At 59.5% G+C, this 51,951-nt stretch overlaps 4 protein-coding genes and 1 long non-coding RNA gene across 11 annotated transcripts; all 5 read right to left on the bottom strand.

The window, feature by feature from the left end:
- Positions 1-112: 112 nt before the first annotated feature.
- On the bottom strand, positions 113-4,438 carry LOC146751004 (uncharacterized). Of its 2 annotated transcripts, none has more exons than XM_085535818.1 (7): positions 4,092-4,438; positions 3,831-4,005; positions 3,656-3,724; positions 2,658-2,699; positions 2,093-2,209; positions 1,313-1,404; positions 113-1,218 (listed from the first exon to the last, which is right to left on the bottom strand). In XM_085535818.1, exons 2-7 carry the CDS (start codon positions 3,912-3,914, stop codon positions 174-176), a joined length of 1,449 nt encoding a protein of 482 aa, XP_085391944.1. In that variant the 5' UTR covers positions 3,915-4,005; positions 4,092-4,438; the 3' UTR covers positions 113-173. The 2 variants fall into 2 exon arrangements, with proteins under 2 accessions (XP_085391944.1, XP_085391945.1); XM_085535819.1 differs by having other exon boundaries at positions 2,658-2,696; positions 4,092-4,417.
- Positions 4,439-5,389: 951 nt separating this feature from the next.
- Positions 5,390-18,632, bottom strand: KANSL2 (KAT8 regulatory NSL complex subunit 2). Of its 6 annotated transcripts, none has more exons than XM_085535812.1 (10): positions 18,605-18,632; positions 15,877-16,136; positions 13,942-14,120; positions 12,991-13,105; positions 11,889-12,052; positions 11,089-11,255; positions 10,863-10,959; positions 7,908-8,161; positions 6,695-6,913; positions 5,390-5,621 (listed from the first exon to the last, which is right to left on the bottom strand). In XM_085535812.1, the coding sequence occupies exons 2-10, from the start codon at positions 16,125-16,127 to the stop codon at positions 5,562-5,564; spliced, it is 1,506 nt and encodes a 501-aa protein (XP_085391938.1). In that variant the 5' UTR covers positions 16,128-16,136; positions 18,605-18,632; the 3' UTR covers positions 5,390-5,561. The 6 variants fall into 6 exon arrangements, with proteins under 6 accessions (XP_085391938.1, XP_085391940.1, XP_085391939.1 ...); XM_085535814.1 differs by having other exon boundaries at positions 18,334-18,632; XM_085535813.1 differs by having other exon boundaries at positions 18,311-18,632.
- On the bottom strand, positions 5,700-6,688 carry LOC146751005 (uncharacterized). Its single transcript, XR_014941971.1, has 2 exons — positions 6,570-6,688; positions 5,700-6,536 (listed from the first exon to the last, which is right to left on the bottom strand). It is a non-coding gene; the product is annotated as an uncharacterized LOC146751005 (long non-coding RNA).
- An 893-nt stretch (positions 18,633-19,525) lies between the features above and the next one.
- Positions 19,526-30,344, bottom strand: CCNT1 (cyclin T1). The gene is made up of 9 exons (XM_085535821.1): positions 30,158-30,344; positions 29,666-29,747; positions 28,743-28,871; positions 27,715-27,775; positions 26,574-26,636; positions 26,037-26,082; positions 22,548-22,711; positions 22,169-22,239; positions 19,526-21,272 (listed from the first exon to the last, which is right to left on the bottom strand). The coding sequence occupies exons 1-9, from the start codon at positions 30,319-30,321 to the stop codon at positions 19,929-19,931; spliced, it is 2,124 nt and encodes a 707-aa protein (XP_085391947.1). The 5' UTR covers positions 30,322-30,344; the 3' UTR covers positions 19,526-19,928.
- A 1,523-nt stretch (positions 30,345-31,867) lies between these two features.
- Positions 31,868-51,359, bottom strand: ADCY6 (adenylate cyclase 6). The gene is made up of 17 exons (XM_085535820.1): positions 51,189-51,359; positions 48,797-48,955; positions 48,546-48,687; positions 47,081-47,209; positions 46,013-46,038; positions 45,382-45,529; positions 44,081-44,178; positions 42,738-42,825; positions 42,483-42,599; positions 42,221-42,379; positions 40,234-40,409; positions 38,717-38,746; positions 38,365-38,494; positions 36,839-37,102; positions 35,618-35,822; positions 33,148-33,272; positions 31,868-33,067 (listed from the first exon to the last, which is right to left on the bottom strand). Exons 1-17 carry the CDS (start codon positions 51,215-51,217, stop codon positions 32,939-32,941), a joined length of 2,154 nt encoding a protein of 717 aa, XP_085391946.1. The 5' UTR covers positions 51,218-51,359; the 3' UTR covers positions 31,868-32,938.
- Positions 51,360-51,951: the final 592 nt, after the last annotated feature.

The raw sequence follows: 51,951 nt of genomic DNA on the forward strand, positions 1-51,951 counted from the left end.
AAGCCCCCCCCCACGCCCCCCCCGCCCCCCCCGGGCCGCCCTTTGCCGTCCCCCCCCCCCCCTGCAGCCTCAATACATTTTCCTCGATCCCTTTCATCACTTTCTCTTCTATGGCCGAATGGGCGCCTCCCTGGGGGGGGGCGGAGCCGGTGGGGGGGGGTCTGACCCCACTATTACCCCCCCCACCCGGCCGGCCCCGCTGCCCCCCCCCCCCATTCATGGGCTCGGGGGGTTTCGAGCCGCTTCGGCTGCTCCGGTTTAAGGGTCGCCCCCCCCCGGGGCAGCAGGGTTTGGTCGGAGCCCCCGGCCGGTCTTTGAGGGGGGGGGACAGGAAAAAGAGTCGGGGGGTTTTTTAAAGGGGCGGCGACACTGAGATGGAGCCCCAGAAACGGAGCGATGGGAGCTGGGGGGGGACGAGGCTGCTCGGTCCGGGGTGATGGACGGGGGGGGAGGGGGGGGGTCGTAAGGGTGGGGGGCTGCCCCATAAGTGTGGGGCTGGGGGGGTCCGTGTGGTTGGGGAGTCCCGCAGGTGTGGGGCTGGGGGGGGAGGGCTGAGCTATGAGAGTGGGGCTGGGGGGATGGAGCCGCCCCATAAGTGTGGGGCTGGGGGGATGGAGCTGCCCCATAAGTGTGGGGCTGGGGGGACGGAGCCGCCCCATAAGTGTGGGGCTGGGGGGATGGAGCCGCCCCGTAAGTGTGGGGCTGGGGGGATGGAGCCGCCCCATAAGTGTGGGGCTGGGGGGATGGAGCCGCCCCATAAGTGTGGGGCTGGGGGGATGGAGCCGCCCCATAAGTGTGGGGCTGGGGCAGCCGGGGCTCTCGGGGGGCGTTTCGGGGGGGCCGCTGCGGCAGGGGATGCGGGAGGTGCGGGGCAGCTGCGGGCTGAGCCGTAATGCGGGGGGGGGTCCCGACCCCTTGAGGCCTTTGGACGGGGACAGCAATGGGGCCGCTGGGACCCCCAGGTGTGGGGGGCAGCCCCCATCGGGGCTCCCCTCCTCGTACGGCCCCAAATATGGGGCTCGGGGGGGGTCGGGGGTGGGGGGGGCGCTGCGGGGGGGGGTCCCAGCAGAGGGTCCGTTTCCTGCTCCAATCTGCGCAGCACCTCCAGGATCTGAGCCTTCTTCTTTAGGAACGGGGACAGAGCGTCCAGGGGGGGGGCGGCCGTGGGGCAGGGGGGGGGCTGAGAGCGGAGCACGACGGGGGTCCCAATGGGGTGACCTGGAGGGGAAGGGATGGGGGGGGGTCAGGGCTGTATCACCCCATGGGGATGGGGAGGTTGTGGGGTGATGGGGGGGGGTCTGAGGGTACCCACCTGTGCTGGGGGGGCGCAGCAGTTGTGGGGCGGTGGTGGGGGGGGGGGTGGGCGCTCAGGGCTGCGGGGGGGTCCGGGGACAGAGGGAGCAGCTGGAGGGGACAGAGAATGACACCATGGGGGGGGGGCATAGAATGACTTAGGGGGCACAGCCCCATACAACCCCCCCAGCCCCATAGCCCACCCCCAGACCCATAGCCCTGACACCCTGCCCCATAACCACCACACCCTGCCCCATAGCCCACCACCAGCCCTACAGCCCTCACCCCCAGCTCCATAGCCCACCCCAGCCCCATAGCCCCCCCTTCAGCCCCATAGCCCCCACAACCTGCCCCATAGCCCACCCCCAGCCCCACAGCCCCCTCCCCAGCTCCATAGCCCCTTCCTCAGCCCCATAGCCCCCTCCCCAGGCCCCTAGCCCCCACACTCAGCCCTACAGCCCCCCCACAGCCCCAGCCCCATACCCCTCACACCCTGCCCCATAGCCCACCCCCAGCCCCACAGCCCACCCCCAGCCTCATAGCCCCCCCTCAGCCCCATAGCCCCCTCCCCAGCCCCATAGCCCCTTCCTCAGCCCCATAACCCCCCCCAGCCCCATAACCCCCACACCAGCCCCAGAGCCCCCACACCCTGCCCTATAGCCCAACCCCAGCCCCATAGCCCCATCCTCAGCCCCACAGCCCCCCCCCCCCAGCCCCACAGCCCCCCCCCAGCCCCATAGCTCCCCCAGCCCCACAGCCCCCCCCCACAGCCCCATAGCTCCCCCAGCCCCACACCGACCTGTGCTGTGGGTCCCGGGGGCTGCAGGCGCTGCTGGCACAGGTCGCTCAGTGCCCGGTTCTGTCGCTCCAATTCTGCCACGCGCTTCTTCAGCTTCAGACATTCCTCCCTCAAATCCTGGGGGGCAAAATGGGGGGGGGGGGGGGGTATCAGCTCCACCCCCATAGATGGGACATACAACCCCCCCCCCCATATACACACACCCCATGGCCTCCCATATACATACAGACCTTCTATGCACCCCCCCATCCCATATATATATACACACCCCCATAGCCCCCATATATATACAGACCCCTATGCCCCCCCCCCAACCCCATATATACACACACCCACATAGCCCCCCATATACATACACACCCCTATACCCCCCCAGCCCCACAGCCCCCACAGCCCCATATATACACACCCTTATGGCCCCCCCAACCCCATATATACACACTCCATGGCCCCCCATATACATACAGACCCCCTATGCCCCCCCCCACCCCATATATACACAGACCCCCATAGCCCCCCATACACACCCCTATACCCCCCCAGCCCCACACATTGCCCCCCCCACCTTCTGGTTGAGCAGCGCCTGCACCACGTGATTGGCGACCTGCTGGGCACAGCGGGATAATGGGGGGGGGGGTTGGTTATGGGTCACAGTGTGGGGGGGCAGCAGCCCCATAACCCCCATATAACACCATATAACCCCCATATAACCCCATAAAAACCCCATATAACCCCCATATCCCCCCAAATAACCCCATATCCCCCCATATAACCCCATATAGCCCCATATAACCCCCATATAACCCCCATATAACTCCATATCACCCCAAATAACCCCATATAACCCCCATATCCCCCCATATCACCCCAATATCCCCCCATATAACCCCCATATAACCCCATAACCCCCATATAACCCCATATAACTCCCATATCCCCCCACATAACCACCATATAACACCCCATAACTCCCATACCCCCCCATATCCCCCCATACAACCCCCATATCCCCCCATATAGCCCCATATATCCCATATAACCCCATATTCCCCCATATAACCCCATACCCCCCCATATAACCCCATATAACCACATATAACCCCCATATCCCTCCATATAACCCCCATATCCCCCCATATAACCCCATATCCCCCCATATAACCCCATATCCCCCCCCTATAACCCCATATAACCCCATATAACCACATATCCCCCCATATCCCCCCATATAACCCTCATATCCCCCCATATCACCCCCATATCCCCCCCTATAACCCCATATAACCCCATATCCCCCCATATAACCCCCATATGCCCCCATATAACCCCGTATAACCCCCATATCCCCCCATATAACCCCATATAACCCCATATAGCCCCCATATAACCCCCATATCCCGCCATATAACCCCCATATCCCCCCACATAACCACCATATCCCCCCACATAACCCCCGTATAACCCCATATCCCCCCATAAAACCCCCATATCCCCCCGTATAACCCCATATCCCCCCATATAACCCCACATCCCCCCCTATAACCCCCATATAACCCCCTATACCTCATCCAGGCACCTCTCGTACGTCTCCCGTTGATTCTCATTGGCCTGAACCAGCGCCGCGTTCTCCTCCTGGGGGGGGGGGGGGAGGGGGCACAAATATGGGGGGCACCGGAAGTGGGGGGACCCCGGAAGTGGGTTAATGGGGTCCCCGGAAGTGGGGGGGTCTGTCCGGTACCTCCAGCTCCTTCAGCCGTTGCAGCAGTTCCCGGTTCCCCCCCCCCCCGCCCCCCCCCTCCATCTCGGTCGCGCTGTCCGCCATGTTGGGGGGGGCGGTGATGTTGGGGGGGGGGGGCGGATGTTCGGACGGATGGAGCCACAAACGGGACCCCCCCCCTTCAAGGCGGGGTCACCTGCGGGCACAGCGGGGGGTCAGTTCGGGTCCCACACCCCCACGACCCCCCCCCCCCATCCCGGTTCCCCCCCCCCTCGTTCTCACCGGACGATCCGGCGGCGCCGCCATGTTGGATTGGGGGGGGGGGGGTCCTGTGGTGACGTCACGCCGCACCGGGATGGGCCACGCCCCCAATCTGAGCGCTGACCAATCAGAGCCCAGAGGAAGGGAGGAGGGGAGTGAGGTGTGAGCTAATCAGCGCTCGAGGAGGGTGGAGAGGGCTGAGCGCTCCGCCAATGAGCGCAATCGGGACGGATGGATGGTGCTGCGCTTTCCACCAATCAGCTTCAGGGAGGGGCCGGAGCGTTTCGTGCTCTCGGCCAATCAGCGCGCGGGGCGGTGCCGGCCGGAATTTGGGGTTTTTGGGTCCAAATTCGCCTTTCCAGCGCCCCATAAACCCCATAAACCCCATAAACCCCATAATAACCCATAATACCCCCCATAAACACCCCATGACCCCTATAAACACCCCATAACCCCCCATAACCCCCCATAAACACTCCATAAACCCCGTAATACCCCAGAACACCCCATAATAACCCCCATAACACCCCATAACCCCTATAAACCCCCATAAACCCCCCATAACCCCAATAATAACCCCCATAATAACCCCCATAAACACCCCATGACCCCCATAACACCCCATAACCCCCATAAACCCCCCATAATACCCCATAAACACCCCATAACCCCCCCATAACACCCCATAACCCCCCATAAACACCCCATAATACCCCATAACACCCCATAACCCCAATAAACCCCCATAACACCCCATAACCCCCCCATAAACCCTATAACAACCCATAACCCCCCCATAACCCCCTAAATACCCCATAAACACCCCTTAACCCCCCCATAAACCCCCATAAACACCCCATAAACACCCCATAGCCCCCATAAACCCCCATAACCCTCCCATAATACTCCATAATACCCCATAACCCCCATAACCCCCCATAATACCCCATAAACACCCCATAACACCCCCATAATACCCCATAAGCCCCCATAACCCCTATAAACACACCATAACCCCCATAATACCCCATAACCCCCAAAAAAGCCCATAATAACCCCAATAACCCCCATAACCCCCCATAAACACCCCATAATACCCCATAACCCCCATTAAAGCCCATAATACCCCCCATAACCACCCCATAACCCCTATAAACACCCCATAACCCCCATAAACACCTCATAACCCCTATAAACACCCCATAATACCCAATAAACACCCCATAACCCCTATAAACACCTCATAACCCCCCATAATCTGCCCCCATATTTGCCCCCCCCCCCAATATCTGCCCCCCCCCATCACAGACACACACTGCTCCCATCCAATGCCTTTATTGTGGGGGAGGGACAGGATGACACCCCCCCTCCCACACCATCCGATCCCATCACAGCCCCCCCCCATGATGGGGGTCACCGCTGGTGGGGGGGGGGGGCTCACCCCACCGCCCCCCCCCACAACTCACCCATTGGGGGGGGGGGGTCGTGGGCTCAGCTCCCAGCCGGGGGCTGCAGGGTCCCATTGGGGGGGTCCTCAGGGCGGGGGGTGCTCTGTGGGGATAAAAGGGGGGCAATGAGGGGGGATAATGGGGGGGTAATGGGGTGGGGGGGTTTATTGGGGGGGGGTCGTTTGTCCCCGTGTGGCTCCCATACGAACCGGGTGCCCCCATTGTGGGGTCGGGGGTCCGACAGACTGAGAGCGGCTCTATGGGCTCCTGCTTGAAGCCGGCGGTTATGGGGGAACCGAAGGCTTTCAGTCAGGGCCGGGATGGGGGGGGGGAATAATGGGGATGGGGGGGGGGCTGCCGGCCCTAAAAGGGGGAGGGGATGTGGGGATGGGGGGGACACCGCCCTGAATGGATGGGGTCAGACATTGCCCCAGTTATGGGTCACATATTGTCCTACAGGATATGGGGTCACATACCCTATGTTCATATCTTGGCCCCCCTCGGGGATATGGGGTCACCCACTGACCCTAAATATAGGGTAAGGGGTCAGCCACTGCCCCCCAGGATATAGGGTATGGGATCACCTACAGCCCTCCATGATATGGGATATAGGGTAACCCACTGCCCTTGGGGGTATAGGGTCCCACTGCCCTCCCAACATATAGGATATGGGGTCACCCACTGCCCCCAGAATATGGGGTATAGGATCAACTATGGCCCCCCAGGATATGGGATATAGGGTCACCCACTGCCCACCCCCCAGGATATAGGATATGGGATCACCCACTGCCCCCCCAGGATATGGGGTTTGGAGTCATTCACTGACCCCAGGATATAGGATATGGGGCCACCCATTGCCCCTAAATATAGGGTAAGGGGTCACCCACTGCCCCCAGAATACAGGGTATAGGATCACCTACGGCCCCCCATGATATGGGATATAGGGTCACCCACTGCCCACCCCCAGCATATAGGATATGGGGTCACCCACTGCCCCATGGATATGGGGTAGAGTCACCTACTGCCTCTGGGATATGGGGTATGGGGTCACCCACTGCCCCCCAGGATACAGGGTATGGGGTCTCCCAGCCCCCAGGGCTATGGGGTCCCCCCCAGCCCCCCATGATACGGGCTATGGGGTGACCCATAAGCCAGCAGCACTGCTCCATTCCTCACCTGTGCGGGTGACCCCGTGGCCGTGGGGCAGCTGTGGGTCCCCCCGTCTGCGGGTGCCACGTGTGGGGGGGGGGCGGCGGCGTGGGGGGGGTCCTCCAAGGCCAAAATGTCAATGGGGGCTTCAGCCACATCCCGCATGGACGGAGCGAGGCCGGCGGATGGATCGAAGAGCAGAGGGGATGGGGGGCACTGCAGCCCCTCACCCACCACGTCCAGGTCCTGGGGGGCAGCACGGGGGGCAGGGGGGCATCAGGACGGGTCCCGGAGCCCCCAGACCCAATATAGAGCTGCTGCTTGTGGGGCAGGGGATGATGAGCAGGTGGGATGAAGAGCTGAGGGAGACCTTCAAGGTGATGGAGCCGTGGGGTGGGATGGGATGGAAGGTTCTTATCATGGGGCCATGGAGAACTATGGGATGGGTGGGTTGGGATATTCAAGGTGATGGAACCATGGGATGGGTGGGTTGGAGGACCAAGGGATGGTTGGAACACCATGGGATGGCTGGGTTGGAAGACCATAGGACAGTTGGGTTAGAGGACTATGGGATGGTTGGGTTGGTGGATGATAAGACAGTTGGGTTGGAGGACCAAGGGATAGTTGGAACACCATGGGATGGCTGGGTTGGAAGACCATAGTAAAGCTGGGCTGGAGGCCCATGGGATAGTTGGGTTGGAGGACTATAGGATGGTTGGGTTGGAGGACCATGGGATAGTTGGGTTAGATGGCCATGGCATGGTTGGGTTGGAAGACCAAGGGATGGTTGGAACACCACAGGACGGTCAGGTTGGAGGACCATGGGATGGTTGGGTTGGAGGACTATGGGATGGTTGGGTTGGAGGACCATGGGATGGTTGGGTTGGAGGACCATGGGATGGCTGGAACACCATTGGATGGTTGGGTTGGAGGACCATAGGACAGTTGTGTTGGAGGCCCATGGGATGGTTGGGTTGCAGAACTATGGGATGTCTGGGACACCATGGGATGGTCGGGTTGGAGGACTATGGGATGGTTGGGTTGGAGGACTATGGGATAGTTGGGTTGGAGGACTATGGGATGGTTGGGCTGGAGGACCATGGGATGGTTGGGTTGGAGGCCCATGGGATGGTTGGGTTGCAGAACTATGGGATGGCTGGGACACCATGGGATGGCTGGGTTGGAAGACAATGGGATGGTTGTGTTGGAGGCCCACCCTCCCCACCATCCCCCAGCTCACATCACTGAACTCCAGGGGCAGGCTCTCGCTGGGCTGCAGCTCGGCCGCGCTCAGGTACAGGTCGGTGGGAGCCGCCTCCAGCTCCTCAGGGCCGGGCAGAACCTGCTCCGGGACGTAGAGCTGCGGGGGCAGGCGAAGGTGCAGCGGGCAGCACGGCTCCTCCGACAGGCTGACGGGGACGGGTTTGTTGCACGGAACCTCCTCCGAGCCCTGGCAGGGTCTGAACAGCGTCTGGTTGGAGTCCTGGCAGATGTCTGTGAGATGGGGGTCAAGGGAAACGTGTGGGGTGGAGACAGAGTGAGGGCAGGGAGTCATGGAGGGGGTGGGATGGGAGCTGAAGGGTTGTGGAAACATGGGATGGGATGGGATGGGATGGGATGGGATGGGATGGGATGGGATGGGATGGGATGGGATGGGATGGGATGGGATGGAGGACCAGGGGTGGGATGGAAGGGACCTTTAAGATCATGGAACCATGGGATGGTTGGGTTGGATCTAAAATAGGATGGGACCATGGGATGGGTTGGGTTGGAAGGGACCTTAAAGATCATGGAACCATTGGATTGTTGGGTTGGACCTCAAATAGGATGGGACCATGGGATGAGTTGGGTTGGAAGGACCTTAAAATCATGGAAACATGGAATAGGCCGGGATAGAAGGGACCTCAAAGACCGTGGGACCATGGGATGGTTGGGTTGGATCTTATATAGGATGGGACCATGGGATGGGTTGGGTTGGAAGGACCTTAAAATCATGGGACCATGGGATGGGTTGGAGGACCATGGGTGGGAGGGTTGGAAGGGACCTTAAAGATCATGGAACCATTGGATGGTTGGGTTGGACCTCAAATAGGATGAGACCATGGGATGGGTTGGGTTGGAAGGATCTTAAAATCATGGAACCATGGGGTGGTTGGGTGGGATCTTATATAGGATGGAACCACAGGATGGCTGGGTTGGAAGGGACCTCAAAGACCATGGAACCATGGAATGGGCTGGAACAGAAGAGACCTCAAATAGGATGGGACCATAGGATGGTTGGGATGGAAAGGACCTTTAAGATCGTGGCACCATGGGATGTTTGGGTTGGATCTTAAATAGGAGGGAACCATGGGATGGGTTGGGTTGGAAGGGACCTTAAAATCATGGGACCATGGAATGGGCTGGAGGACCAAGGGTAGGAGGGTTGGAAGAGACCTCGAAGATCATGGAACCATGGATGGTTGGGTTGGACCTCAAATAGGATGGGACCATGGGATGAGCTGGGTTGGAAGGGACCTTAAAGATCATGGAACCATGGAGTGGTTGGGTTGGAAGGACCTTAAAATCATGGAAACATGGAATGGGCCGGGATAGAAGGGACCTCAAAGACCATGGGACCATGGGATGGTTGGGTTGGATCTTATATAGGATGGGACCATGGGATGGTTGGGTTGGAAGGATCTTAAAATCATGGAACCATGAGTGGTTGGGTGGGATCTTAAATAGGATGGAACCACAGGATGGCTGGGTTGGAAGGGACCTCAAAGACCATGGAACCATGGAATGGGCTGGAACAGAAGAGACCTCAAATAGGATGGGACCATAGGATGGTTGGGATGGAAAGGACCTTTAAGATCGTGGCACCATGGGATGGTTGGGTTGGATCTTAAATAAGAGGGAACCATGGGATGGGTTGGGTTGGAAGGGACCTTTAAGATGATGGAACCATGGGATGGGTTGGAGGACCATGGGTGGGTGGGTTGGAAGGGACCCCAAGGATCATGGAACCATGGGATGGTTGGGTTGGATCTCAAATAGGATGGAACCATGGGATGGGTTGGAAGGGACCTTTAAGATCATGGAACCACGGGGTGGGATGGGACAGAAGGGACCTCCAAGATGATCCCACCATAGAGGGGTTGGAGGGGATATGATGGATATAGAACCACTGAGTGGGTGGGTTGGACTGAAAGACCACAGGATGGCTGAGTGGGAAGGGACCCCATAAAGGGACCCCATAAAGGGACCCCACAATGGGACCCCAAAGGCCATCAGACCCCATGGTAGCGAGCAGCCCCATGGACGGGACCCCCACAGCTCCCCATATCAGAGCATCTCCAATGGCTGCAGTGCCCCCCCACAGCCAGGGCTGTGGTCCCGCTGCTTCCACCCTATTTCCTTCCTATGGAAAAACCCAATTCCTGTCTGGGGTGTTTATATGGGATTTCCTGCCTTTCATCACCAGCACCGCAGCTGCGTGGAGCAGTGACCCCAGCTTTCAAAACCCATCTCTGGGCTCAGCACCAACTGGACCCACATCCACCCCTATTCACCCCATAACCCCCATCACCCCAATCACCCATGGGGTGCTGAGCACTGAGCTCCACTTTGGGGTCAAACCTCAGGATCTGCGACCCGACACGTCCCCCCTTTCCAGCCCCCTCCCCCCTGTATGGGACAGGAAAACGAAGCTCAGCCCTGCGGATGTTGGCAGAAAACTCCCAGTCTGACCCCATTTCCCAACTGAATTCAGCTCTGAGGGGCCACAGGGGTGACCTGCATGGGAAATGGGAACCCAGCCCTGCTTTATCCTCCCCCCCCCAACACCCCCCCCCTTGCTCGGATGGATCCAGCTGCTCCCTGCCTTGCTCAGTGCATTGCTATGGGGGGGGCTGCATCCTGCCCTCCTTGCCCCCCCCCATAAGCTCCCAGCACTGAGCCCATGAGCTCATCCCCCCCCTGCTGCCCCCCCATTTGGGTGGGGGTCCCATGTCCACCTCCGGTGCCCAGCCGTGCCCTCGTGGTGCCCGAGCTCAGCCAGCACCCAGCAGGAAAACATTGCTCTGGGCTCCTGTTTGAAACCAGCGGCTACAGCAAACCGCAGGCCTTGATTGAGGGCCGGAAATGGGGGAGGGGGAATGAGGAGCCCCCACATGGGCTGGGGGGGGTCCCAGGGTATAGAATGGAAGGATACGAGTCAGGCAGTGCCGGGCCATGGGCAGCGATGGGTTGGAGCAGCGCACGTCGTCCACAAAGGCCAAACATCGTTGGCTGGAGCGAGTGGTGTGAGCCTGGGGGGGGGGGGGGAGAGTCAGAGCAATGGCTGCCTATAGAGGAACCCCCCCCCAGGGTAAATCCGGATCGGAATGGAGGAATGGTGTGACTGGGGGGTACTGGAAGGGGCTGTAACCCCCCCCCACCTGCTGTGCGGCGCCGTCGGTCGCCATCACCCTGCGCTCCTTGAGCTGCCGGTGCAGCAGCGCCTCCACGCCGTAACGCTGCCGGTAACGGCGCAGGCACTTGAGGCGCCGCAGGTTGTCCCTTTCCTTGGCTGTGAGTCCTTCGGGTCCCGTCAGGAGGCTGCTGCCTATGGGGGGGGACAGGGGGGGTCAGGGACAGCAGCACTGAGTCCCACCTGCAGCACTGAGTCCCACCTGCAGCACTGAGTCCCACCTGCAGCACCGAGTCCCACCTGCAGCACCGAGTCCCACCTGCAGCACCGGGTCCCACCTGCAGCACCGGGTCCCACCTGCAGCACTAGGTCCCACCTGCAGCACTCAGTCCCACCTGCAGCACCGAGTCCCACCTGCAGCACCGAGTCCCACCTGCAGCATTGAGTCCCACCTGCAGCACTCAGTCCCACCTGCAGCACCAAGTCCCACCTGCAGCACCGAGTCCCACCTGCAGCACTCGGTCCCACCTGCAGCACTCGGTCCCACCTGCAGCACTCGGTCCCACCTGCAGCACTCAGTCCCACCTGCAGCACCGAGTCCCACCTGCAGCACCGAGTCCCACCTGCAGCACCAAGTCCCACCTGCAGCACCAAGTCCCACCTGCAGCACTAGGTCCCACCTGCAGCACTAGGTCCCACCTGCAGCATTGAGTCCCACCTGCAGCACTGAGCAGCATCAATTCCTGCCTTGTTTGCATGGGACCCAATAACAGCAAATCTAACCCCAAAAGACGCCACCCCCCCCCACCTGCAGCTGCCCCCACTGACCCACAGCGTCGTGCTCCGCCTTGCGGCCGTGCAGGAAGCGCCGCTTCTTCTCCTTCAGCAAATGCTGCAGCCGCTTGAACTGGTCGATGTACAGAGACTGCAGGCGGATCAGCTTCTCACGCATGATCAGAGCAACCTCCTCCGCTGTGTACACACCTGCGTGTCTGCAGGACACACAGAGCACAGCATGGAATGAGAGCATTTAATGCAATGTGAGAGCATCTAATGCAATGTGAGAGCATCTAATGCAGCCTGAGAGCATCTAATGCAGCCTGAGAGCATCTAATGCAGCCTGAGAGCATCTAATGCGGCCTGAGAGCAACTAATGCGGCCTGAGAGCATCCAATGCGGCCTGAGAGCATCCAATGCGGCCTGAGAGCATCCAATGCAACCTGAGAGCATCCAATGCAGCCTGAGAGCATTTAATGCGGCCTGAGAGCATCCAGTGCAACCTGAGAGCATCCAGTGCAACCTGAGAGCATTTAATGCAGCTTGAGAGCATTTAATGCAACCTGAGAGCATTTAATGCAACCTGAGAGCATTTAATGCAACCTGAGAGCATTTAATGCAGCTTGAGAGCATTTAATGCAACCTGAGAGCATTTAATGCAGCTTGAGAGCATTTAATGCAACCTGAGAGCATCTAATGCAGCCTGAGAGCATCCAATGCAGCCTGAGAGCATTTAATGCAACCTGAGAGCATTTAATGCGGCCTGAGAGCATCCAGTGCAACCTGAGAGCATCCAGTGCAACCTGAGAGCATCCAGTGCAACCTGAGAGCATTTAATGCATCATGAGAGCATCCAATGCAGCCTGAGAGCATCCAATGCAGCCTGAGAGCATCCAATGCAGCCTGAGAGCATCCAATGCAGCCTGAGAGCATCCAATGCAGCCTGAGAGCATCCAATGCAACCTGAGAGCATCCAATGCAACCTGAGAGCATCTAATGCGGCCTGAGAGCATCTAATGCGGCCTGAGAGCATCCAATGCAGCCTGAGAGCACTGAGAGCATCCAATGGGGGTAACCCACGACTCTGAGCCCCACAACCCCCCAAAACACACACACTGATGTTATTAAGGTCACCCTGAGGCTCCCAACTCACTTTAAAGGATCCTCCTGGTCGCTATCGATGCTGTCGGCCTCGCTGTCCGGGTCCCCCCTCCATGTCTGATCCACTGTGACAGGGTCGGGTTCACCATCGCTCCAACTGTCCTCATCTGAAACAGTGACAGCAGCAGATAGGAGGACACACGGGAGGGGGCACAAAGCCCACGAGGGCTACAACCACATTGGGACGCGGTTATGGGGCGGGAGGGACACGGCTGTGGGGCAGGGTGGGGGGGGCACACATAGCCCAGCCCCACTGTGGGACACTGAGCAACCAGGAGCTGAGATATAACAGGGGCTGGAAGGGACACAAATACACACATAGGAGCCCCCATTGCTCTCCTATACACACACAGCAGCCCCCATTGCTCACCTATACACACACAGGAGCCCCCATTGCTCACCTATACACACACAGGAGCCCCCCACCCCCATTGCTCACCTATACACACATAGGAGCCCCCATTGCTCACCTATACACACATAGGAGCCCCCCGCCCCCATTGCTCACCTATACACACACAGCAGCCCCCATTGCTCACCTATACACACATAGAAGCCCCCACCCCCATTGCTCACCTATACCCCCATAGGAGCCCCCCACCCCCATTGCTCACCTGTACACACACAGCAGCCCCCATTGCTCACCTATACATACATAAAGCCCCCACTGCTCACCTATACCCCCATAGGAGCCCCCCACTCCCATTGCTCACCTATACACACACAGGAGCCCCCATTGCTCACCTATACCCCCATAGGAGCCCCCCACTCCCATTGCTCACCTATACACACACAGCAGCCCCCATTGCTCACCTATACACACACAGGAGCCCCCATTGCTCACCTATACACCCATAGAAGTCCCCATTGCTCACCTATACACACATAAAACCCCCATTGCTCACCTATACCCCCATAGGATCCCCCCGGCCCCACTGCTCACCCAGGATCCTGCTGGCCTCGCTGCGGCTGCTCTCGCTGCCCTGGTTTCCCGGCTCGTTCCTGGCGTAGGAGCTGAGCTGACACAGCAGGGATTCGCTCACGGCTCCGGGGCTGGATTTCTTCAGCTGAGCCTGAAGGGCCAACGCGTTCCTACGGGCGTGCTCAGCACAGAAGGACACACTGCAGGGACATGGGGACAGTGAGGAACACGGGGGGGTGGGCAATGCAATACATGGGGGTGGGGGGCAAAGCTCCCTTGGAGCAGGGAGGAATGAGGCCTTAAAGCCATGGATGGGAGCCCTGCAATCACCCCATGAGCTACAAGTGCTCTGAGCACCCCCAGCAGCCCCACATTGCACCCCACAACCCCCCCCCCCCATAATGATAGCCCCATATTGCACCCCACTGAGCCCCCCCCATAATGATAGCCCCATATTGCACCCCACTGAGCCCCCCCCATAATGATAGCCCCATATTGCACCCCACTGAGCCCCCCCCCATAATGATAGCCCCATATTGCACCCCACTGAGCCCCCCCCATAATGATAGCCCCATATTGCACCCCACTGAGCCCCCCCCATAATGATAGCCCCATATTGCACCCCATTGAGCCCCCCCCCCATAATGATAGCCCCATATTGCACCCCACTGAGCCCCCCCCCATAATGATAGCCCCATATTGCACCCCACTGAGCCCCCCCCCATAATGATAGCCCCATATTGCACCCCACTGAGCCCCCCCCATAATGATAGCCCCATATTGCACCCCACTGAGCCCCCCCCCCGTAATGATGCCAACCAGGGCACTCATAGAACCCTACAATCGCCTGGGATGGAAAGCCCCTGTTATGCGTGGGGATGTGCCCAGAGCCACAACCAGCCTGAGGGATGGAGCATCCACTGCCTCCATGGGCAGCTCTATGGGTGAGAAACACCCCAATACGGCCCCAAAACCAACCTCCACCCCAACACAGCCATCCATCACAGCACTACGGCTGCACCCAGCCAACAGATCCCTATAGCATTCAGCCAACAGATCCCTATAGCATCCAACAGATCCCTATAGCATCCAACAGACCCCTATAGCATCCAACAGACCCCTATAGGATCCAACAGATCCCCATAGGATCCAGCCAGCAGATCCCTATAGGATCCAACAGATCCCCATAGGACCCAGCCAGCAGATCCCTATAGGACCCAACAGATCCCTATAGCATCCAGCCAGCAGATCCCTATATGATCCAACAGATCCCCATAGGACCCAGCCAGCAGATCCCTATAGGACCCAGCAGATCCCTATAGCATTCAGCCAGCAGATCCCTATAGGACCCAGCAGATCCCTATAGGATCCAACAGATCCCCATAGGATCCAGACAGCAGATCCCTATAGCATCCAACAGATCCCTATAGGATCCAACAGGTCCCCATAGGATCCAGCCAACAGATCCCTATAGGAGCCAGCAGACCCCTATAGGACCCAGCAGATCCCTATAGGAGCCAGCAGATCCCTATAGGACCCAGCAGACCCCTGTAGGACCCAGCAGACCCCTGTAGGACCCAGCAGATCCCTGTAGGACCCAGCAGACCCCTGTAGGACCCAGCAGACCCCTATAGGACCCAGCAGATCCCTGTAGGACCCAGCAGACCCCTATAGGACCCAGCAGATCCCCATAGGACCCAGCAGACCCCTATAGGACCCAGCAGATCCCCATAGGACCCAGCAGACCCCTATAGGACCCAGCAGATCCCCATAGGACCCAGCAGATCCCCATAGGACCCAGCAGATCCCCATAGGACCCAGCAGACCCCTATAGGACCCAGCAGATCCCTATAGGACCCAGCAGACCCCTATAGGACCCAGCAGATCCCTGTAGGACCCAGCAGATCCCTATAGTACCCAGCAGACCCCTATAGCCCCAGCTGGCCGTTCCCTCACCCGTCCTTCTTCTCGGGTTTGGGGGCAGCGTTGGGGCAGCGTTTCCCGTTCTTGGCCGAGATGTAGCTGCACTGTTTGAAGGGGGCGCTGCGATCCTCCAGGATGTGTTTGATGCAGAAGTCGTGGCCGTCCAGGCGGGGCTGGGAACATTGACGTTGGCTGAACGAGCAGCATTGGGGCTCCTGGGGGCGAGGGATGGGGGTCAGGCGGCCTCGGTTGGATGGAAGGACATGGATCCGGATCCTGTTCATGTCCTACAGCTGCAATGGGACGGAGGGGGCAGAATGAGGGACTGCCCTATGGGAAGAATGGGGGCACTATGGGAGGGTATAGAGGCCCTATGGGGAGAATGGGGGCTCCACAGGGAGGATGAGGGTCCTATGAAAGAAGATGGGGGCCCTATAAGGGAGAATAGGGGCCCTATCGGAGAGGATAGAGGCCCTATGGGGGAGGATGGGGGTCCTGTGGAGGAAGATAGGGGCCCTATAAGGGAGGATGGAGGCCCTATGGGGGAGGATGGAAAAGAATGGGGCCCTATGGGGAGAATGGGGGCCCTATGGGGGAGGATGGGGGCTCCATAGGATGGATGAGAGTCCTGTGGAGGAAGATAGGGGCCCTATAAGGGAGGATTGGGGCTCTATGGGGAAGAATATGGGCTCCATAGGGAGCATGAGGATCCTACAGAGGAAGATGGGGGCCCTACAGCGGAGGATTGGGGGCCCTATGGGGAGGATGGGCAACTATGGGGAAGAATGGGGGCCCTATGGGGGAGAATGGAGGCTCCATAGGGAGGATGGGGGTCCTGTGGAGGAAGACAGGGGCCCTATAAGGGAGGATGGAGAACTATGGGGGTCCTATGGGAAGAATGGGGGCTCTATGGGAGGGGATAGAGGCCCTATGGGGAGGATGGGGGCTCCATAGGGAGGATGAGGATCCTATGAAGGAAGATAGGGGCCCTATAAGGGAGGATGGAGGCCCTATGGGGGAGGATGGAAAAGAATGGGGCCCTATGGGGAGAATGGGGGCCCTATGAGGGAGGATGAGGGCTCCATAGGGAGGATGGGGGTCCTATGAAGGAAGATGGGGGCCCTATAAGGGAGGATGGAGGCCCTATGGGGGAGGATGGGGGCTCCATAGGGAGGATGAAGGTCCTACAGAGGAAGATGCGGGCCCTATAAGGGAGGATGGGGGCCCTACAGGGGAGGATTGGGGGCCCTATGGGGAGAATGGGGGCCCTATGGGGGAGGATGAGGGCTCCATAGGGAGAATGAGGGTCCTATGAAGGAAGATGGGGGCCCTATAAGGGAGAATAGGGGCTCTGTGGGGAGGATAGAGGCCCTATGGGGGAGGACGGGGGCTCCATAGGATGGATGAGGGTCCTGTGGAGAAGACAGGGGGCCTATAAGGGAGAATGGAGATCCTATGGGGGAGGATGGAAAAGAATGGGGGCCCTATGGGGGAGGATGGAGGCTCCATAGGGAGGATGGGGGTCCTGTGGAGGAAGATGGGGGCCCTATAAGGGAGGATTGGGGCCCTACAGGGGAGGATTGGGGACCCTATGGGGAAGAATATGGGCTCCATAGGGAGGATGAGGGTCCTACAGAGGAAGATGGGGGCCCTATAAGGGAGAATAGGGGCTCTGTGGGGAGGATAGAGGCCCTATGGGGAGAATGGGGGCTCCATAGGATGGATGAGGGTCCTGTGGAGAAGATAGGGGCCCTATAAGGGAGGATGGAGAAGAATGGGGGAGGATGGAAAAGAATGGGGACCCTATGGGGAGAATGGGGGCCCTATGGGGGAGGATGAGGGCTCCATAGGGAGGATGGGGGTCCTGTGGAGGAAGATAGGGGCCCTATAAGGGAGGATTGGGGCCCTATAAGGGAGGATTGGGGCTCTATGGGGAAGAATATGGGTTCCATAGGGAGGATTGGGGTCCTACAGAGGAAGATGGGGGCCCTATAAAGGAGAATAGGGGCTCTATGGGGAGGATAGAGGCCCTATGGGGGAGGATGGAGGCTCCATAGGATGGATGAGGGTCCTGTGGAGGAAGATGGGGGCCCTATAAGGGAGGATGGAGAAGAATGGGGGCCCTATGGGGAAGAATGGGGGCCCTATAAGGGAGGATGGGGAACTATGGGGATCCCTATAGAGGATGGGGAACTACAGGGGAGGATGGGGAACTATGGGGAATAATGGGGGCACTATGGGAGAGGATGGGGGCCCCATACCCCCCATATAACCCCCATATCCTCCATATAACCCCCATATCCCCCCATTACCCCCATATAGCCCCATATCCCCCCATTACCCCATATAGCCCCCATATCCTCCATATAACCCCCATATCCTCCATATAACCCCCATATCCCCCATATAACCCCCATATCCCCCATATAACCCCCATATCCCCCATTACCCCATTATCCCCCATTACCCCCCGTTCTATCGGTGCCGTACCACGTGACCCCCACCTCCACGCGCCGCCGGGCCCCCTCCCCGCGCATGCGCACTGCCGCCCCCAGCCCGCGCCGGCGCCGCCATTTTGTCCGCGGGCGGCGGGAGCGACGGGGGCAACGCGGGGGGAAACGGGGGGGCACCGAAGGACCGGAATGGAGGAGGTGGGCGAGGGTGGATGGCACCGGGGGTGGCGGAGGACGGGGGGAGGTTGGGGGGAGCGGGGTAACGGCGTCCCGGCCGGGATGGGAGCGCAGCGCCGCCGCCATCTTACCTCCGAGCTGCAGCGGCCGCCGTGAAGCAACCCGCCTCCCGATTGGCCCGCCCCGCCAACCAATCGGCGGGGAGGAGAGGGGCGGGGCTTTCGGCGGTTGGCTCGGCGCGCTGTCAATCAGCGAGGGGGTGGCCACGCCTCCTGCAGTCACGTGAGGAGGAGCGCGGGGAGCCAGCACGTGGGTGGCCCCATCCAACCCCCCCCATCCAACCCCCATCCCCCATATCGACACCCCATAGACCCCCCCCATAGAACCCCAAATGACCTCCCATATCGACCCCCTCCATCGACCACCCCCAAATACAACCCCCCCCCCATAGACCACCCCACTGACCACCCCCATCATGGACTCCCCCCATAGACCCCCCATATAGACCACCCCCATTGACCCCCCCCCCATATCGACCCCCCATCACCGACCCCCCCATATCAACCCCCTCCATCATTGAATCCCCCCCATAAGCCCCCCCCAAAGAACCCCAAATGACCCCCCCACATAGACCTTCCCATCATCGACCCCCCCATAGACCCCCTCCAACGACCCCCCTCTCGGACCCCCAATAGACCCCCCCCATATAGACCCCCCCCCATAGAACCCCCCATATCGACCCCCCCATATCGACCTCCCCCATAGACCCCCCATCATCAACCCCCCCATATCGACCCTCCCATAGAGCCCCCCCATATCGACCCCCCCCATTGACCCCTCCTTATTGACCCCCCCCATAGACCTTCCCATCATCGACCCCCCCATTGACCCCCTCAATATCGACCTCCCCCCAATAACCTTCCCCCACAGACCACCCCATTGACCACCCCCATCATGGACCCCCCCCCCCCAATCCCCCCCCCCATTCCCCGCTCCGCCCCCCCCCCAGGCCCTCCCCCTATTCCCCCCCCCACAAACGCAGCTCACACTCCTTTATAAGTTACTGCTTAAATTATTTGGAAAACCTCATAGATTTGTCTGTTTACGTCTTAAATAACCCCCCCCCCCCCCCCAAATCCCCCCTCCATCCCCTTCACCCCCCCAAATACGTGGTGTGTCCCCCCCCCATTTGGAGGCTTCAGGTTGGGGGGGGGGGGGAGGGGGCAGAACCCACCGTGAATGGGGGGGGGGGGGGAGGAGGAAGAGGAGGGAGAGGAGGAAGGCTGGGATCCGTCGTGTCCCAGCTTGACCCCCCCAATAATAAAAGCATCATAATAATAAAATAAGGTCTTTGTGAGGCAGTCGAACAAACCAGCCCTTCCTCCCCCCCCCCCCCCATTATCATTACAGGGTCGGGGGGGGGCTGTAGGAACTCAGTAGTAAAACGGGCCCTTATTATTTGGGGAGGGGGGGCAGCGGGGGGGGCGGTTCTGACGGCAGCGGGGGGGGTCGGGGTCTGTCCGTGTTGGCAGCTCGGCCGCTTTGCCTGGGGTTCAATAGCTCCCCATAGGAATGGAACTCGAATTGGGGGGGGGGCTGGTTGGGCTGCACCCCCTGAGCGCTCAGCAGCGAGTGCAGCATATTGACCGTATCCTGGTAGTCACTGGGCTGGGGGGCGTTGTGGCCGTTGGCCCCGCTGGGTCCTTTGTCCGATTTCCCGTGGGGTCCCCCCCGGCTTTTAGGGGGTCCCGAGGGCAACGTGGGGAGGGGGGCGTCCGAGCTGTGCCCCCCCCCAGGGAGGTGCTGGTACGGGAACGGGGCCGGGGGGGCTTTGGGGCCTTTGCTGACTTTGGGTTGATGCTCATGGGGACCTTCGTCCTGCATCGGCCGCTTACGGGATGAGCCGAAGAGGTTGTAGCTCTTATGGGGGGGGGCTGCGGGCAGCGCCGGGTGCTTGGGGTCTGCGGGGCGTTTGTTGGGGGCGGCGCCGGGTCCCACGAGCTGCGGGTGTAAATGTTTGTGCGAGTGGTGGTTGTGGTGGTGGTGGTTGGACGAGTGGCCCTTGTGCTTCTCCTTGTGCTCCCGGCCCTTGGTTCCACCTTCATCCATCACCCCCGGCACCTTGATGCGCATCTTGATCTCCTCCTGCTTGGACACCGGCTGCCCCCCCCCGGCCCCCATCGGGATCCTCAGCTTCAGGGCCGAGCTCTTGTCACCTTTATCCGGGGGGCGCTCGGGGTTGTCAGCGATGGGGATCTTCAGGATGATGGGGGGGGTCCCGTCCTGCTGCACCTCCCTCTCCCTCTGCTGCTGCACCAGGAGGTTCTTTGCTGCGTAGGCGTATTGGGACCGTACGTTGGCCTCCATGTTTTCCAATTGCCTTTTCTGCGCCGCCAGCTCCTCGGCGTGTTTAGCCCGATATTCCTTCAATGACACTTTGGCTGCCGGCGCGTTCTTCCCTCCCTGCTTGGCGTACCCGGCTCCGTCCTGCTGCTGCAGGGGGGGATGCTCAGCCCCCGCCGTGCTCTCGTTAGTCCTATTGGCATCCACTTTACATGGGGGGTGTTGGGGCAGCCATCGTTCCGCAGGGGCCGGGTCTGCAGCGCTTTGAGAGCAGGGAGAGTCGGTGTTTGCGGCCATGGAGGGTCCGGCCGTGGAGGACGTGGACATGCTCATGAGCCCCGCGATGTTCATGTCCGAGCTGTTGTTCCTGCTGATCATGTTGAGGATGGTTTGTTCCGACAGACCCTCGTCCTCGCCGTGTTCGTCAGCTTTGGATTTCCTGGCTGCCTGCGAGGCCTGGAGGGGAACAGCAGCTTCAGTGGGGCTCTAAGGATGGGGGCTGAGATCGCTCTGCTCCTCCCAATGACAAGGAACCCATTCTGCACACCCACATCTGCCCCCTTGACTCTGCCCCACACACCCAGAGGAGCTGGGTGCCCCCCAGGCCCTTTCCAACCCGAATCCCCCCACTGCACACCCCCAGCTGAGCCTGCAGAGCTGGGTGCCCCCCAAGGCATTTCCCAACCCAACCCCCCCATTGCACACCCACAGCAGAGCTGGGTGCCCCCTAAGGCCCTTCCTAACCCAACCCCCCTATTGCACACCCATAGCAGAGCCTGCAGAGCTGGGTGCCCCCCAAGACCCTTCCCAACCCGAATCCCCCCCACTGCACACCCATAGCAGAGCTGGATGCCCCCCAGGCCCTTCCCAACCCAACCCCCCCATTGTACACCCCCAGCTGAGCCTGCAGAGTCAAGTGCCCCCCAGGCCCTTGATTTCCCCTCCCCACTGCACACCCACAGCAGAGCCAGGTGCCCCCCCAGGCCCTTCCCAACCTGAATCCCCCCATTGTACACCCATAGCAGAGCTGGGTAGCCCCCAAGGTCCTCCCAACCTGAATCCCACTCCATTACACATCCATAGCAGAGCCTGCAGAGCTGGGTGCCCCCCAAGACCCTTCTCAACCTGAATCCCTCCATTGCACACCCAGAGCAGAGCCAGGTGCCCCCTGAGGCCTTTCCCAACCCAAACCCCCTCCCCCCCCATTGCACACCTACAGCAGAGCCAGGTGCCCCCCAAGGCCCTTCACAACCTGAATCCCACCCCATTGCACACCCACAGCAGAGCTAGGTGCCCCCCATGTCCTTCCCAACCCAAATCCCCCCCATCCCACACCCCCAGCAGTTCCTCACCCTCCAGTTCCGGATCCGTTTGAGCCTGTTGGGGGTTTTCTCCAGGATCTGCAGGAATTCATGGGTCAGTTCTGCAGGGGAGACACAAAGGAAGGGAAGGGGGGGGTTAGAGGGGGGGATCCATAGGACAAAGCGCTGCTGGGTGATGGATGGAGCTGCTCCATGGGGGCAATGCTGGCAGCCGGCACCTCATTCAGCCCCATCTCTCTGCACCCTTTGCCATCTCTGTTGTCCCCATAGTTGTTATTGTAGCATCTGCTGCACTGGAAATTGGGATCAAACCTGAAGGGCTCCAGCCCGTGGATGTGAATGGCAGGAACAGAGATGCCAAGTTAATACAAGAGCCTGTTTGGAGGGGGAACCTGGCTCCATAACTTACCATCTAAGAGCTCCAGAGTTACAGTGCCATCAACGTATTCCCACCAGTGCTTCCCGTCCGTGGAGACCGGGATCTCCCAGTTGGACCATTTACAAGCCAGGTGGATACAGACGCAGGCCACAACGGGAGGGGTGTACTGCAGGCTGAAGGTGGTCAGGTGCAGGCTGACGTCGCCAGCAGGGAGAGAGAAACAGAAAGCCATCAACTCCCATGGCTGAAGCCCAATGGTGGACGTGGTGGAGGTGGGGGGGGGGTCCCTGCTGCTCCTCCCCCTGCACAGAGCCCAGCTGTGACGGCTCCATCCCATGGATCCTGCCTTCCTTCCTGCCCCATGGAGCTGCAGGCAGCTCAGCTTTAAGGTTCAGCTCCATGCACAGCCTGCAGGGAAGGCTGCACTCACAGCCCCACAGCTCCCATCCAGCCATCAGCAATCATCCCATCAGCAGAGCACAGAGCTCATGGCACTGCGGCTCATCCCCCTCTTCTCTCCCCCATTGGCACAGAGGGCAGAGTTCTCATACTAACATCCACATACACACAGTGTGGGATCCCCCTTTCCTCCCCCATTGGCACTGGGGGCAGCGTTCTCATATTCACATCCATATACACACAGTGTGGGATCCCCCTTTCCTCCCCCATTGGCACTGAGAGCAGAGTTCTCATATTCACATCCACATACACACATAGTAGGATCCCCACGTTCCCCCCCATTGGCACAGGGGGCAGAGTTCTCATATTAATATCCCCATACACACATAGTGGGATCCCCACGTTCCCCCCCATTGGCATTGGGAGCAGAGTTCTCATATTAATATCCCCATACACACATAATAGGTTCCCCCTCTTTTCTCCCCTATTGGCATTGGGAGCAGAGTTGTCATATTCACATCCACATACACACATAGTAGGATCCCCCTCTTCTCTTCCCCATTGGCATTGAGGGCATTATTCTCATACTAACATCCACATACACACATAGTAGGATCCCCCTTTCCCCCCTATTGGCACTGAGAGCAGAGTTTTCCTATTAATATCCCCATACATACATAGTAGGATCCCCCTCTTCTCTTCCCCATTGGCTTTGAGGGCATTATTCTCATACTAACATCCCCATACACACATAGTGGGATCCCCTTTTCCCCCCATTGGGTTGATATCAGCATTCTCCCACTCGTATTCACACAGTGGGGGCTCTGCTGTTTAATTGCTGTGCTCCTGCAGCTCCCAGCTCCGCACTGAGCACAACCTCATGCAGAGCTGCAGGATGAGCCCCATCCCATATTAACACCACAGCACCCCCAACCTGCTCCTGTGAGCCCTATGGCAGCTCTGAGGGCAGCCCCCCCAGCCCTAAAGAAGCTCCATCCTCATCACAGATAGAAGCTGAGCCAGCAATGGGAGCACACAGCTCCAACATGGGCCTGATCCCCATCCGGAGCCATTGGGGGGGGTCAGGGCAGCCTGCATGGCTGCATTCAGCTGCAGGGACTAAGGACAGCCTGCATGGCTGCATTCAGCTGCATGGACTAAGGACAGCCTGCATGGCTGCATTCAGCTGCAGGGACTAAGGACAGCCTGCATGGCTGCATTCAGCTGCAGGGACTAAGGACAGCCTGCATGGCTGCATTCAGCTGCATGGACTAAGGACAGCCTGCATGGCTGCATTCAGCTGCAGGGACTAAGGACAGCCTGCATGGCTGCATTCAGCTGCATGGACTAAGGACAGCCTGCATGGCTGCATTCAGCTGCATGGACTAAGGACAGTCTGCATGGCTGCATTCAGCTGCAGGGACTAAGGACAGCCTGCATGGCTGCATTCAGCTGCATGGACTAAGGACAGCCTGCATGGCTGCATTCAGCTGCATGGACTAAGGACAGTCTGCATGGCTGCATTCAGCTGCATGGACTAAGGACAGCCTGCATGGCTGCATTCAGCTGCATGGACTAAGGGCAGTCTGCATGGCTGCATTCAGCTGCATGGACTAAGGACAGCCTGCATGGCTGCATTCAGCTGCATGGACTAAGGACAGCCTGCATGGCTGCATTCAGCTGCAGTTAAGCAGGAAGCTCATGTGCCCCATAACACTCAGTGGGATGAGATCCAGGAGGCACCAAAGCATCATAAGGAGCTCAGAGGCAACGTGAGCTCAGAGCTGGGATGGATCCATCCTATGGGCTCTGCTCTTCATCTGCACTGAGCCTTTGTAATAGTGACAGCCATCCTATGGGCTCTAATGCTCTGTAACAACGAGAGCAAACAGAGCACGGTCCTATAGGATCCTATAGGGATCTGTTGGCTGGATCCTATAGGGGTCTGTCGGCTGGATCCTATAGGGGTCTGTCGGCTGGATCCTATAGGGATCTGTTGGATCCTATAGGGATCTGTCGGCTGGATCCTATACGGATCTGTTGGCTGGATCCTATACGGATCTGTTGGATCCTATAGGGATCTGTCGGCTGGATCCTATAGGGATCTGTCGGCTGGATCCTATAGGGGTCTGTCAGCTGGATCCTATAGGGGTCTGTTGGATCCTATAGGGATCTGTCGGCTGGATCCTATAGGGATCTGTTGGATCCTATACGGATCTGTCGGCTGGATCCTATAGGGGTCTGTCGGCTGGATCCTATACGGATCTGTTGGCTGGATCCTATAGGGATCTGTTGGATCCTATAGGGATCTGCTGGCTGGGTGCAGCCATAGTGCTGTGATGGATGGCTGTGTGTTGGGTGGAGGTTGGTGCCAGGTGTGTTGGTTTTGGGGCCGTATTGGGGTGTTTCTCCCCCCCTTCCTTCACATCACCTCCATCCTCATCTCCTGCTTTTACAATTGCAGCTGAAGGGGGTAAATAGAGGCTCAGGGCTGCACCTACCAATGTGATACAACAGCTCCTTCATGCTATGGGGAGCACAGCCCCCTCCCCACAGCACACAGGGGTTAAGGTTGCCCCACACTCCTCCTGCTCACAGCCTTAAATCCATCTATCTCATAGGGAGCCCCACTCCTTACCTGACTCTACCCGAGGCCGGAGGACCCACCGACGGCTTCATCCCCCAGAGCCAGCCCTGGATGCTGGAGCTCTCATCCAACCCAACCCCTTTGTGCCCCACATCCAGCTCCTGCTGTGCCCCCTTCACCCCCCACATCAGCCTCCTGTGGGGCAGGATGCGCTCACAACCCACACAGCAGCGTGAACACACCGACTCCTAACACCCAAGCAAGCAAAACCATTGTGGATCAGCTTCAGAACTATCCCAGCTCTATTATCCCTCCTCGTGTCCTCCTCCAGCTGGCTGACTTACCATCCAAAGCAACAGGGAGGATCCAGAGCATCCCACCCACCCACCCCGTGTCCCATTGTGCCCCTGTTTAGTTCTATGCCAGCAGGAGGGAGGGCACCAAAGTGAGCAGCCCAGGGGTCCCCACCACAGGGGGGGGCTCCTCCATATCAGACCGTGTGTGATGTATTGAGTCCATGATAGAGTAATAACCTGTTGGTAGCCATGAAGTAGGACGTCTGCGCCAGGTCCTTGCTGGCTGTAAGGGAGAAAGAAAAGCTGGGGGTTACTGCAGGCAAACACAATTGGATTTAGCAGGGATGGTTTATTGCCCCATATGTGAAATAAGGAGCCAGCAGGGCCCAGCTCTGTGTGTTCAGCAGCTGCTTCTGCTCCAACACTGCTCGTGGGAACTGGAATCTATGGGAGCTGGGCACAGGAATGGGGTGTCCTGGGGGACAATAGGGCCAATGGTTCCCTGGGGGCACCACACACAGCACAGCATGGAGCTGCTCCCCACTGTGCTCCATCCAGAGCACTGGGCAGAGCTGGGAGAGCCCCATAGGGGTGCAGAGATGTGGGGGGCTGTGACCCCAAAATTGCCCCTTTTTGCCCCAAAATGGCCCTCTCTGACCCCAAAAATCACCCTTTTTGACCCCCAAATCAGCCTTTTTGGCCCCAGATCACCCCTTTTTTACCTCAAAAACCCATTTTCTGACCCCAAATCCCCCCAGCGCCGCTGGCTCTCACCTCTCACCAGCTGGGTGCACTTCACCACGTGGGTGTGGGGGTGGTCGATGGTGATCTCAAAGCCTGGAAGGAGACAGAGATTGATGTCAGACAATGGGCAGGGACCCCCCCTCACCTCTGAGCCTCGGGTCTTCCTGCTCCTGGGGGGGGATGGAGCCCCCTCCCCTTCCATCCTACAGCCCCCATAGGGAGCAGGTAGGAACACAGCAGCCCAATGGTCACTACTGCTGCTATGGGGGCTTGGTGTAACTCAATGCCTTCAGTACAATGAGAGACCAGACTGGAAACCAACCAGCCATTATTAAGGATATTAAAAACAGGACTATGGGGAGTTATTGCTCTATGGGATTACAGCACTATGGGGTTAGGGCTCTGTGGGGTTATGGCTCCGTGGGGTTACAGCTCTATGGGGTTATGGTCTATGTGGGGTTACAGCTCTATGGGGTTATGGTCTATGTGGGGTTACAGCTCTATGGGGTTATGGTCTATGTGGGGTTACAGCTCTATGGGGTTATGGCTCCGTGGGGTTACAGCTCTATGGGGTTATGGTCTATGTGGGGTTACAGTTTATGTGGAGTTATTGCTCTATGGGGTTACAGCACTATCGGGTTAGGGTTCTATGGGGTTATGGCTCCATGGGGTTACGGCTCTGTGGGGTTACAGTTTATGTGGAGTTATTGCTCTATGGGGTTACAGGTTTATGGGGTTATGGCTCTGTGGGGTTAAAGGTTTATGGGGTTATGTCTCTATGGGGGGGTTACAGCTCTATGGGGTTACAGTTTATGTGGAGTTATTGCTCTATGGGGTTACGGCTCCGTGGTGTTACAGCTCTATGGGGTTATAGCTCTATGGGGTCATGGCTACATGTGGGGTTACAGCTCTATGGGGTTATTGGTTTAGGGAGTTGCAGCTCTGTGGGGTTATGGCTCTATAGGGTTACGGCTCTATGGGGAGTTATTGCTCTATGGGGTTATGGGTTTAGGGAGTTGCAGCTCTGTGGGGTTATGGCACTATAGGGTTATATATAGGGTTATATATATAACATATATAACTCTATGGGGAGTTATTGCTCTATGGGGTTACGGCTCTATGGGGCACTCCTGGCTCTGGGATTCCTATGGCACCCACATGAAGAACTTACCCAAGGTCTGCAGTATGATGCTCTCAAGAATGACCAGGTCCTGGGCTTGCTGCAGGTAAGCCTGAGGTTGAAGGACAGTGATTTACCCCCAGTTCCTACCAGCCCCTTCCACAATGACGTACATACAGCAAAGGGGGATCTCTGTGCTGCTCAGTCCCAATGGCTGCACCCTATGGGGGTCCCAATGGATCCCAATGGCTGCACCCCCATGAGGGTCCCAATGGATCCCAATGGCTGCACCCCCATGAGGGTCCCAATGGATCCCAATGGCTGCACCCCCATGAGGGTCCCAATGGCTGCACCCCCATGAGGGTCCCAAGGGCTGCACCCCCATGAGGGTCCCCCTATGAGGGTCCCAATGGCTGCACCACCCCTGAGGGTTCCAATGGATCCCAATGGCTGCACCCCTATGGGGGTCCCAATGGATCCCAATGGCTGCACCCCTATGGGGGTCCCAATGGCTGCACCCCTATGGGGGTCCCAATGGATCCCAATGGCTGCACCCCTATGGGGGTCCCAATGGCTGCACCCCTATGGGGGTCCCAATGGCTGCACCCCTATGGGGGTCCCAATGGCTGCACCCCTATGGGGGTCCCAATGGATCCCAATGGCTGCACCCCTATGGGGCTCCCAATGGCTGCACCCCTATGGGGGTCCCAATGGCTGCACCCCTATGGGGGTCCCAATGGCTGCTCCCCTATGGGGGTCCCCTATGGGGGTCCCAATGGATCCACCCCTATAGGGGTCCCCTATGGGGGTCCCAATGGCTCCCAATGGCTGCACCCCTATGGGGGTCCCAATGGATCCCAATGGCTGTTCCCCTATGGGGGTCCCAATGGATCCCAATGGCTGCTCCCCTATGGGGGTCCCAATGGCTGCACCCCTATGGGGGTCCCAATGGCTCCCAATGGCTGCACCCTATGGGGGTCCCAATGGCTCCCAATGGCTGCACCCCTATGGGGGTCCCAATGGATCCACCCCTATGGGGGTCCCAATGGCTCCCATGGCCGTGCTCTAGAACCGCTCACCTCACTCCTGGTGTCCGGGGGCGGCTCCTGGGGGTGCAGACAAGCGTGTGCCACCTTGATCACATAATCCAACTTCCTGGGCTGCTCCTCCACTTTGGCTGCAAGGAACAGAGCGGCCGGAGCCACCGACTGCGTGGGGTGAGACAGAGATAAAAACAACCCATCAATGAATGGATGGGAGGGATGGAAGGACCCAAAACCCCCCAAACCTCAATCCCAGCCCTGAGCTGCCCCCACCAGCATCACAGGGCTCCATCTGTGTCCACTATTGAAGGCCTCACAGCCCCAAAAGTGAACTATATCCCCCCCCATCTCACTTTAAAGCCACCCCCCCCCCAATCCATCCACACACCTAAACCCAAACCCAACATACGATGCCACATTTCACCCCTTAAACCCCTTAATTCATTGGCTAAACAAACCCTAAAGCCTATCGGGGGGGGGAAGGGGCTTCAGTGCCCCAATACAGACACAAACACCCCCCTGGGGTCGCTTAAAAGACCCCCCCAAGCTCTATGAACCCCCTCCCCCCCGGTGTCCCCCCACCCCAACCGTCCCCGTGGTCACATAGAAGACCCCCCCAGGTCAGTGAATGCCCCCCTCCCCCCCGTCCCCCTCTACCCCAACTGACCCCCCAGGGTCGCATTAAAGCCCCCCCCGGTTTCACCCCTTAATTCATTGGCTAAACAAACCCTAAAGCCCACGGGGTCCTTAGGGCCCCCAGTGCCCCAATACAGACACAAACACCCCCCTGGGGTCGCTTAAAAGACCCCCCCAAGCTCTATGAACCCCCCCCCCCCGGTGTCCCCGTACCCCAACCGCCCCCCCGGGGGTCGCATAGAAGCCCTCCCCCCCCCCAGTCTCTATGAACCCCCCCCGTTGTCCCCGTAGCCCCCCGTTATCCCCCCCCCCCCCCCACTCACGTTGCGGTGGAACTGAGTGAACGACTGCACCATGTAGAAGCGGTGCATGTACACGATGGCGGTGTTGATGGTCAGCTGGGACCTGATGGCGGCGTTAAGGAAACACGCGGCTCCTCCCGGTACCGGCTCCCGGTTCCCCCCCCTCGTTCTCTCCCATCCCCGGATCCCAGCTCACCCCGCCCCCCCTCGGCCCGGTTCTACGATCCCGGCTCTATAACCCCCCCCGGTTCCAGGCCTCGGGCTCCCCACGGTTCACCCACATCCCGCCCCATCTCCGCCTCTTTAACCCCCCCCCATCCCTCCTGCCCTCCCTCAGGCCGAGGCCTAACCCAAGTGTAGGCCCCGCGGCCTAACTCTAGTGTAGGCCCTGAGGCCTAACTCCGGTGTAGGCCCTGAGGCCTAACTCCAGCGTAGGCCCCGCGGCCTAACTCTAGTGTAGGCCCTGAGGCCTAACTCCGGTGTAGGCCCCGCGGCCTAGCGCGGCCCGGATACACGTTGAGGCGCTGCCCCATGTCCTGCAGCAGGTTGGCGGCCTGTTGCCGGTACGACAGCTCCTTGTCGGGATCCAGCCCGGCCCGTCTCGATGGGCTCCGGTCCAGCTGCTCTCGGGTGAAATACCAGCGCCGCGCCGCCCCGCCGCCCGCTGAGGCCTCCATGGCGATCCGCGCGCGCACGCAACGAGCGTAACGTACGTGCTGACGTCACAACGCACGGCAATGTGAGCGCGCACGGCGGGTGGAGACCAGGCCGGGCTGCGAGTGCGCATGCGCGAGGGGCTGGGCCTAACGCTTAGTGACGTGAGGCACCGGAAGCGGAAGTAGGTGGGGTACAAGGCGGAAGTGGCTTAAAACAGGACCGGAAGTGAGTGTAGCGTTACCGGAAGGAGTGATTCGGGCCTACCGACCGCCCCCATGTGACCCCCCCCCACATACACCGGCTCGACCTTTAACCCCCCCGCCTCGACCTTTGACCCCAAGGGCACAGCACGGCTCGTATCAAAGCGCCTTTATATAATTTATCTGTACATTAACGGGGGGGGGGGGGGACCGGAAGTGCGTACCGTGGGGGGGGGGAGAAAGGGGGTCAACCCCCCCCCCACATAACCCGGAAGTGCTTCAAAGAGGAAGTAAAGCAAAACAGGAAGTGGGGGGAAAAACGACACTTCATTTTTGGGGGTTTTTTTGCATTTTAAAGGTTGGAGACCCCAAAAAACCCCAAAAACCCCCTAAAAACCCCCTAAAACACCCCAAAACCTCCTAAAAAACCCCCAAAATACCCCAAAACAGCGACCCTATGGGGTTGGGGTCCCATTATAGGGGTGGGGGGGGTCCCATAATGGAGGGGGTCCCACTATGGGGGGGGGGGGGGTCCCATTATGGGTATGGGAGGGTCCCATAATGGGGTGGGGGTTCACATTATGGGGGGGGTCCCATTATGGGGGGGGGGGGTCCCATAATGGGGGGGGTCCCATAATGGGGGGGGTCCCATTATAGGAGGGGTCCCATTATAGGGGTGGGGGGGGTCCCATAATGGGGAGGGGGTCACATTATGGGGGGGGTTTCCATTATAGGGGGGGTCCCATTATGGGAAAGGGGGGGTCCCATAATGGGGAGGGGTCCCATAATGAAGAGGGGTTCCCATTATGGGAAGGGGGGAGTCCCATAATTGGGGGGGGGTCCCATAGTGGAGGGGGGTTTCCATTATGGGGGGGTCCCATTATAGTGGGGGTCTCATAGTGGAGGCGAGTCCCCATTATGGGGTGGGGGGGTCCCACTATGGGAGGGGGGTGTCCCATAATGAGATAGGGGTTCCCATTATGGGATGGGGGGGGGTCCCATTATGGGGTGGGGGTCCCACTATAGGAGAGGGGTCCCCATTTACGGGGGGGTCTCATAATGGGGGGGGTCGTATTATGGGGGGGAGAGTCCCATTATGGGGGGGTCTCATTATGGGGGTGGTCCCCATTATGGTGTGGGGGGGCCCCACTATAGGAGGGGGGTCCCCATAATGGGACAGTCCTATTATGGGGGGAGGTCCCATTACGGGATGGGGGTGGGTCCCATTATGACGTGGGTCCCATAATGGGGTGGGGGTTCACATTATGGGGGGGGTCCCATTATGGGGGGGGGGGGGTCCCATAATGGGGGTGGTCCCATTATAGGAGGGGTCCCATTATAGGGGTGGGGGGGGGGTCCCATAATGGGGGGGTCCCATTATAGGGGTGGGAGTCTCCATTATGGGGTGGGGGGGTCCCATAATGGGGAGGGGGTCACATTATGGGGGGGGTTTCCATTATAGGGGGGTCCCATTATGGGAAAGGGGGGGGTCCCATAATGGGGAGGGGTCCCATAATGAAGAGGGGTTCCCATTATGGGAAGGGGGGAGTCCCATAATTGGGGGGGGTCCCATAGTGGAGGGGGGTTCCCATTATGGGGGGGTCCCATTATAGTGGGGGTCTCATAGTGGAGGCGAGTCCCCATTATGGGGTGGGGGGGTCCCACTATGGGAGGGGGGTGTCCCATAATGAGATAGGGGTCCCCATTATAAGGGGGGTCTCATAATGGGGGGGTCCTATTATGGGGGGAGGTCCCATTATGGGAGGGGGGGGGTCCCATAATGGAGGGGGGTTCCCATTTTGGGGGTCCCATTATGGGGGGGGGTCTCCTGGGTGGGGGTCCCGGGGGGGGTCCCCACTGCTCTGCTACAGCCCCCTGCATGGGGGGGGATGGGCACTTATGTTTGGCACAGGATGGGGGTGGTCTATAGTGGGGGGGGGGGGGTCCCCATCTCCCCCTCCCCTCTTTGGCACAGGGGGGGGGTCATTAAATGAGGTGGGGTCCCCCCCTACACACACACAGGTCTCAGCCCCACACGTTGCTTGAGGAGGGGGGGGGGGGTCCCACATTGCAGCCCCCCCCCCCAACCCCATCCCTTGTGTCCATGCTTCCCTTTTTATCACCCCCCCCCCCCATTTCATTTCCTTTCCATGGGGGTTTGGGGGCTCCTCCTTCTCACCCCACACATGAGTTTGGGGCGGGGGTCCCCATAGTTGGGAGGGGGGTCCCCATAATAGAGGGACCCCCCCTAACTGCCCCCAGGGCTTCCTCCTTCTCACCCCACACATGAGTTTTGATGGGGTGTCCTCATAGTTGGGGGGGTCCCTATAATATAGGGGGGGGTTACCCCATAACTGCCCCCAGGGTTTCCTCCTTCTCACCCCACACACGAGTCTGGGGGGGGGGTGTCCCCCCATATTGGGGGGGGGGTCGCCCCCTAACTGCCCCCCGGGCCGGCGTTCAGGAAGTAGGTGGTCATCTCCCCTTTGCCCTTCACCTTCACCAGCCCCCGACACTCCAACACGTAACCTTTGGCTGCCAGCACCTGGTACAGGTCTGTGGTCACCTGAGATATGGGGGGGAAGGGGGTGAGTAATGGGGGGGTTTAACACAGGGACCCCCCCCCCCAAATCATCCCTGTCCCACCTGGATGCGGTCGGGGACGCCGGTGCTGTCCATGCGGCTGGAGACGTTGACGGTGTTGCCCCATATGTCGTATTGGGGTTTACGGGCCCCGATCACCCCCGCCACCACCGGGCCCATGTTGAGACCTGGGGGGGCAGGGGGGGCAAAGAGGGTGGTATCACCACACATCACCCCCATCCCAATCCCAGAGCTAATCCCAGTCCCACCCCATCCCATCCCAACCACACCTCATCCCCATCCCATCCCATTCTCAATCTCAATCCCACTTCATCCTCATCCCCATCCCGATCCTAATTCCACCTCGTTGCCATTCCCATCCCCATCCCTGTGACCGAGCACCCCCACCCCAATCCTAATCCCAATCCCATCCCTGTCTTATTCCCATCCCCATTCCCATCCCAATCCCTGTGACCCACCTCATCCCATCCCAATCCTAATTCCATCTCATTCCTATCCCCATCTCCATCCTAATCCTATCTCTTTCTAATCCTATTTCCATCTCATCCCATTCCCAATCCCAATCCTAATTCCACCTCATTCCCATCCCATCCAATCCCAATTCCATTTCCATCCCAATCCTAATTCCATCTCATTCCCATTCCATCCCAATCCCAATTTCATCTCATTCCAGTTCCCATCCCATCCCCATCCCAATCCCATCTCTTCCCAATCCTAATTCCATCCTATCCCAATCCCAACTTCATATCATTCCAGTTCCCATCCCAATCCCATCCCCTTCCCAATCCTAATTCCACCTCATTCCCATCCCAATCCCATCTCCATCCCAATTTAATCTCATCCCATTCCTATCCCAATCCCATCTCTTCCCAATCCTAATTCCATCCCATCCCACCCCATCCCATTCCCAACCCCACCCCATCCCCATCCCATCTCCATCCCATCCCCATTCCCATCCCATATCCATCCCATTTCATCCCCATCTCATACCCATCCCCATCCCATATCCATCCCCATCCCCATCTCATCCCCATCCCAATCCCAACTTCATATCATTCCAGTTCCCATCCCAATCCCATCTCTTCCCAATCCTATTTCTATCTCATCCCATTCCCAATCCTAATCACCCAATTCCCATTTCCAACCCCATCCCATCTCCATTCCCACCCCTGTGACCCATCATCCCCATCCCATCCTATATCCATCCCAACCCCATCCTGACTCCATCCCATCCCATCTCCATCCCAATCCCATCCCATATCCATCCCATCCCATATCCATCCCATCCCATATCCATCCCCTTCCCATACCCATCCCATCTCATCCCCTTCCCATCCCCATCCCATCCCATATCCATCTCCATCCCATCCCATCCCATATCCATCCCATCCCATTCCCACCCCATATCCACCCCATCCCATCCCTTGCTTTGCACACGCAGAGATAAAGTTGCACCCAATGGTCCCCCCGTGCAAAGGGCCGTGCAAATACAAGGGGAGACGCGAGAGCTTTGCAATACAAGCAGCACCAAGCCCACAACCGGGGCTACGGGGGGAGAATCTGTGTGTGCAAGGGGTGTGCAAGGGCCGCATAGAAGTGAGTGTGCATCCCCATCTCATACCCATCCTCATCCCCATCCCATATCCATCCCCATCCCATCCCAACCCCATCCCCATCCCCATCTCATCCCCATCCCAATCCCAACTTCATATCATTCCATTTCCCATCCCAATTCCATCTCTTCCCAATCCTATCTCATCCCATTCCCAATCCTAATCATCTCAGTCCCATTCCCATCCCATCTCCATTCCCATTCCCACCCCTGTGACCCATTATCCCCATCCTATATCCATCCCGACCCCATCCTGACCCCATCCCATCCCATCTCCATCCCAACCCCACCCCATCCCATATCCATCCCATCCCATCCCCATCCCAACCCCACCCCATCCCATCCCTATCCCATATCCATCCCCATCCCCAATCCATCCCATCTCCATCCCAACCCCACCCCATCCCATATCCATCCCATCCCATATCCATCCCCATCCCATCCCCATCCCATATCCATCCCCATCCCATATCCATCCCCATCCCATATCCATCCCATCCCATCCCATATCCATCCCCATCCCATATCCATCCCCATCCCATCCCCATCCCATCCCAACCCCACCCCATATCCATCCCATCTCATCCCCTTCCCATTCCCATCCCCATCCCATATCCATCCCATCCCATATCCATCCCATCCCATATCCATCCCATCCCCATCCCATATCCATCCCCATCCCATATCCATCCCATATCCATCCCCATCCCCAATCCATCCCATATCCATCCCATATCCATCTCCATCCCATTCCCACCCCATCCCATCCCCCTGCTTTGCACACACAGAGATAAAGTTGCACCCAATGGTCCCCACGGCCGCATGGAAGTGAGTGTGTGAGTGTGAGTGTGAGTGTGAGTGTGAGTGTGAGTGTGAGTGTGAGTGTGGGTGTGAGCGCACCGATCTTCATCTGGAAGTTGTTGAAGGAGTGCTCGTTGATGTACTTCATCTGCTCCATCAGCTGCATGGCGTAGTCGGCCAGCGCCGCGATGTGGCTGCGGCCCTCGCGGTCGTAGGTGGCGGCGTTGAGGCCGGACGCCGCCATGTAGGTGCTGCCGATGGTTTTGATCTTCTCCAGCTGCCGGTATTTCTGCTCGCTGATGATCTGTGGGGCACACAACGGGGGGCGGCCCCACGGCACCATTACATCGCCTGTATCACACCCCATGGCTGCCCCACTGCATGGCCCCCCAGGACCCCCATGTACCCCACACCATGATCCTCCCATGCATCCCACCCCACACTTTCCCCATAGATCCCACTCCACAGCCCCCCAGGACCCCCTGCCCCCCACCCCATGGTCCTCCCATAAACCCCACCCCATGGCACCTCCAGGACCCCCATGTACCCCACCCCTTGGTCCTCCCATGCATCCCACCCAATGCTTTCCTTATAGACCCCACTCCATGGCCCCCCACCCCATGGTCCCCCCATGCATCCCACCCCATGGTCCTCCCACACTTTCCCCATAGACTCCACCCCATGGGCCCCCAGGACCCCCTGCCCCCTCCCCATGCATCCCACCCTTCTCCACCCCATACACAGTGCTCTGTGTCCCCCCAGAACCCCCTGCCCCCCACCCCATGGTCCTCCCATGCATCCCACCCCATACTTTCCCCATAGACCCCACTCCATGACCCCCCAGGACCCCCTGTACCCCACCCCATGGTCCTCCCATGCATCCCACTCTTCTCCACCCCATACACAGTGCTCTGTGCCCCCCCCCCCCCGGGGCCCCCCTGTACCCCACCCCATGGTTCCCCCACTCTATGTCCCCCCCAGAACCCTCCTGAGTCCCCCCCCATGATCCTCCCATGCATCCCACCCCATACTTTCCCCATAGACCCCACTCCACAGACCCCCAGGATCCCCTGCCCCCTCCCCATGCATCTCAACCCCATGGTCTTCCCACGCATCCCACCCCATACTTTCCCCATAGACTCCACTCCATGGCCCCCCACCCCATGGTCCTCCCATGCATCCCACCCCAAGCTTTCCCCATAGACTCCACTCCATGGCCCCCCACCCCATGGTTCCCCCAAGCATCCCACCCCTCTCCACCCCATACATGATGCTCTGTACCCCCCTCCCCATCCTCCAGGACCCCTCACCCCCCCCCACCTCATCGAAGTCTGCGATGATCTCGTTGAGCAGCCGCAGACACTCCACGCCCTCGTTGTTGGCCTCCAGCTCCACGTAGAACTCGGAGAAGTTGCTGATGGAGGCGAACATGACGGCCACGCACTCGCAGGACTGATAGTACAGCTCGTCATTGCGCCGCTCCCGGGCCAGGAAATGGGCGGCCACGTCCTTGGGGAGGATGTTGTGCAGCAGCCGCCGGTTGTAGGCCTGCAGCTCCTCCATCTCCTCCTTCTCACCTGTTGCCTGTAGTGTGTTTGTGGGGGGAGGTTGGGGCTGGGGGTTTAATCCCAGCCCTGTGACACGGCATCCCACCCCAACCCATCCCATCCCAACCCAAACCATCCCATCCCAACCCAAACCATCCCAAACCATCCCAAACCATCCCATTCCATCCCAACCCATCTCCATCCCATCCCAACCCAACCCATCCCATCTCAATCCCATCCCATCTCAACCCATCCCATCCCCATCCCACCCCATCCCATCCCAATCCCATCCCACCCCATCCCATCTCAATCCCAACCCATCCCAATCCCATTCCATCCCAACCCATCTCAACCCATTCCATCCCATCTCAATCCCATCCCACCCCAACCCATCCCCATCCCATCCCATCTCAACCCATCCCATTCCATCTCAATCCCATCCCATCCCACTCCATCCCATCCCAACACATCCCAACCCATTCCATCCCATCTCAATCCCACCCCATCCCAACCCACCCCATCTCCATCCCAATCCCACCCCATCCCCATTCCTATTTCCATCCCCATCCCCATTACCCATCCCCACCCCATTCCCATCCCATTCCCATTCCATCCCATTACCATCCCCATCCCTGTGACCTGCCATCTCCATCCCAATCCCACCCTATTCCCATCCCTGTAACCTGTCATCCCCGTCCCATTCCCATCCTCATCCCATTCCATCTCCATTCCCATTCCCTGTGACCCATCATTCCCATCCCAATCCCAACCAATCCCAATCCCATCCCATTCCCATCCCATCCCTATGACCCATCCCCATCCCTGTGACCCATCATCCCCATCTCCAGCCCAATCCCCACCCCATTCCCATCCCCACCCCATTCCCATCCCCATCCCATTCCCATTCCATCCCATTCCCATCCCTATCCCCATCCCTATGACCCATCATCCCCATCCCAACCCTCATCTCATTCCCATCCCATTCCCATCATCCCCATTCCACTCCCATCCCCAGCCACATATTCCCTCCATACCCCCCCATAGCCCCCCCACACCACCCCACAACCCCCTCATGCCCCCCCATAACCCCATAATCCCCCCATACTCCCTCCCCTGTGACCCCTCATCCCCATCCCAACCCCAATCTCATTCCCATCTCATTCCCATCATCCCCATCCCACTCCCATCCCATCCCCAGTCACATATCCCCTCCATACCCCCCCATACCCCCTCCATACCACCCCACAACCCCATAAACCCCCCATAGACCCCCATATCCCCCCATATCCCCCCCCATACCTGCAGCTTCCAGAGGAAGTCGAGTCGCGCTGTGGACTCCACCTGCTGTGCATGTAGGTACAGCGCCAGGGCGAAGACCCCCAGCACCACGGGGGTGACGTAGCGCAGCGCCACCTTCCCCTCCACGGGGCTGCGGGACCCCAGACCCACTGAGTGCTGGGACTGTGGGGTCTGCGCCCATATTGGGGGGCTCGAGGCTGCGCCCGACCCCAAAGGTGAATGTGGAGCCTGGGGAATAGGGCCAGACCCCCCCCACAACCCCAAAGAGATCCCCACACCCCTAGAGCCCAAAAGACCCCCCCGGCCCCAAAGGACCCCCCTGACCCCAAAGGATACCCCAGAACCCACTCACCATTCCCCCTGGGTGGCGTTGAAGGGGGGTCTGTAGGGAGAGCAAAGGGGGAGTCACTGAGGGGCGAAGACCCCACAGTGACCCCAAGGGGACATAAGGGGGACCCTATAGGGACACAGAGGGGGCAGGGGGTCACATTAGGGTGGTGACCCCAGGGGGACACAGAGGGGACCCCATAAGGACAGTGAGGGGACGGGGGGGGTCACATTAGGGTGGTGATCCCATGCTGACCCCAAGGGGACACAGAGGGGACCCTGTAGGGACATAGAGGGCATAGGGGGTCAGATTAGGGTAGTGACCCCAAGGGGACACAGAGGGACCCTATAGGGACACAGAAGGTGCAGGGGGGTCAGATTAGGATGGTGATCCCATGGTGAACCTGAGGGGACACAGAGGGACCCTATAGGGACATAGAGGGCACAGGGGGGGTCACATTAGGGTGGTGACCCCAAAGGGACACAGAAGGGACCCCATAAGGACACAGAGGGCACAGGGGGGGTCACATTAGGGTGGTGACCCCAAAGGGACACAGAGGGGACCCCATAGGGACAGTGAGGGGACAGGGGGGATCACATTAGGGTGGTGATCCCATGCTGACCCCAAGGGGACACAGAGGGGACCCTGTAGGGACATAGAGGGCATAGGGGGTCACATTAGGGTAGTTACCCCAAGGGGACACAGAGGGACCCTATAGGGACATAGAGGGGATGGGGGGGTCACATTAGGGTGGTGACCCCAAGGGGACACAGAGGGACCCTATAGGGACATAGAGGGGACAGGGGGGGTCAAATTAGGGTGGTGACCCCAAGGGGACACAGAGGGGACCCCATAGGGACATAGAGGGCACAGGGGGGGTCACATTAGGGTGGTGACCCCAAAGGGACACAGAGGGACCCTATAGGGACACAGAGGGTGTGGGAGGGGGATCACTTTATGGTGGTAACCCCAAGGGGACACAGAGGGGACCCCATAGGGACAGAGAGGGGACAGGGGGGTCACATTTGGGTGGTGATCCCATGCTGACCCGAAGGGGACACAGAGGGGACCCCATAGGGGCAATGAAGCCATGCTGACCCCATGGGGACACAGAGGGGACCCTATAGGGATATAGAGGGGACAGGGGGTGGTGACCCCAAGGGGACCATATAGGGACACAGAGGGGACAGGGGGGATCACTTTAGGGTAGTGACCCCAAGGGGACACAGAAGGGACCCCATAAGGACACAGAGGGCACAGGGGGGGGTCACATTAGGGTGGTAATCCTACGGTGAACCTCAGGGGACCCAGAGGGGACCCTATAGGGACACAGAGGGCGCAGGGGCATCACATTAGGGTGGTGACCCCAAAGGGACACAGAGGGACCCTATAGGGACATAGAGGGGACGGGGGGGGGGTCACATTAGGGTGGTGATCCCATGCTGACCCCAAGGGGACACAGAGGGGACACTATAGGGACCCCGAGGGGCTGGGGCTGTCAGACCCCTTAGTGCCCCCCGGGGGTCTCTGTGTGCACTCACAGCGCATGCGCCAGCAGCAGCAGGTCTGCGTTGTCGAACAAGGCCCCGTGTGGACCCTCGGCCAGCGCCACGAACGCGGCCCCCAGCCCCAAAACCAGCAGCAGCTTCGAGGCGCTGCTGAGCTGCAGGAACGCGGCGGCAGCCAGAAGAGTCAGCACCACACAGTGGGTTATGTACTGCAATGGGGTAACAGTGGGATAACAGTGGGGTAATAATGGGATAATAATGGGGTAACAATGGGGTAAATAATGGGGTAAATAATGGGGTAAATAATGGGGTAAATAATGGGAAAACAACGGGATAACAGCGGGATAAATAATGGGATAAACAATGGGGTAGCAATGGGGTAACAATGGGAAAACAATGGGAAAGCAATGGGAAAACAATGGGAAAACAATGGGAAAACAATGGGATAAATAATGGGAAAACAACGGGATAACAGCGGGATAAATAATAGGATAACAATGGGATAACAACGGGATAACAACGGGATAACAACGGGATAGAGCATCACCTATAGGAACCCAGCCCCTCTGGGGACCCCATTGCACCTATAGGAACCCAGCCCCTTTGGGGACCCCATAAGAGCACCTATAGGATCCCAGCCCCTTTGGGAACCCCACAGCACCACCTATAGGAACCCAGCCCCTTTAGGGACCCCATAGCACCTATAGGGACCCCATAGCACCACCTATAGGAACCCAGCCCCTTTGGGGACCCCATAGCACCTATAGGGACCCCATAGCAGCACCTATAGGAACCCAGCCCCTTTGTGGACCCCATTGCACCTATAGGGACCCTATAGCAGCACCTATAGGAACCCAGCCCCTTTGGGGACCCCACAGAAGCACCTATAGGAGCCCAGCCCCTTTGGGGACCCCATTGCACCTATAGGGACCCCATAGCAGCACCTATAGGAACCCAGCCCCATTGGGGACCCCATTGCACCTATAGGAACCCAGCCCCTCTGGGGACCCCATAGCACCACCTATAGGAACCCAGCCCCATTGGGGACCCCACTGCACCTATAGGGACCCTATAGCAGCACCTATAGGAACCCAGCCCCTTTGGGGACCCCATTGCACCCATAGGGACCCTACAGCAGCACCTATAGGGACCCAGCCCCTTTGGGGACCCCACAGAAGCACCTATAGGAGCCCAGCCCTTTTGGGGACCCCATTGCACCTATAGGGACCCTACAGCAGCACCTATAGGAACCCAGCCCCATTGGGGACCCCATAGCAGCACCTATAGGAACCCAGCCCCTTTGGGGACCCCATTGCACCTATAGGGACCCTACAGCAGCACCTATAGGAACCCAGCCCCATTCGGGACCCCATTGCAGCTATAGGAACCCATCCCCTTTGGGGACCCCATAGCACCTATAGGGACCCCATAGCACCACCCATAGGAACCCAGCCCCTTTGGGGACCCCATAAGAGCACCTATAGGATCCCAGCCCCTTTGGGAACCCCACAGCACCACCTATAGGGACCCAGCCCCTTTGGGGACCCCATTGCACCTATAGGGACCCCATAGCAGCACCTATAGGAACCCAGCCCCATTGAGGACCCCATAGCACCACCTATAGGAACCCAGCCTCTTTGGGGACCCCATTGCACCTATAGGGACCCTATAGCAGCACCCATAGGAACCCAGCCCCTTTGTGGACCCCATTGTACCTATAGGAACCCAGCCCCTTTGTGGACCCCATAGCAGCACCTATAGGAACCCAGCCCCTTTGTGGACCCCAATGCACCTATAGGGACCCCATAGCAGCACCTATAGGAACCCAGCCCCTCTGGGGACCCCATTGCACCTATAGGAACCCAGCCCCTTTGGGAACCCCATAGCACCTATAGGGACCCCATAGCAGCACCTATAAGAACCCAGCCCCATTGGGGACCCCATAGCACCTATAGGGACCCCACAGCAGCACCCCCAGCATCTCATCCCCCCTGTGCCCCCCCCCTTTCTCCCCACTCACCTCAGGGTAGTCGCAGTCCCCCCCCTGGGGGCGGCACAGCCCCGGTGGGGACCCCAACGAGATGTTGAGGGCTCGGAGCTGACACGGCCCCACATCTGTGGGGCTGACGTTGAGGGCGCGGGCAGCGCAGTCCCGCAATGGCACCCGACTGCAGGAGAACTGTGGGGTGATGGATGGGGATACGGGGGGGGGGGCAGAGGGGTGAGGGGTCCCGCCCCATTTCGGGACCCCCCCCTAATTGCCATCTTGACCCCCCCCATACCAGGTTGATGAAGGAGGTGATGAAGACGATGGTGATGATGATGGCGGCCGTGGCGGTGCTGCGGGATCGGGAGCGGACGATGGCGCGGGATAAACGCTGCAGCACCGGGGGGAACAGCTGCCATGGGGGGGGGACTTCATTAATGTACAGCCAACAACCCCTGCCCCATAGCTGCCCCATAGCTGCCCCATAGCTGCCCCATAGCTGCCCCATAGCTGCCCCATGGCCCCCCCTTTTCCCTTCACCCCAACTCACGGTGATGCAGGAATGCACGGCGCAGATGAAGAGGATGAAGGAGAGGAGGAGGAAGGTTCCGATGTAGGCACCGATCATCAGTGGGGAGCTGTGGGGCAGATAGGGAGCGCTATGGGGTCCGTGGGGTGGGATGTGAGGCCTGTCAAGGCTGTGGGTGCTATGGGGTGGGCTATCAGGGCTATGGGGGGCTGTGAGCACTATGGGGTGGGCTATGGGATCTATGAGCGCTATGGGGTGGGCTATCAGGGCTATGGGGGCTATGAGCACTATGGGGTGGGCTATCAGGGCTATAGGGGTGGGCTATGGGATCTATGAGCGCTATGGGGTGAGCTAGCAGGGCTATAGGGGTGGGCTATGGGATCTATGAGCGCTATGGGGTGGGCTATCAGGTCTATAGGGGTGGGCTATGGGGGCTATGAGCACTATAGGGTGGGCTATGGGGACTGTGGGGTGTATTATGGGGTTTCTGGGGCCTGTGAGCACTATAGGGTGGGCTATGGGGACTGTGGAGTGTATTATGGGGTTTCTGGGGCCTGTGAGCACTATAGGGTGGGCTACGGAGCCCATGGGGGCTTTAAGTACTATGGAATGGGCTATGAGCGCTGTGGGGTGGATTATGGGGTTTATAGGGGCTGTGAGCACTATGGGGTGGGCAGTTGGGTTTATGGTGAGGGTTCCACGGCCTCTGGGGTGGGCTATGGGGCCTGTGGGGGCTGTAAGCACTATGGGGTGGGCTATCAGGTCTATAGGGGTGGGCTATGGGGGCTGTGAGCACTATGGGGTGGGCTATGGGGCCCATGGGGGCTTTAAGTACTATGGAATGGGCTATGAGCGCTGTGGGGTGGATTATGGGGTTTATAGGGGCTGTGAGCACTATGGGGTGGGCTATTGGGTCTATGGTGTAGGTTCCATGGCCTCTGGGGTGGGCTATGGGCCTGTGGGGGCTGTGAGCACTATGGGGTGGGCTATGGGATTTATGGGGGGGGGGTTGGAGGGTTATGGGGTTGTCTATTGGGTCTGAGGGGGGCTGTGAGCGCTATGGGGTAGACTATGGGGATCTAGGGGGGCTGTGAGTCCTATGGGGCAGGTTGTGGGATCTAGGGGGACTGTGAGTGCTATGGGGTGGGCTATGGGGATCCAGGGGGCTGTGGGTGCTATGGGGCGGGCTGTGGGATCCAGGGGGGCTGTGAGCGCTATAGGGTGGGCTATGGGGCGGGCTGTGGGCACTATGGGGCAGGCTATGGGGCGGGCTGTGGGCACTATGGGGCAGGCTATGGGGCAGGCTATGGGGCAGGCTGTGGGCGCTATGGGGCAGGCTATGGGGCAGGCTGTGGGGCACTCACAGGGGGAAGATGATGAGCTGCACGCAGCAGATGAAGCAGAAGACGAGCAGAGCGCAGCCCACGTAGCCCCCAAAGCGGTGATCGACCTTCTTGGAGTACTGGGGGCAATGGGGGAACGTGAGGGACAGGGGGGGGATATGGGGGGACAGGGGGGGATACGGGGGGGGGATTTAGGGACGGGGGGGAGCAGGAGGATGGAATGGGAGGGATGGAGAGGGCAAAATAAAGGGGACCCCAAAGGACAGAGGGGAATCATGGGATCCCAAAGGATGGAAGGGAATAAGGGGATCCTAAAGGATGGAGGGGGGAAATAGGGGAACTTAAGGGATGGTGGGGACTTATGGGATCCTATAGGATGGTGGGGGAATAGAGGGATATAGGGAGGGAAGTAAGGCCCCAAAGGATGGATGGAAAGGAACAGAGATAAAAAGGGGGGGAATAGGGGTCCCCAAAGGGCTGAGAGGGGATGGGGTGGGCAAAGAGACCCCATAGGGTGGGCTGTGGGGGGAGACCCCATAGGGTGGGCAGAGGAACCCCATAGGGTGGGCTGTGGGATGGGGGTCCCCATAGGGTGGGCAGAGGGTCCCCATGGGGTGGGCTGTGGGGGGTCCCACAGGGTGGGCTGTGGGGGGGTCCCACAGGGTGGGCAGAGGGTCCCCATAGGGTGGGCTGTGGGGGGGGGTCCCATAGGGTGGGCAGAGGGACCCCATAGGGTGGGCTGTGGGGGGGGGTCCCATAGGGTGGGCAGAGGGTCCCCATGGGGTGGGCTGTGGGGGGTCCCATAGGGTGGGCAGAGGGTCCCCATGGGGTGGGCTGTGGGATGAGGGTACCCATAGGGTGGGCAGAGGGACCCCATAGGGTGGGCTGTGGGGGGTCCCACAGGGTGGGCTGTGGGGGGGGATCCCATAGGGTGGGCAGTGGGGGGTCCCATAGGGTGGGCAGTGGGGGGTCCCCATGGGGTGGGCTGTGGGGGGTCCCCATGGGGTGGGCTGTGGGGGGTCCCATAGGGTGGGCAGTGGGGGGTCCCCATGGGGTGGGCTGTGGGGGGTCCCATAGGGTGGGCAGAGGGTCCCCATGGGGTGGGCTGTGGGGGGTCCCATAGGGTGGGCTATGTGGGGTCCCATAGGGTGGGCTGTGTTGGGGGGGGTCCCATAGGGTGGGCTGTGTTGGGGGGGGTCCCACAGGGTGGGCAGAGGGTCCCCATGGGGTGGGCTGTGGGGGGTCCCATAGGGTGAGCAGAGGGACCCCATAGGGTGGGCTGTGGGGGGTCCCCATGGGGTGGGCTTTGGGGGGGGTCCCACCTTCCTCTCCAGCTCGGGGCTCTGGAAGCTGAGCAGGAAGCGCCTCACATGGTCCTTGCGCAGCTGGTCGATGCTTCGCGCGTCGATGGCGCGACCCAGGAACTCGTCAACCTCGTCCTCGGGGTTCAGCGGCTCCTGGGCACCACGGCTGGGGGGGGGCAGGGGCCACAATGGGACATGGACCCCCAATAGGAGACCCCCAATGGGACAGGGGCCACAATGGGACAGGGAATCCCAGTGGGACAGGGGCCACAATGGGAGACAGACCACAATGGGACAGGGACACCAATGGGACACGGACCCCAATGGGAGACAGACCCCCAATGGGAGACAGACCCCCAATGGGACACGGACCCCAATGGGACACGGACCCCAATGGGACAGGGACCCCAAATGGAAGACCCCCAATGGGACACGGACCCCCCCAATGGGGCAGGGAACCCCAATGGGACAGGGACCCCCAATGGGGAGACCCCCAATGGGACAAGGACCCCCCAACGGGACAGGGACCCCAAATGGAAGACCCCCAATGGGACAGGGACCCCAATGGGACAGGGACCCCCAATGGGACAGGGACCCCCAATGGGGGTAGGGGGGATGGAGGGGGGATATGGGGGTGGGGGGAACTTACTTGTCCTTGGTGGAGTCGTCGATGCCCTGTAGGGGAGGAAGAGGGGTCAGGGGTCTGCTTAGGGGTAGGGTGAGTTAGGGGGCAGGGGTTAGGGTTAGGGGTGAGGGTTAGGGGGTCAAGGTTAGGGCTTAGGGGTCCGGGTAGAAGCCAAGGTTAGGGGTCAGGGTTAGGGGTAGGGATTGGGGATAGGGGTCAGGGTCAAAGTTGGGGTTTAAGGGTCAGGGCTTAAGGTTAGGGGTCAGGGTAGAGGTTAGGGTAAGGGGTCAGGGGGCCCCAAATGGGGAGGGGGGGGCACCACAAAGAGAATGGGGACCCCAAAAAGGAGACAGAGCCCAATGGGGGGGGAACCCACAGGGCTGTGGTTGGGTGCAGGATGTGATGGGAACCCACAGGAAGGAGCTGTGGGGCTGATAGCACCGCTATGGGGCTGGTATCACCGCTATGGGGATGATACAGCACTGCTATGGGGCTGATAGCACCGCTATGGGGCTGAGATAGCACCGCTATGGGGATGATACAGCACCGCTATGGGGATGATACAGCACCGCTATGGGGCTGATAGCACCGCTATGGGGATGATACAGCACCGCTATGGGGCTGATACAGCACAGCTATGGGGCTGATATCCCCACTATGGGGCTGATATCCCCACTATGGGGCTGGTATAGCACTGCTATGGGGCTGGTATAGCACTGCTATGGGGCTGATACAGCACTGCTATGGGGCTGATACAGCACTGCTATGGGGCTGGTATAACACTGCTATGGGGCTGATATAGCACTGCTATGGGGCTGGTATCCCCGCTATGGGGCTGGTATCCCCGCTATGGGGCTGGTATAGCACTGCTATGGGGCTGGTATAGCACTGCTATGGGGCTGGTATCCCCGCTATGGGGCTGATATAGCACTGCTATGGGGCTGATATCCCCGCTATGGGGCTGGTATAGCACTGCTATGGGGCTGGTATCCCTGCTATGGGGCTGATATCCCCGCTATGGGGCTGGTATAGCACTGCTATGGGGCTGGTATCCCCGCTATGGGGCTGGTATCACAGTTGGGGGTCACCCACCATCTGCCTGAAGGCCTTGGAGTCTTTGGTGCGGCTGAAGTTGCGCTCAGGGACCCAACGAGGGACCAAGGCCTCGGCTGAACCCGCGTGGCTGCGCTGCAGCTTGGCCAGCAGGGCCTGCTCCTCCTTCTGTGGGGCAGGGAAACGTGTGGGGCAGAGACATGGGGCCAGATAGACATGGGGCCGTATAGACACAGAGTCATATAGACATGGGGCCGTATGGACATGGAGCCGTATAGACATGGGGCCGTATAGACACAGAGTCATATAGACATGGAGCCATACAGACACAGGGCCGTATAGACAGGAAGCCATACAGACAGGAAGCCATATAGACATGGAGCCGTATAGACACGGGGCCGTATAGGGAGTAATTGGGGCATGGACACCACAGCCCCCCCGACCCACAGCAACCCATAGTGACCCACAGCGACCCCTCCAGCCCCCCCCCGACCCACAGTGACCCACAGTGACCCCCTCATCCCCCCCGACCCACAGCAACACCACAGCCCCCCCCGCCCCATAGCGACCCCCCCATGCCCCCCGACCCACAGCGACCCCACATCCTCCCCCGACCCACAGCAACACCCCCAGCCCCCCTGACCCACAGCGACCCCCAATGACACCACAGCCCCCCCGACCCATAGCGACCCCCCCCATGCCCCCCAACCCACAGTGACCCCACATCCCCCCCCGACCCATAGTGACCCACAGCAACACCCCCAGCCCCCCTGACCCACAGCGACCCACAGTGACCCCACATCCCCCCCCCGACCCATAGTGACCCACAGCAACACCCCCAGCCCCCCTCGACCCACAGCGACCCCCAATGACACCACAGCCCCCCTTGCCCCACAGCCCCCCCCTGCCCCACAGTGCCCCACAGCCCCCCCCGCCCCATAGCGCCCCATAGCACCCCACAGCCCCATAGCGCCCCCCTGCCCCATAGTGCCCCCCTGCCCCATAGCCCCCCCCTGCCCCATAGCGCCCCACAGCCCCATTGCCCCCCCCTGCCCCATAGCCCCCCCCTGCCCCATAGCGCCCCACAGCCCCACAGCCCCCCCTGCCCCACAGCCCTCCCCTGCCCCATAGCGCCCCACAGCCCCACAGCCCCCCCCTGCCCCATAGTGCCCCCCAGCCCCATAGCGCCCCCCTGCCCCACAGCACCCCCCTGCCCCACAGCCCCCCCTTGCCCCACAGTGCCCCCTGCCCCATAGCACCCCACAGCCCCATAGCACCCCACAGCCCCCCCCTTGCCCCACAGCCCCCCCTGCCCCACAGCCCCCCCCTGCCCCATAGCGCCCCACAGCCCCATAGCGCCCCACAGCCCCATAGCGCCCCACAGCCCCATAGCACCCCACAGCCCCATAGCACCCCACAGCCCCCCCTGCCCCACAGCCCCCCCCTGCCCCATAGCACCCCACAGCCCCATAGCGCCCCACAGCCCCCTCTCCCCCCCGCTGACCCTCTTCTGGCTGCAGCCCACGATGAGGAAGGTCTGGATGTTGTGCTCCTTCAGATACGCGTTACGTTCCCCCCCGTGTCCCGGCTCCACCTCGTAGTCCCCATTCAGGTACTGCAGCGTGGCCCACGTGATATGGATCCGCCTATAGACACATATAGGGGATATACACCACATATGGGATCCATGAGCCCCTATGGCCCCATATATGACCCAGCCCCACACATGGCGGCCCTATGGGGTGGGGGTCTCACCCGGCTTTGCCCCCCGCCTCCATGTGGTTGGCCAGTGTCACGTCGTTGGACCACACGTCGAACTGCCACTTGCGCAGCCCCAACACCCCGCAGTGCACGCGGCCGCTGTGGATCCCAACGCGCATGTTCACGTTCACACCCGTCACCTCCCGGACCAGCCTGGGAACGGGGTATATGGGGTTAGATGGGGTATATGGGGTTATGTGGGGTTAGGTGGGGTTATGTGGGGTTATGTGGGGTTATGTGGGGTATATGGGGTTATGTGGGGTAACATTGGGGTTAGATGGGGTTACGTGGGGTTAGGTGGGGTTATATGAGGTTAGATGGGGTTAGATGGGGTAACATTGGGGTTAGATGGGGATATGTGGGGTTAGATGGGGTTATGTGGGGTTATGTGGGGTTAGATGGGGTTAGATGGGGTTATGTGGGGTTAGATGGGGTAACATTGAGGTTAGATGGGGTTAGATGGGGTTATGTGGGGTTATGTGGGGTTATGTGGGGTTATGTGGGGTAACATTGGGGTTAGATGGGGTTATGTGAGGTTATGTGGGGTTAGATGGGGTTATGTGGGGTTATGTGGGGTTAGATGGGGTAACATTGGGGTTAGATGGGGTTATGTGGGGTTATATGGAGTTAGATGGGGTTACATGGGGTTAGATGGGGTTATGTGGGGTTATGTGGGGTTATGTGGGGTAACATTGGGGTTAGATGGGGTTACATGGGGTTACATGGGGTTATGTGGGGTTAGATGGGGTTACGTGGGGTTATATGTGGTAACATTGGGGTTAGATGGGGTTACATGGGGTTACATGGGGTTATGTGGGGTTACATGGGGTTATGTGGGGTTACATGGGGTTACGTGGGGTTATATGTGGTAACATTGGGGTTAGATGGGGTTACATGGGGTTACATGGGGTTATGTGGGGTTAGATGGGGTTACGTGGGGTTATATGTGGTAACATTGGGGTTAGATGGGGTTACATGGGGTTACATGGGGTTATGTGGGGTTACATGGGGTAACATTGGGGTTATATGGGAATATGTGGGGTTAGATGGGGTTAGATGGGGTAACATTGGGGTTAGATGGGGATATGTGGGGTTATGTGGGGTTATGTGGGGTTACGTGGGGTTACGTGGGGTAACATTGGGGTTAGATGGGGTTACGTGGGGTTACGTGGGGTTAGATGGGGTTACATGGGGTTTAGACGGGGTTAGATGGGGTTACGTGGGGTTTAGACGGGGTTAGATGGGGTTACATGGGGTTACGTGGGGTTACGTGGGGTTACGTGGGGTTACGTGGGGGGCTGGGGTAACATTGGGGTTATATGGGGTTACATGGGGTTACATGGGGTTACATGGGGTTACATGGGGTTACATGGGGTTACATGGGGTTACATGGGGTTACATTGGGGTTACATTGGGGTTAGACGGGGGGCTGGGGTAACACTGGGGTTATATGGGGTTAGATGGGGTTGGATGGGGTTGGATGGGGTAACATTGGGGTTACATGGGGTAACATTGGGGTTAGATGGGGTTAGATGGGGTTAGATGGGGGGCAGGGGTAACATTGGGGTTATATGGGATTATATGGGGGGCAGGGGTAACATTGGGGTTATATGGGGTAACATTGGGGTTAGATGGGGTTAGATGGGGTTAGACGGAGTTAGACGGGGGGCTGGGGTAACACTGGGGTTATATGGAGTTATATGGGGTTAGATGGGGTTGGATGGGGTAACATTGGGGTTACATGGGGTAACATTGGGGTTAGATGGGGTTAGATGGGGTTAGATGGGGTTAGATGGGGGGCAGGGGTAACATTGGGGTTATATGGGATTATATGGGGGGCAGGGGTAACATTGGGGTTATATGGGGTTACATGGGGTTAGATGGGGGGCTGGGGTAACATTGGGGTTAGATGGGGTTAGATGGGGGTATGTGGAGTTAGATGGGAGTCTGGGGTTAGATAGGGATCTGGGGGTGTCCAGGATTGGGGGTCTGGGGGGGTCCAGGGTTAGAAGAGGGTCCGAGTGGTCTGGGGTTATAGATGGGGGTCTGGGGTTACATGGGGAGCTGGGGGGGATGGGGTTAGATTGAGGTCTGGGGGGAGTCTGGGGTTAGTGGGGGTCCCAGGGGGTCCGGGGTTAGATGGAGCTCTGGGGTTAGATGGGGGTCTGCGAGGGGTCCATGATTAGATGTGGGTCTGGGGGGGGTCTGAGGTTAGATGGGGTCTGGGCTTAGATGGGGTCTGGGGTTGGATGGGGTTCCGGGGGCTTCAGGGTTAGATGGGGATCCCGGGGGGGTCTGGAGTTAGACAGGGGTCCAGGGTTACATGGGGGTCCAGGGTTACATGGGGTCTGTGCTCCCCCCACACGGGCTGCCCCCCCCCACTCACGAGATGGCCTCGATCATGTCCACCCCCATCTCCACGCAGCAGTGAGCGTGGTCCCCACGCGCCTCGGGCAGCCCCGACACGCAGTAATAGCAGTCACCCAGGATCTTAATGCGCAGACAGTGGTTCTCCTGCGGATAGGGGAGGATATGGGGCAGGATATGGGGCGGGATATAGGATATATTGGATATGGGGCGGGATATAGGGCGGGATATGGGGTGGGATATAGGATATACTGGATATGGGGGGTCCCCTTCATCCCTGGGCTCCCATCACCTCAGCCCAGCTCCCCAGTGCCCCATCCCAGCCCATGGGTCCCCACCATCCCCATCATCCCCATTGCCCCCCATTGCCCCCCATTGCCTCCAACACCCCCCCACTGCCCCCTATTGCCTCCTATTGCCCCCTAACACCCCTCATTGCCCCCCACTTCCACCCAGTGCCCCCCATTGCCTCCTATTGTCCCCCTTTGCCTCTCACTGCCCCCCATTACCCCCCACCGCCCCCCATTGCTCTCAATACCCCCCATTGCACCCCATTGCCTCCCACTTCCCCCCAGTGCCCCCCATTACCCCTAATTGCCTCCTATTGCCCCCCACTGCCCCCAATTACCCCCCACTGATTCCCATAGCCCCCCACTGCCCCCCACTGCCCCCCATTAACCCCCATTAACCCCCACTGCCCCCCACTGCCTCCCATTACCCCCCATTACCCCTCATTGCCCCCCATTACCCCCCACGTCCCCCCACCCACCGCCGCCAGCTTG

Source organism: Coturnix japonica, unplaced genomic scaffold, assembly GCF_054131305.1.
Source record: "Coturnix japonica strain WE unplaced genomic scaffold, WE-NBRP24 Scf187, whole genome shotgun sequence".
Taxonomy (NCBI): domain Eukaryota; kingdom Metazoa; phylum Chordata; class Aves; order Galliformes; family Phasianidae; genus Coturnix; species Coturnix japonica.

Bases quoted from the DNA above. Each gene is read 5' to 3' on its own strand.
- LOC146751004 (XM_085535818.1), bottom strand. From the start codon at position 3,914: ATGGCGGACAGCGCGACCGAGATGGAGGGGGGGGGCGGGGGGGGGGGG. The intron at 2,700-3,655 runs GTATAGGGGGTT...CGCTGTGCCCAG, and splicing joins ACGAGAGGTGCCTGGATGAG to CAGGTCGCCAATCACGTGGT. The intron at 2,210-2,657 runs GTGGGGGGGGCA...TTTGCCCCCCAG, and splicing joins AGGCGCTGCTCAACCAGAAG to GATTTGAGGGAGGAATGTCT.
- KANSL2 (XM_085535812.1), bottom strand. From the start codon at position 16,127: ATGAACAGGATCCGGATCCATGTCCTTCCATCCAACCGAGGCCGCCTG. The intron at 10,960-11,088 runs GTGGGGGGGGGT...CCCCCCCCCCAG, and splicing joins CCGACGGCGCCGCACAGCAG to GCTCACACCACTCGCTCCAG. The intron at 6,914-7,907 runs GTGAGCTGGGGG...GCTGCCCCCCAG, and splicing joins TGCCCCTGGAGTTCAGTGAT to GACCTGGACGTGGTGGGTGA.
- CCNT1 (XM_085535821.1), bottom strand. From the start codon at position 30,321: ATGGAGGCCTCAGCGGGCGGCGGGGCGGCGCGGCGCTGGTATTTCACC. The intron at 27,776-28,742 runs GTGAGCGGTTCT...CTTCAACCTCAG, and splicing joins CCCCGGACACCAGGAGTGAG to GCTTACCTGCAGCAAGCCCA. The intron at 22,240-22,547 runs GTAAGTTATGGA...TCTCCCCTGCAG, and splicing joins AACTCTGGAGCTCTTAGATG to AACTGACCCATGAATTCCTG.
- ADCY6 (XM_085535820.1), bottom strand. From the start codon at position 51,217: ATGGGGGTGGACATGATCGAGGCCATCTC. The intron at 42,380-42,482 runs GTATGGGGGGGG...ATCACCCCACAG, and splicing joins TCACCTCCTTCATCAACCTG to TTCTCCTGCAGTCGGGTGCC. The intron at 38,747-40,233 runs GTGAGTGCACAC...CTCTCCCTACAG, and splicing joins CTGCTGCTGGCGCATGCGCT to ACCCCCCTTCAACGCCACCC.